The sequence below is a fragment of the Talpa occidentalis genome, unplaced genomic scaffold (assembly GCF_014898055.3).
Source record: "Talpa occidentalis isolate TD23 unplaced genomic scaffold, MPIMG_talOcc4v2.1 talOcc4.2, whole genome shotgun sequence".
NCBI classification, from domain to species: domain Eukaryota; kingdom Metazoa; phylum Chordata; class Mammalia; order Eulipotyphla; family Talpidae; genus Talpa; species Talpa occidentalis.
In genome coordinates, this window is record NW_023602073.1 from 65,686,190 (window position 1) to 65,741,066 (window position 54,877).

The 54,877-nt window shown below is 52.0% G+C and overlaps 3 protein-coding genes across 5 annotated transcripts; 1 reads left to right on the forward strand and 2 right to left on the reverse strand.

Annotated features, from left to right (window-relative positions):
• The first annotated feature begins 5,860 nt into the window (after positions 1–5,860).
• Positions 5,861–15,322, forward strand: TMEM151B (transmembrane protein 151B). Its single transcript, XM_037519818.2, is given in 4 exon segments — positions 5,861–5,983; positions 8,074–8,514; positions 9,686–10,508; positions 10,511–15,322. Coding segments are annotated over 4 exon segments (1,692 nt in total). The 3' UTR covers positions 10,816–15,322.
• Positions 12,928–29,881, reverse strand: TCTE1 (t-complex-associated-testis-expressed 1). 3 transcript variants are annotated; one of them, XM_037519820.2, is made up of 5 exons: positions 29,795–29,881; positions 20,178–20,594; positions 18,660–19,228; positions 16,289–16,738; positions 12,928–14,465 (listed from the first exon to the last, which is right to left on the reverse strand). In XM_037519820.2, the coding sequence occupies exons 2-5, from the start codon at positions 20,452–20,454 to the stop codon at positions 14,256–14,258; spliced, it is 1,506 nt and encodes a 501-aa protein (XP_037375717.1). In that variant the 5' UTR covers positions 20,455–20,594; positions 29,795–29,881; the 3' UTR covers positions 12,928–14,255. The 3 variants fall into 3 exon arrangements, with proteins under 3 accessions (XP_037375717.1, XP_037375718.1, XP_037375716.1); XM_037519821.2 differs by having other exon boundaries at positions 16,550–16,738; positions 29,790–29,881; XM_037519819.2 differs by having other exon boundaries at positions 29,790–29,881.
• A 1,195-nt stretch (positions 29,882–31,076) lies between these two features.
• Positions 31,077–45,096, reverse strand: AARS2 (alanyl-tRNA synthetase 2, mitochondrial). The gene is made up of 22 exons (XM_037519817.2): positions 44,854–45,096; positions 43,886–44,077; positions 42,590–42,735; positions 42,221–42,388; positions 41,533–41,677; positions 39,019–39,164; positions 38,692–38,800; positions 38,285–38,323; positions 38,075–38,186; positions 37,449–37,582; positions 36,663–36,807; positions 36,262–36,434; positions 36,016–36,129; positions 35,778–35,918; positions 34,969–35,106; positions 34,784–34,893; positions 34,559–34,667; positions 34,166–34,288; positions 33,842–33,952; positions 33,218–33,301; positions 33,008–33,118; positions 31,077–32,566 (listed from the first exon to the last, which is right to left on the reverse strand). Exons 1-22 carry the CDS (start codon positions 45,094–45,096, stop codon positions 32,402–32,404), a joined length of 2,958 nt encoding a protein of 985 aa, XP_037375714.1. The 3' UTR covers positions 31,077–32,401.
• Between the last annotated feature and the right edge of the window lie 9,781 nt (positions 45,097–54,877).

Sequence of the window (54,877 nt, forward strand, 5' to 3'; positions counted from 1 at the left end):
ATCCATCCATCCACTCATTTTCATTCCTTCTTCATTCATTACCCCCATTCATTATTTATTCATTTATTTGGTGGGATGGGATAGGGAAGCATTGCTTCCTATTTCCTACCCATTTCTCTTGCTTTCTTAACTACCAATGCTAGGAATCTAGGTAAGGAAAAGGAGCAATTGTCTTTAAAGTAGCAGTTTTCGGGCCTCCGTGGTGGCGCAAGGAGTTAAGACTATGAAGCTATCCACAGCTTCTGCAGCACGAGTTCAATCCCTGGCCAGGGAGATACCCACATGGCGCAGCAGACCTCCCCTGTATCACCCGCTGCTCCCCTCAGCAGTGTATTTCAGTCAGTCTGCCTGTTCTGCTCCCCACTCTGTTTCTGGTGAATCCTCTCACTCCTCACACCTCTGGCCTGTACCCCAGTCCTTGTATGCATAAATAAATATCTCTTTAAAAAAAATAAAGGAGCAGTTCTCCCTTTGGGCCTGGCTCTAGGGTTTTCTGTCAGCTTCTCAGATCACATACAGTTGGGCACGAGGACATGCTTTTTTTTTTTTTTAAGATTTATTTATTTATGCATACAAGAGCTGGGGTACAGGTCAGAGGTGTGTGTGGGGTGTGAGAGGATTCACCAGAGACAGAGCGGGAAGCAGAACAGGCAGACTGACCAAAGTACACTGCTGAGGGGAGGAGCAGGTGAGTCAAGAGAGGTCTGCTGCGCCATGTGGGTATCTCCCTGGCCAGCCAGGGGTCAATCTCGTGCTGCAGAGGCTGCGGACAGCTTCATAGATTGCATCTTAACCCCTTGTGCCACCAGGGAGGCCCAGGACATGCTTTTCTGAAAGAGGATTTTCTCAAGCAGACTGTTGTCTAAAAGGGCAGCATGATCATGTTTTGTTATTTAAAAATGTGGAGTGGTCATTCCTCACAGGGGTGAGACACAGGGCTCCAGTGGTTACAATATCTGATTATCTCCACCCTTCAGGTATATTTGGTTTCTCATGGTGGTGCCAGGTGGGAGGCCCCATTTGTGGCCCAACATGCCTGGCCACATTATGCTGAGGCCCCCACCATAGACACAACCCCAACGCAGCACATCCTTCCTCCCTGTCCCTGTCCCTGGGACTAAGGAAGCAATAGGCCCACCCATATGTTGATCCCAAAACTATGATTTATCCCTTATCCCAAGTGTTACACACCCAGGACCAGCAAGGCCCTTAGAAGGGCATCCCCAAGGGAATAGTTCCCTATGCCATCCCTGGTATTGGGGGAAGAAAGCTGGATGAGTGTAGACAGTTACTAACCAGTCTCCTCCCTGGTCTCTCCCATTCAATTCATTTTATTGACCCATGTAGTCATCCATTTAACCAACATAGAACTTCTATGTGTCTGACATTGTTCTCCCTGATGGAAAAAAAACTGGGTATTACAATAGCACTAATAACAATGACTATGACCCTTCCCCCCCAACAAAAAAATGTTCTTTGGCCCAAGCCTTCAAAAAGCTCCCTGGTAATTAAAACACAGACTAGTGTGCTAAGATGGGAGGGAGACAGAGTACTGGGTGGGAGGGGGGTGCACACAGTGGGGCCAACTATTCAGTAGGCTGAAGGACAGAGGTTATGTTTGAACAGGAGATAGGGAAGGGAAGAGGTCTGGGGAGAAGAAAAGTGCCTAGTCTTGGGGCAGAGTGGAGAAGTCTGGAGACGGGGTGTAGGCAGGAAGATGGTCTGCATCCATGTGGAAGACTAGAGCGTGGGCCGGGAGGATGTGCTAAGCAGGAGACAGTGAGAAGCCATGAGGGGAAAGCCCAAGGAAACTGAAGCATCTTCTTGCTTTGGGGTCAGGGTGATTTTAGATGTTTTCAGCTTCCTCTCCCATCCTCAAAAGCTGGAGTAAAAGAAGAGTCATAGGGCCTCCCCGGTGGCGCAGCGGTTGAGTGCTGGGTTGCGAAGCTCCCCGCAGCCTCTGCAGCGCCGGTTCAATCCCGGGCTGCTCCCCGGCAACCAGCCACCGCAGGAGGGTCCCACATGGCGCGCAGACCTTTCCTGCCACCCACTGCTCCCCTCAGCAGTGTACTTCGGTCCTTCTGCCTGCTCTGCTCCCCGCTCTGGCTCTGGTGAATTCTCTCACCCTCCTGCGCTTCTGACTGTACCCAGTGCTTGTATAAATAAATAAATAAATATTAAAAAATAAATAAATAAATCTTAAAAAAAAAAGTAGAGTCATAAACTCCAGATATAGACTACTGGGTTAGAAATCTGGTACTATCATTTCTATTTTGAAATTTGGAAGATGTGAGCCGACTTGCCGTCAAAGAGTCAGAAAGTGCAGAACCAGGTTGTTCCTAATCAAAAACTTCAGATGTTTTTCAGGTGAACTTTCTTTTTTTTCTTATTTTTTCTTTTTAAGATTTATTTTTATTTATTTATACAAGCACTGGGTACAGTCAGAAGCGCGGGAGGGTGAGAGAATTCAGCAGAGCCAGAGCGGCTGCTGAGGGGAGCAGCGGACGACAGGAGAGGTCTGCGCGCCATGTGGGACCCTCCTGCCGTGGCCGGGAGCAGCCGGGATCGAACCGGCGCTGCAGAGGCTGCGGGCAGCTTTGCAACCCAGCGCTCAACCGCTGCGCCACCGGGGAGGCCCAGGTGAACTTTCTTTTATGAAGGTCTTAGGGGCTGAGGCACCTGAGCTCTGTAAAAACACAAAGAACAGGAAAGTGCACCGACCTACCCTCTTATTCACATAGAGGCTGAATTTAAGGAAAAATCTACCCTAAATCAGTGGGTGTCTGATTCTGAACCTAACAGGTGTATGACAGCCCCTATTCTGGCCACATGAGGTCAGTATTGAGTCACCCACTGCTTTCAGCACTTAGGCTGCCCTCTAATAGGAAGCACTTCTGTGGACACATCCAGAATGGGGAGAGGGACCATGGCATGAACACCTGGAAAGCTGACCTGGGGACTCTGATTCAGGCTGCAGCACAGTCAAGGCCCTGGATTCACTTCCTCAATTCCAGTCTTCCATGAGGCTGGGGCCCTTGGGTCCTGTTCTCTCTGCTGGTGTTTTCTGCTTCCCTTTGTTCTGCTGCCACTCCCAGCCAGCACCCACCCCAGCCAGATTCATCTTCAGGAACTTGGTCTGCTGCTACCGCTGCTGCAGCTGCTCAACTGGTTCCTTCTACAGCCCCCTCCCTTCGCCCCTTTCCCCCCCCCCCCCCCCCCCCCCCCCCCCGGGGTTTCCAAAGAAGTGTAAGTGGAGAAGGGGAGAGGCTGGTCTTTTCTCTCTTGGGGGCTCTGGAGTTGGCCAAAAGAACTCTTCTTTCAAAGCCCCCTGTGATGGATAAGGAAAGGTAATAGGGGTGGGTAATAGGAGGAAGATTATAACAATTAAATGGGGAGTGTGAGGATTCTAAGTTAGGAAAGGCCAGAATTAGGAGTTCAGCTCTCTGTCTGCAGTGAGGACTGAACTAGTTGGAATAGGCTGAAAGCAGAGGGGGTTGGAGCTAGTTATGAGGCAGGATTTCCCAAAAAGCATGGGTGGGAGGCACTGGGACAAGCTACCAAAAGAGATTCCTCTGTGGTGGGCATAAAAGAGAAGCCTGCCTCTTCAGGACCTCCTTTCCTCTGTGCAGAGAGGATGGACTCATGACCTAGGGAGCATCATGCAGGTGGGGTGATTCTGAAGCAAAAGGTGGACAGAGACTGACCACCAAAAAGATAAAAGACCAGCCTCTCCCCTTCCCCATTTACACACATTACCCTTCCTTGGAAACCAGGGGAAATAGGGGTGAGGCGAGGGGGCTGTAGAAGGAACCTGTTGACCAGCTGCTCACAATTGCACCAGACCAAGTTTCTGAAAATGAATCTGGCTGGGGTGGGTGATGGTTGAGAGTGGCAGCAAAACAAAGGGAAGGAGAAAACACCTTTTGCCTCACCTGAAAAGGAAGAGGAAGGTAAGACCAGAAGTGGGTGTGTGGGGTGTGGGGACAGGCCCATATGAGGTGCAGGACTATCCATCCCAGCAGAAAAACTTGTCTCCTACCCCCAAAGATCAGATATTTAGGCTTTCCCTCAAGCTGATTTCTTTTTTTTTTCCTAAAGATTTGTTTATTTATGCATACAAGAACTGGGGTATAGGCCAGAGGTGCGGGGGGGGGGGGGGGGGGGGCAAGAGGATTCACCAGAGACAGAGTGGGGAACAAAACAGGTGGATTACCTGAAATACACTGCTGAGGGGAGCAGCAGGCAAGACAGGAGAGGTGTGCTGCACCACGTGGCTGGCTCCCTTGCTGGGGATCGAACTTGTGCTGCAGTGGCTGCAGATGGTTTCATAGTGCTGAGACCCAGGGAGGCCCTCAAGCTCATTTCTTATCCCCAAATATCCCCATGAACTTTTGAATGGAAAAATCTGGATTCTAGGACTAGCCTGTGACCTTGAGTTAAGTCCTCTGCCTTGGTTCCTTGTGGGCAAATGGGGTAATATATATCAAAGATTCTAATGTAGCACATGGCACATAGTAGGATTCCAGAGTGATATGCACACACAGATTGATCATGCATAGCCTTTACCCCATTCTATGGTAATGAGTGGTTTCCATGTTCCCCCTTCCACGTTAGCCTTTGTGCTCCTTGAGTGTAGAAAATCATGTTTTTCATTTCTGAATAGGACACACAGTAGGTTTCTAACACTTGTTTCTTGCATGGCTGTATGCAGGAAAGAATGAATGAATGAATGTCAGTTTCCTTCCAGGTTGTTAGGGGGGATGGGGAGGGAGCACCAGGGAAAAGCAGTGTGGAAGGATGGTATGAAGGGGTAGGTTATCTGCAGTCACAGCCCGGCCTGTGGTCTGTGACTTTGCCTCCTACACACACACAGGTCAGAGCCTTGGAGACTGACCAATCAAATTCCTCACTGCACAGAGGAAACTAAGACACAGCGAGGGGAAGGCAATTGCCCAAGGTCACACAACTCAATGGCAGAGACAGGATTAAGAATTAGAACTCGGCTTCCCATCTCCAGCCTAAGAGGATGTGCACACTCCATTGCTTCTCTGGGGCTGTTCTTCTGGGGAAGGTGACAGAAGGTCGGTTCCGGTGTCCTCCGCTCTGCCCTCCGTTAGTCCTGTCTCACATCTAGCTCCAATCCTTTCCCTTTCACCTTCTTTCTATTCCTGCTCCGCTAGACCCGGTCTCTAAAGTCTGGCTCCTGCCTTAACTCTTTAGCACCCAGCTGGGAATAAGGATCTTCCCTGGGGTTCCGAGCCTCAGTTTCCTCGCCGACCCCCAGCCCAGGACCTCGCCGGAGCCCGGGATGGGGAGCGGTGTCGGCAGAGCCCCCGGCGCCCCCTCCGCGCAGGGGCTGCGGCACAGACCTTAGGCCGGCTTTGGCGGCGGAGGGCGGGAGTGCGGTGAGCAAGGCTGGGACCTGAAGGGGTACCGGGAGCCCCTGTTGCTTCTCCTCCTGGGGGGTAGTTCTTAGCTAGGCTTGGGGAAGGCGGAGTTTGGGGGGCCGGGGGCGGGGCTCCTGCGCTGGGAGGAAGGGGGGGCGCGCTGGCTCCAGCTCCGCTCAGACAAAAGGCGGCGGCGGGAGCGGGCGGGAGGCGGAGCGGCGCCGCGAGGGCCTCAAGGTGACACCCGCCCCCGGCCCCGGCCCCCCCGGCCCGGCCCCCCAGCCCGCCTCCCCACCCCCAGTCTCTAGCCCCTGACCCCGGGTGCCCTTTCCAGGCCCCCTCCCCCCAACGGGGGGGTGGGGAGCAGCGAGGGCCCCGCCCCCTCCCGCCCCCTCCCCAGGGCCCGCGCAGGATGCCCCCGGCCCCCGGCAGCCCCCCGGGAGGCCCTGAGCTCGACGCGCCCCCTCTCCGCCATGTCCCCCCCTGGCTCGGCCGCGGGAGAGAGCGCCGGCGGCGGCGGCGTCGGCGGTGGCGGCCCCGGGGTCCCGGAGGAGCCCACGGCGGCGGCGGCTGACGAGGGCCCGGCCCGAGAGGAGGTGAGAGCCCGCGGCGCCCCTTCCCCGGGCGCGCAGCAGCCCGACCCCCGCGCGCCGCCGCGCGCGGCCCCCGCCGGTTCCGCCGCAGCGCGGCCGGCGCCCGCACTCGCAGCCCGCGCTGCAGCCGCAGTCCCGGCCGCTGCCCCCACCGGCCGCCCGAGCGGTCCGCGGCGGCGGGGAAGGGGCCGCGCCGGGGGCGGGGCTGGGGGGGGTCCTGGCAGGGGGAGGGGCTGGGGGCGGAGCCTCACGACCCTGGGTGGGTGGGGGTGGGGACGGAGCCGGGAGCCTCTCTCCTGGAGGGGGATGCTGTCCTGAAGGCCGGGAAGGGCAACTTGTAGGGGATACAGAGGCAGGCGAGGAACAGGAAGCCAGTGTGGTCTGAGCCGGGTTCTCAGGTCACACATGTGCAGAGCTCTCCTCCCGGGGGTCACCTGGAGCATACGTGGAGTGTGTGTGTGTGCACCTCTGTCTCCCAGTGTTCGTGCAGCCCTTTTACACCCCCCTGCGCCCCCCCGATGAGTCCAGGAACCCTTCAGAGGATCGGCAGTAAGCATACCCCTACTCTCCAGTCCTCTCCACCTGGAGACAAAGAAACTGAGGAAAGTACCAGGCACAGCCCCCACCCCCACCTCCCAGTCCCACTGTGTACGCACATGCACTCTGCACTAGGGCAGGAACACATAGGTAGGGGCGGTCCTGGAGCCGGACCCCCTTATAGATGTGCTCTCAGGACCTGGGACAAGTGTGCACACCCCTAAGGAAAAGCTCCCGAAAGGCACATGTACCCTCATCTTGTTTATGTGATTTGCTAGCTCACCTACCTATCTGTACTTCCAGATTCTTCCTCTGATTTCCCCAGGCCTGCTGCCTGTTACTGTGCCCTTCTTTTCTATCCATTTTCTCTTCCCCTGGCCAGCCTCCAGGTCAGGTCTGGGGAATTGAGGGAATAAGGCAGGATCTCAGCAGGAGGTGTGTGGGGTTCTTAAAACTACACAGCAGGGAGGTGAATTGGGAAAGCACAGGCCACCACCAGAAACCCAACTTGATACTCATGTATTAAGTGGCTGCTGGGTGCCAGCACTATGCGGGGGGAGGGGGGGGGTTGCAAAAGAGGCCCTGCCCTCAGGAGTATCCAGTCTAGTGGGGGAACCAGACATGTAAACAACTCACTGGACAACTATGGGACAGAACGTGCCAAGTGCTTTAATAGGCCCCTGGAGAGCACCAAAAATCATTTTCTCTTGACAAATGGCTGGGTTGTAAATGTCTTCCTACCTACCCTTGTCCCAAACCGGCTCTCTCAACCCATTACCCAGTCACATGCACGTGCCCTTCCTGCTCCCTCCTCCTGGAATGCCTTCTGCTCAGGTCATCAGCTCCTCCCTTCCATCTCAGAACAGGGAAGATTGTCAGGGCGCAGGAGGGAGAAGCATAGTGACTCTGGAGTCCAGATTGTGGGGAATGAGATAGGATCTGGGTTTTCCTGGGGTCCTGCTCCAAAGGAGGTAAGAGTCTGTGAGACAGGGGGGTCGATGAGTCAAAGGGGAGGCTTGAGAACACAGGTCTGAAAGTATCTGGAAATGAGGTCCTGTAGTGGGAAAGTGATGTCAGTGGGTCCCATTCCCCTTTCCTGAAACACCTACAAAGGGTCTGGGGACCTGCCTTCGCTGATGCCTTTCTGTCTGTCCCCCGTCTTTTCCCATCCATACCTCCTCCTGTTTCATGACCATCTTTGTGTCTGTGGACTCTTCCTCTGGGTGCATCCTGTCCATTTGTGTCTTCCTTGCCACCTGGGTCGCCCGGCCTCTATCTGTGGCTCTGACCCCTCTCTGTCTCTTGGGGGCATCTCTCTACCTCTCTGCACTTTTCCTATATCTGCATTCCATTCCCTTTTCCTGTTCCCATGGCTCACTCTGGGCCACTTCTCTTGTCCTTGGCTCCCATCCGGTGTGACTATTTCTTGCCACATCCCTGTCTGTCTCTGCCTGTTGTCCCTGATGCTGACCTTTGTCCCTCCATCTCTGTGCTGGGTCCTACCACTGCATCTCACTCCCCATTCATCTTGGCCCTCTCCCCATCCATCTGAGCAGCAGCGTCCCATCCAGCCCTCTTTCACCAAGTCCCTCTGCCGAGAGTCCCACTGGAAGTGCCTGCTGCTCTCGCTGCTCATGTACGGCTGCCTGGGGGCCGTGGCCTGGTGCCACGTCACCACAGTGACCCGCCTCACCTTCAGCAGCGCCTACCAGGGCAACAGCCTCATGTACCACGACAGCCCCTGCTCCAACGGCTATGTCTACATCCCCCTGGCCTTCTTGCTCATGCTGTACGCCGTCTACCTGGTGGAATGTTGGCATTGCCAAGCCCGCCATGAGCTGCAACACCGTGTTGATGTGAGCAGCGTGCGGGAGCGTGTGGGCCGGATGCAGCAGGCCACACCCTGCATCTGGTGGAAGGCTATCAGCTATCACTATGTCCGACGCACCCGCCAGGTCACTCGATACCGGAATGGAGATGCCTACACTACCACCCAGGTGAGGGGCCGGAGGAGAGCACCAACCAGTCCAGAGGGGAGTGGGTGCTAGGACCCTACCTGTCTCCTTGGGGCGGGGAGCACAGGCAGCAGTGAGGTCCTGTGGGCACTGCAATAGGAGGGCAGTAAAAACAATTATAATAACAACAGCAAACACTAGCAGCGAGGCTCTGCTCTCAGTGCTTCACAAATAGTAAATCATTTATTTAACCCTCAGAACAACCTGATGAGGTAGATAACATTATCCCCATGTTACACATGAGGAAACTGAGGCTTGGAGAGGTTAGTAATTTGTTCCAAGTCAAATAGCTAGTAGGTGGTAGAGCTGGGATTTGAACCGATGCAGTCAGGCTCCAGGATCTATACGGTTTGGTGCTTAGTGACTGGAGATGGCATCATGTGCTGTCTCAAAGCATGCTCTCACCTATTCACTGAGGTGGCTGCTTCCAAGTTCTTCACAGGTAAGGAAACCTCAGTTCAGTGACTCGCCCAAGGCCTGAAGCTTCTAAGCGGTAGTGCTAGACTCAAACCCAGGTCCCTGGGTCCCAAGTCCAAGGCTCCCAGAGGTGAGGGTGAGTGGGTGAAAAGGTGAAGGTAGGTGTGAGAGGTCCCATGGAGAATGGTGGTGGGGTGTCCATCAGCCCTTCCTGGACCTGCCAGTAGTAGACATTTTAGGACCCCGGGAGAGGGCTTGGAAGACTTCCGCAGGTGAGGGTGATCTCCGTCTTAGTACTGGGGTGGGGAAACAAAACCTGTGAGAATCAGGAAGGAGGCTGGTGATGTCTAGGGAGGGACAGAGAGACCAGAGAAAAAGGTAGTTCGCCTTTGGAAACACTTTTAAAAGGGAAGAAGGGCTGTCTGTCTGGGGGTGGTGAGGGGTCAGTGTGGGCAGTGGCAAAGGGTCTGGCAAGTTCATGGCCAAGGTTTTACCCCCAGACGGAGCAGACCTTCATTAACATCAGAAAGCCCACAGGTGGGGATGAGTTCTAGTCCCGCCCTCAAGCCCAACTCCGGGGCCTCGGTGTGGACACATCAGGCGGTGAGCGCCTGCCGGGCTTCAGCGGGATCTGGAAGCAGGCTAGGCTTGGGGCTTGCGCAGGCAACAAGAGCAGCGAAGGGGCCGAGGAGGGTGACCCGCCAGGTGCGACCCCCGCGTCTTCTCGGCGCCGCAGGTCTACCATGAGCGCGTCAACACGCACGTGGCCGAGGCGGAGTTCGACTACGCGCGCTGCGGGGTCCGGGACGTATCCAAGGCGCTGGTGGGGCTGGAGGGCGCGCCGGCCACGCGGCTGCGCTTCACCAAGTGCTTCAGCTTCGCCAGCGTGGAGGCCGAGAACGCCTACCTGTGCCAGCGCGCTCGCTTCTTCGCGGAGAACGAGGGCTTGGACGACTACATGGAGGCGCGCGAGGGCATGCACCTCAAGAACGTGGACTTCCGCGAGTTCATGGTGGCCTTCCCGGACCCGGCCCGGCCGCCGTGGTACGCCTGCTCGTCGGCCTTCTGGGCCGCGGCGCTGCTCACGCTGTCGTGGCCCCTGCGCGTGCTGGCCGAGTACCGCACGGCCTACGCGCACTACCACGTGGAGAAGCTCTTCGGGCTGGAGGGCCCGGGCTCGGCGAGCAGCGCGGGCGGCGGCCTGAGCCCCAGCGACGAGCTGCTGCCCCCGCTCACGCACCGCCTGCCACGGGTCAACACGGTGGACAGCACGGAGCTCGAGTGGCACATCCGCTCCAACCAGCAGCTGGTGCCCAGCTACTCGGAGGCGGTGCTCATGGACCTGGCGGGGCTGGGGGCGCGCTGCGCGGGGGGCGCGGCGGGGGGCTACGCGCCCACGTGCCGCTACGGCGGGGTGGGCGGCCCGGGCGCGGCGGGCGCGGCCCCCTACCGGCGCAGCTGCGAGCACTGCCAGCGCGCGGTCAGCAGCTCGTCCATCTTCTCGCGCAGCGCCCTGAGCATCTGCGCCAGCCCGCGGGCCGGCCCGGGGCCCGGCGGGGGCCGGGGTGCGGGGGCAGCCGCTTCTCGCTCGGCCGCCTCTACGGCTCCCGACGCAGCTGTCTCTGGCGCAGCCGGAGCGGGAGCATCAACGAGGCGAGCTGCCCCACGGAGCAGACGCGGCTGTCCAGCCAGGCCAGCATGGGGGACGACGAGGACGACGACGACGAGGAGGAGGCCGGGCCGCCGCCACCCTACCACGACGCCCTCTATTTCCCGGTCCTCATCGTGCACCGGCAGGAGGGGTGTCTGGGCCACAGCCACCGGCCACTGCACCGCCATGGCTCCTGCGTGGAAACCTCACTGTGACCTCCGGCCACTGGACAGGTCAGGCCCGCCGTCCTCCTGCCTGCCCCGCGCCCGACTGTGCGCCCTGCGTGTAGCAGGGGGAGTCACGACGGTGACTGAAGCGGGCACCATGGGGTGTGGTGGAGGGAGGCTGTGCGAGGGTTGGACCCCTTGGGGCCGAAACCCCCGCCTTCCCTGTACATAAAGGGACAGATGGATGGGAAGGGGTCGGAGCTCCCGGAGAATCCCACCTGAGCAGATTCGTCTCTTTCGGTCCCATCCCTGGTTCCCGAGTCCTAAGGGGATGCCTCCCCTTCCTATGCGCACATTCGAGATTTCCCGTCCAGCCTTTCAATGGATCTTCTGACTGTTATGTGGCAACTGTGCTGTGGGCCTTCTCTCCAGTTAGAGGCCCTCGCTGTGCAGCTGGGGGAGGTTTAGAGGCCGTGGGGGAAGCGAAACTGGGGCTTTCCTTCCTCCCATGCCTTGCCCTACTGGGGCCTCTCTCTGCGGAGGGGGTGGTGGTTTGGCGAGCTCTGGGGCTGGCTTCCAGCCAGCTAATGAATTCAGTGGGTCCGAGGCAGGGGCCAGGAGTCAGCCCCAATAGCCATCTCAAAACGTGGAAATGTTGCTATCCTCTTTTTGGCGCTGGCCCCAAAGATCGGGGTTTCCTTTCTGCCCCTCCCACCACTGTTGTTTGTCTCTCTGCGCCCCAGGGAGCCCTGGTCCTGCGGGGGAGTGTGCTCACCACATAGATGTCCCTCCCTCTGCGCCCCACTCAATCCCTGGCTCTGAATAACTGGCCGGGGCACGGAGAGGAGGCACATGTGGTGGGCTGGGTGTCAGTCCTTTCCATAAACTCTGCAGCCCCCTCACCTGGAGGAGGTGGGGTCAGCAGGATGGTGACAGGATGCCCTTCTGGGAGAGCACTCCCTCACACCAAGGTGAATGAGTAGCAGGGGAGAGCAGGGAGACAGACCTGGAAGGCAACAGGAACTATGGAAGCAGGTGGAGTCAAAGAGGAGAGTGGAGGGTAGAATAAAAGGGCCTTCAGAGGTGGGGTGCCCCTTGGTTCCCCAAGACTGGTGGGGACGAGTGGAGGGTGGTCATCCCCATACGTGCCTCCGCAGGGCTGAGGATGTTGTCACAGCCCCCAGCTGGAGAAATACTCTACTTCAGTGACAGTGGCAGAGGCAGAGGCAGGAATTCTCTAAATCTTGCCCAACTCCTATCCTGTCACCATCCTGGGGTGCTGACCCCACCTCCTGTTTCCCCAAAGCTTCCCCACCTCCCACTGCTCCCACCCCAGTGTGCTTCAGTGTGCATGTCTGTGTACAACCTCCTGCACTCCAGACTCCTCTGGCTAAAGTTTTCCCAGCAGATTTAGCGCCCAGGGATTAAGCTTAACATTTCAAGCTGGAGAGGATAACTTTTGGGCCATCAACATTACTCATGCCTGATGCTTCTCACTTCACTGAGCCATCAGAGCCGCTCCTCCCTCCTCTTCAGCCCAGCCAGGCCTGTACCCACCACGGGTGTGGCCACCACCCTATGCAATCTCTTCTGGCTCCTCTTCCTTCCTTCCTAGGGGGGGAAGTGGGAGGCACAGATTGTGGGGACACCACAGCCTGGCCCTCGGCCCTTCAGCTACTGAGCTTTACTTTCAAGTGGAGATGGCTGAGTGGGGAGGGAGAGGAGGCTGGAGGAGTCTTGGCAGGAGGGAAGAGCTGCCCATTCAGTTTCCCTGGGTAGCAGTGCCCGCCTGCTGCCAGCACGGAACCTACCTGGACCCTGAGTCTGTGCTCCTTGGGGACCTGGCGGTTAGAGCACCCCTCCTTCCTCTGAATGGACATCTGTGAGGTACAGGTGGTGAGCTGTGGCCTCAGGCTCCAGTTCTTGGCCAGCTGGCACCTGGATGTTATGCCCTCATGTGGGGCAGCCTGGAGGAGGGAGGGATCTGCTCCTCTTCCCTCAGGCCTGTTCCCGAGACAAAATCCAAGGTGGGAAGAGAGGAAGGGGTTTGGGGCTCCTATTATTTTTGCCTGTTTTGACCATCTCTGCCTAGGTCTTCTCACACAGCCTCACCTCCCACACGCACAGACTTAGAGAGAAACCACTTTTTTTGGTCTATTTTCTTGGTAGCTTTATTGATTGCCAGGGAAAACGAAAACCAGAAAATTAATTAATCTCTAAAATTAAACTTTACACTGAATGTTCTTGTTTCTCTAATTAGAACCTCTGCTAGCAGCTGTGGCTATGTACACACACACTCACACTCACACCTACACATTTGCACTCCAGAACTGTCAGAGGGTGTCAGGCACGGACAGACTGTGGGTGGCCTGGACAGGCAGGCGCGTGCAGTCACTCCCAAGCTCCCTTCGGTGCTCTGCTCAGCTCTTGCTGGTTAGGAGGAGTCCCTGGAGAGCAGGCATCCCAACGCCATGGTTGCAGCCCATTACCCACCTTTTGGAAAAAAGGATGGGGAGGTTCTGGGTGCCTCAGCCTGAGGGGGATGGGGAATGGGGCTCAGCCTGTGTCCATCAGTCAGGTCCTCTCTTGGCCCCTGAGGGTCGACGTCATTCCCATAGGTGTGGCCCCCGGGTGGGCAGCCACAGAGTGATGGGGGCTCATGGAGGGCGCCTATAAGAGTCTGTGTGTCCTGGGGACAAGGGCTTGTGGGGTGAGCTGGGCCTGCCTGGGGAGAAGACAGGTCTCTGTCAATTGGGTGCATCACACTGTGGCCTTTCTGTTGTGAACTTCCAAGCGCAAAGATTGTACAAATCAAACTGGTGGATAATAAAGTTGCAATGACTCACTGACTTCCTTTCCCAGTGTGGCACTTCCCCACCATCTCCACCTCCCATGGGCAGCTCTCTGGGGAGGCCACTGAGTCTGAGCCCCTCCTGTCACCTGTTTCTTTTTTTCCCAGGATGGAGGATGGGGATCTAGTTAAGGGATGGCATGGCCTGTAGAACTGGATCACTTAATGCAGGTCAAACAACAGGGAAGTGACATCTGCAGGGGGGAGGGTGGAAGAACTAGCAGAGCTATGCTGGAGCCAGAGGAAAGAGAGAGGGAGGGAGGAGGAGAGGAGATTAAAGAGAGGAAGAATTTGAAGGGTCAAGAGGTCCAGAGGCTGTTAAGTAGAGGGGAGGATAGGTGCCCCTGGGGGGACTCTGAGCAGGTACAATCTCTGAGACCTTTCTGCCTTCCCTGCTTCTGGAAAAAGTTGGTCATTTAAGACTTCCGTAGCTGGGTACCACTTCATACTTCTTCCCCTATCCCAGACCCTCCCCCTCCATCTGTTTCTACACAATCCTTGATTACTCACCCCAATGTTATTCGGGTGCTTTCCCCACCTGTTTCCCCTCCCCACATGGCCCCTAAATAGTGACATTCTGAGGCAGACGTGGCAGAGGCATTACCAGGTCTGCTTGCCGCCCCACCCTGTCCTCATCCTATCCCACAGGGTTCTCAGGATTCTTGGTCATGATGGGTGACATGAAGTGGCTGGGATTCAAGGCCCGCTGACGTGCTGCTTCACGGTTGACATTGAGGGCCTGGCTGATGAGGTACTCGCTCTCCTGGGATACATCTGATAGGCGCAAGTCAAACTCCAGGAGGGTCCTGTTGTCTGACATGCCATCCAGGAGCTGCTTTCCGCCATCCTGGGAGAGGGGCACAGGGGAAGAAATCTTTTTACCTTTTTACCACTACCCAGGTTACACGCAAAATGCATACCTGGGTATAGATAGGACAGAAAGACGTGGTTCACAGACCAACCTCCTTGTGCAATGCACTGACATCTTCTTTGGGATTCTAGCCCATTCTATGCCATAAGAAAAGTGGTGCTCAAGACTCAGTTGATTTTTCAACCCCAATGGTTTGCAAACATGACTAAGGCAATGACAGTAATTCCCCTCTGGCTCAGCCACGGGCATGGGAGACAAATCTGGCTGAGATGTGAGGAGGAAGCTCAGAGGGAGTGACTTTTGGGAAGATCCTCCTGACTCTGAAAAGAGAGTCAGAGTGTGTGTGTGTGGGGGAGTGTTCTCTCTTCCCCTGCTGCCAAGCATGGCCCTATGTGGGCACAGTGGGCATCTTGGGACCATGGGAGCACTGAGAGGCAGCACAAGGCTGGGGTGGGCAGAGCAGGGGATTACCGGATTACCATCCCAGGATCCCCTACACCCTGGGGCTTCTAGTTATGGCCATAGTGAATCTTCTACTTGCTGGCTCCTGTAGCCAGCAAGCATCTCTCCTCCCACCCCCCCCCACTTCATTTCCCCAAGATATTTGAGCGAAGTCATTTCTCTTGGGAGATTTAGAAGAGGATGCAGGGCCTACACAGAGGGCGTTCCTCCCTAGTCTTCACAGCTCTGGGGCCCCTTCTGGGTTGGGGTGGACCAGGCCCAAGGTGAAAAAACTTCATTTTGGGAAGCAGGATGCTGCTGATCTATGGTTGTGGCTCAACAGAATAAGCAAAGTCAAATTGATGGGCTACAGAGCATTTAAAAAAACAAAACAGGGGCCTCCCTGGTGGTGCAGGGGTTAAAGTCTCAGCGCTATCAAGCTGACACTAGCCACTGTAGCATGAGTTCGATCCCCTGCCAGGGAGCTAACCCACATGGCATAGCAGACCTCTCCTGTCTTGCCCGCTGTTCCCCTCAGCAGTATGTTTCAGTAGATCTGTCTGTTCTGCTCCCTACTCTGTCTCTGGTGAACCCTCTCACACACACCCCACCTCTGGCCTGTACCCCAGTTCTTGTATGCATAAATAAATAAAAATAAATCTTAAAACAAACAAACAAACAAAAAAACCGAAACAGTAGCATATAAAGGAAAACATCAGCATATAGCATAAAGCAGTAAGGCAACTCTCAATTACATTATATTGATATATATGTGATCACTTGGTATTTATGTGAACTGTATTTCTTACTCTGTAACTTGATCAAGAAAGTTTGAAATACATTGTCTATTGGAAAGGACCCAAACTTGGGAGTAGTTCTGGGTTTGACTCACAGCTCTGCCACGTTCTATGACTGGATGCTAATAGGAACTCACTGACTTCTCTGAGACTCAATTTTCCATCTGTAAAGTGGTCTTATAATATGCATCTCTCTACATAACTCAGGATTAAAGGAACACCAGTGAATGTGTGCCTAGCATTGAACAGAACCCTTTGTAATGGTAACATCTAGCAATTTCTGAGGATCCACCCAGTGACTGCAATGATTCATTGCTTTTCAATCCTGCCAATAACAATACTTATTAGACACTATTATTACTCCCATTTTACAGATGAGAAAATAGAGGGCCCCCCAAAATTAAGTAACCTAATAAGCACTAAACTGCCAGAGCTGAGGTTGGACCCTGGTAAAGTCTGTGCTCTTACTACAACTACCCCCTGGCAGTTGGATTCCACATTCCATCCCCAAGACCCCAGGGCCTCTCCTTGGCCCCACCTGTCCCAGAAATGGTGACTCACCAGCCCGATGTGATTGCAAGATAGGTTGATGCTGGTGAGCGTGGTGTTGATGGAAAGCACCTGGGAGAAGATCGTGGCGGTGGGCTCAGATAGCTCATTGCCCCCGAGATGCAGTGTGGTGAGGCACTTGTTGGTCTGCAAGGCATGGGCGAGTGCCTGGCCACCCTCATCCTCGATGCAGTTGAGGCGCAAGTTGAGGGAAACGAGGTTGGCGTTGTGTGCCAGGGCATGAGCCAGTGACTGGGCGCCAGATGCACGCACCTGGTTGTTGGCCAGGTTGAGCACACGCAAGTGGCTGTGGCTCAGCAGCTTGGCGGCAGCGCGTGCACCACGGTCCCCAATGAGGTTGTGTGACAGGTCCAGCTCCTCAATGGTTGGGTGGTCCAAGAGACTTCGAATAAGGATGCGTGACTTGTCGTCGTCCACCTTGCTTCGGGTTAGCTTGAAGATCTGTGGGCAGGTAGAGGGTGTACAGCAACTGGCAGCCAGGGCTGTCTGCCCTGGAGTAACAGGAAGGCTTGAAGTTCTGCTCACCTGGTATTGGCCACCTGGTTGGCTCTTGGGCAGCTCAGGCCTACCCAGCATGGCAGAGTGGTTCAGAATTGTGGCAGGTAGATGGGGAGAGGGCTACCATATATGGAGAAATGATTATGTGCTGGGCATGCTGCTAGGGTACTTTCACAATCGTCATCTCTAGGCCTCAGTATCCCAATGAGGTAGTCCACATTCTGTCCACTTTACAAGTGGACTCGGAGGCTTAGGATGCATAAATTGTTTGCCCAGAATCCCACAGTGGTAAAGCTGCAGAAGCAGGTTCTGAATCTGGGTCTCTTATCCTAGCCTGATCTCCTCTGCTGGCTAAGATTGAGCAGGACTAGGAGAGGAACTGTGTGAAGGAGATTGCCAGGGTAAGAGCCAGGGAGGAACAGGAAGTAGATGGGTTGCAGGAGATAGGACTGTACTGGGGCCAGACCCCTCATCCCTTCCCTCTCATTGACTTTTTTCCCCTCTTTTTTGAGCGCTCCGAGTGGCTGCTATCTCCACGCTCTCCCCATGCTTCAGTTCTCTTTTTTCTTTCCATTCCTCTAATCAACTTAGTGTTTGGTCCCTCTGGTCATTTCATTGCTTCTCTCTGGCACAGCTCCAATCCTGGATCAAACCCACCCTCTTATTTTCTGTGTCTGTGCCCCAACAACTGATATGATGGAAACCATCACGTGGCAGAATTGGCTGGTGGTTCCAGGGTGTGCCAGCTCAACTCTCTTTTTCTGGCTAACACACCTGCTCGTAAACTGCAACTCTCCAGCCTCCAAAAATGTCAGGGGGCCACCCTACTCTCTCTTTTCAGCAGGTAAGTCTCCTCCTGCCTCTCCAGACATGGAATGGGGACCCCTCACTTTTATAATAACACAAGTCCACTGCTGCCCACCACATTCACTCTCCCCTCTGCTCCAAGCCAACTGCACTTCAGTCCTGGGTCCCACCCCTTCTGCCTTCTCAAGAATAGTCTTTGGTCACTGCACCTGTGTTTCTCTCATGTACTCAGCCTCTTTTTTTGTAATTGACTTAAAACACATGCAATTTTTTTTTTAAAGAAAAACCAAGCTCATCAATTTTCACCCTATCTTTCCCATTCTTCGTAGTTAAGTTCTTCAGAAAGTTGATCATAGTCACCCCATTGCCTTACTACCCACTATTTCCATAAACCCTCCAATCTGGCCCCTGCTTCTGGCATTGCACTGACCTAGCTCCTCCTCAGTAACTTCCATGGGTGCCAGATCTGGTCCTCAGCTCCATTCCACCATTACTGCTCATTCCCTCTTCTTGAAATGCACCTCTCCCGTGGCTCTGAGATAGAACGCTGTGTCCCCCTTTTCTTCCTCCCTCTGAGTTCCTGCAGGGTCTCCTTCTTCCACTAAAAATATTTGGGACATGTTTATACTCAAAAATTACTTGTCATGTATCTGAAATTTAAATTTAACTGGACGTCCTGTATTTTTATTTGCTAGATGTGGCAACCCTATCCTAGTTGAGAGTTCATGTTTATGATTGCTGATTAGTGCCTTTTATCCCCCTAGATAGCACAAATGGTATAATTTTGCTCATTGTTGAGTCTTCGGCACTCGAACGGGGCCTGGAGTGCAGATGTTTGTTGGTTGAATAAAAAGCTGGTGAACTGGGAAGACCTTGTTCATCTCTGCTTCTCCAGAACCCAGATTGGTGCAGTGTGCATGAAAAGACTTTTTTGGTCAATGAATGAGAAGGAAATGGGAAGAAGAAGACGGTAGCGAAGGAGTAAGGTGAGGGGAGAGGTTCATCAGGGAGCTGCTGGGATGGGGGGTGGGGAAGTGGGCAGACAGGCAGGTGGTACCTTGAGTGTGTGACATGCCTTGATGGTGGCTGCCAGGGAGAGGCAATCACGGTATGTGAAGAGAAAGAGGTTCCACTCAAAGTTCATGCCGCAGTCCTTGACTGCATACACCAGGTCCAGCTCCTCCAGATGACTCAGGCCAGCCACCAGATTGCCCAGTTGGTAGTGGTCGGTGACGAGCTCTTCCATGTCTCCCTCGCTGCCAGAGTCAGACAGGTCCCCGCTCCGGGGCCCAGTCGGTAGCAGCACCGGAGGAAGGAACTGGTGCACACAGAGCTTGCGCACATAATTCTTGCAGAGTGGCACCTGGTCCAGGATCACCGCGGGGTCTGTGGTGTTTGGGATGAAGTGCTCCAACAGGTTCTGCAGATGCCGCTCGAAGAACATGCGCTTCCAGCTGTTTCCGTGCCTGGCCACGTGACACACCTCCCAGCGCTTGGTGCAGCAGCGGCGCCAGTAATTCTCATCTTCGATCAGATTGGCAGTCACGGCCAGTGGTAGGTCATGTGACAAGAGGTTCAGGACCTTCTGCTGGTGCTTCGGTAGCAGCTGCTTCAGGATAGGGTTGTCTGTGGAAACAGAGGGAAGCAAGCAAGAGTCACAGTGTTGGGGACACCGGAACACTATCCTCTGGTCCGGGCCTGCATGGGGGCACTAAGGAAAGGGAAAACCCTCTTCTGCCCTCAGGGAACTCCAGGTTGAGAAGGGAGACATCCTTTCTCTCAGAGAGGGCCAATCTGAGTGGGGAGACAGCCCCCGGCCCTGGGGTGTTCCCTGCCTGAAGGTGAGCAGTCAGCCTCTGGTCTCAGGTTGCTCCCAGTCTGAGGAAGACTCTCAGATCCGGCCTCCAGTGATCACTTAGTCTGATAGAAGAGATAATCCCTGACTTGAGAGGTTTCAGAATCAATTTGATTTGATTCATTCATTTCAAAATGAACAAAAAAGATTTGGAGCACCTACTGTGCCCAGATAGTTTTCTAAGTGCTAGGTATACATGAGTGAACAGAACAGAGGAAGCTGCACCCTCTTGTGAGGGGAAACAGACAACACACAAGTCACACAAATCCATTGCAGCTTGAGTGGTAATTTAGGTACTGTGGACAAAATAATGGCCCTGTCCTTGGGGAGCTGTGCATCTGGTAGGAGAGACTGGCAACCGGTCTTTAAAGAATGAATGTTTACAGAACAAATGAGTACAAAACAAGTCAAGAATCTGCCACAGCATGGAAGACTCTACGAGAATGGAGGGCCGTCAACCAGGAAGGGCTTTCTGGAGGAGGAGGTAGAAAAGTTTGGGTTGGGTTTTGCTGAAGAGACTGGGAAAGGTGAGGAGAGAGCACAGGCATGGTGGGACCTCAGAGTGGATCCAGCAGGAGAAACTGTCTTGGCCCCAGGAGAGTGAAGGGGAGTGTTCAGTGAGGATGAGAACACTGTCAGAGGACAGGGGTAGCCCCGGGCAGTCCCCACCTGCCCTGCCCCACTTCCCACATTCTCCCTCCTCCCAAGGGACAGACTCACTCTGGAAGTTCTTGACAATGTGTTGAATGCAGAGCTCTGAGAGGAGGGGCACTATGGCCAGCGACCACTCCTCATCTTCAGCGATGATCCTGCGCATCCAGCGTTTTTTGGCTGCAGAATTTGGAGCTTTGGACTTTGTTTGGGATTGGATGCCTGAGACCCTTGAGGACCATGCACCTAAGCTAGAAGCTTGGCCTGCCGGGATGGACGACTTTTCCACCATGGAGACTGAGGAATGGTTGGGGACAGATATTGACGAGATTTGAGGTTCTTGCATGCTGGGAGCTGGTAACCGAGGACCAGTGGTCCCTTGGTGATGGCCTTGTAATGGGAACTTCCTCACACTGGCAGTTCCTTAGTGCTGGAGCAAGTCTGGAGCAAGATGGAGCAAGTCTGGAGCAAGTCTGGAGTGGAAGTCTGGAGCAAGATGCGGGGGTGGGGGGGATGGGGTTGGAGAGGTTGTGTTAGAGGGTCTTGGTGGGCAGCTACCAAGATGGATGGCAGAGTGGTCTTTAACAATATGTGATCAGCAGAAGTGGGGTAACACATGCCAAGAAGATGTTTGGGGAGGAGTGAATAAAATAATGCCTCCAAAGAGGCGTAATATATTGTGACACATGTAACTATAATAAGGAGCAGCCCCAAATTTGAGATAATACAGTAGTCCGTGCTTGTCTGAGGTTTCAATTTCCATGGTTTCAGTTATGTGCTGTCAACTGCGGTCCAAAAATACTGCATACAATAAGAGGTTTTGAGAACGAGAGACCACATTCATGTAACTGGCACCATATATTGTTATAATTGCTCTGCTTTATTATTGTTAGTCTCTTGCTGTGCCTAATTTATAAATTAAACTTCATCATAGGGATGTGGGGATAGGAAAAAATATAGGGTTCAGTATTGTCTGTGGTTTCAGGCATGCTCTGGGGATCTTGGAAGGTATTCCCTGAGAAAAAGGGGGACCATTGTCATAGCCACATAGCAATTACCAGCAATTGCTCTATGTGGGGCATTTTTTCCTGTTGTTCTTTTTTTTTTTTTTAAAGATTTATTTTTATTTATTTATACAAGCACTGGGCACAGTCAGAATCACGGGAGGTGAGAGAATTCACCAGAGCCAGAGCGGGGAGCAGAGCAGGCAGAAGGACCGAAGTACACTGCTGAGGGGAGCAGCGGGCGGCAGGAGAGGTCTGCGCACCATGTGGGACCCTCCTCCGGTGGCCGGGGAGCAGCCGGGGATCGAACCGGCGCTGTAGAGGCCGCGGGCAGCTTCTCAACCCAGCGCTCAACCGCTGCGCCACTGGGGAAGCCCTCCTGTTGTTCTTTATGCAAGTTAACGCATTTAATCCTCATAAGAGTCTTTTGATACAGTTACTCATGTTATTCCCATTTTTCTGGTGCACAATCGAAGCACAGAGCGATATACTGACTTCCCAGCCTCACACAGCTTATAAATAACAAGGGTGGATTCAACCTCAGTCTGTACAAACCAAGTTTATACTTCTGATCCTCCATTGTACTGTCCCCAAAGGGCAAAGGAGGCAGGATATGGTATTGCCAAAAGACTGAGGTGTAATAAAGATTTAGTTCCGAACAGCTTCCCTCACTAAGTATTTACAGAACAGCCAACTGCCTGACATGGAGGATGGGGCGGACAACCGCAGTTAGCAACAAAAAAAAAATAATGCAAGCCAAAATAAAGCCACATGCACTATTTTAAAATCTCTAGCACCCACATTAAAAAAGTAAAGGGAAACATGGGGCCTCCCTGGTGGCGCAAGGGGTCGCAGCACAATGAAGCCATCTGTAACCACTGCAGCATGAGTTTGATCCCTGGCCGGGGAGCTACCCACATGGGGCGGCAGACCTCTCCTGTCTGACCCGCTGCTCCCCTCAGCAGTGTATTTCAGTCAATCCGCCTGTTCTGCTCCCCACTTTGTCTCTGGTGACTCCTCGCACCCTCTACATCTCTGGCCTACATCAGTAAAGTGAAGCAAAACAGATGAGATTAATTTTATATTTACCCAATATGACCAAAATCTTATAAAAATGTTTAATGAGATTATATATATATATATATATATATATATTTATAGCAAGCCATCAAAATCGGATGACCCAATAGCCACATGTGACTAGTGGACACTGTTTTGGGCAGTGCAGGCTGAGAGGGGAAGGAGAGGCAGACCCAGAACCCAGCCCTGTCCCAGGTGCCAACACTTCTTTTCCTCTCTGCACCCTGGGTCCCCTCCCTTACCAGTCTCCCCTAAACTCTTCCTAGTTGTCCCAGCCTCCCAGCATTCCAGACGGCAGCGGGAAGGCGTGGGAGGTGAAAAGGCAGCTAAATCTGGGGCTGAAGACAAGACAGAGGATGTGTCTGGGGACACCCCCCCATTTTTGTCATTCCCGAAACCCTTGCTGGAGGGCCCAAGCCCCGATACTGCAGGTGGGAGTGGGACTGCTCAGCACGCAGCAGCTTCTGCGGGCAGTTTCCTCTCAGATCTGCACCCCATCTCTGTGCACCGTGTCGTGGCCAGTGGGAAGGAACACTCTGAACCAGTAAAGGTGTCCTTGGCAGATGGAGGGGACCAGATGGTGCTCCCCAGCCCGGCAGGCATCTCAAGGAAGAAGAGCCTGACTGTGGGGTGTGGATGTGTGTGTGTGTGACACACACACACACAGAGAGAGAGAGAGAGAGAGAGAGAGAGAGAGAGATAGGAGGGGGCAATGTAGGGGAAATATCTATGTATTTGTGACATCCTCTTGCAAATCAAATGCAAATTCACAGATTGTGTCCAGAATTGTGGAATAACCAGCTGGTGTTTTTTGACGAACGGCCCCTCAAGAGTGTGGTTGGGAGGGCATGCTGCTACCGGCAGCAGATGACTTTGCACTTCTAGTTTTGCCAGTTACTTTCTGTGTGATCGTGGCCAAGTTACTCAATCTGAGCTTGTTTCCTTTTCTGTAAAATGGGATAATATCATCTGCCTACGCAGGCTGTCCTGGAGAGTCCTCTGAGACCACATTTGAATATATCGGTAGTGTCTGGCGAGAGTACTGGCAGGGGTGCGTGGAGATGGGGAGTTCAAGGCTGGGAAACAATACCCTGGAGACCTGCTTCTTGAGTGCTAAGCCAAGAAGGTATCTTTAAGTCCCTATCGCCAGGACAGGTGTGAAGGACAAGGTGGCAGGTGTCGGTGTTTGAGGCTGAATAGAAGGGTGGAGGCCTGGCTGTCTGGGCAATAGAATGAGGACAGAGACAGGCCAGCACAGCTCTAGCCAGCTCTGTCCCTGGGCTCCCTCCAAAGTTCTGGCCCAAAACATTCTGGCATTTCCCTTGGTGCTGGAGGTGTCTCAGGATACCCTGCGGGCCACACCCAGGGGACCAGTACCCAGTTTGGCAGGGGGAGCCCCAGGTTATTGGCGGTTGTTGCCCTGGAGCTGGCACTGCAGGCATTACTCACCACACGACTCAGCCTTGCTGTCCTGGCAGGCGGGCCCTTCTCCTTCCCAGCAGCCATGTGTTAGGGCCAGGCCGGGTGCCCACCGCAATGGGTTGGCCCTAGTCTCCCTGTGTAAGGCCTCATTGTCTTGGGATTCAGCATTTCTCCCTAAGGTCTGATCTTAATGGCTCTTCCTTTGTTCTGGAGCCTGTACCTCTAGGCCCAACCCAGGTGGACCCCCCCACCATGCATGGTTAGTATAAAAAAAAAGTCCCTCAGAGCCTCCATTTCACAAGGTCTGATGTCATTTTTTTTTTATAGAGGCATATTTTATTTATTTATTTGTTTGTTTGTTTGTTTGTTTTGTTTATACAAGCACTGGGTACAGTCAGAAGCGTGGGAGGGTGAGAGAATTCACCAGAGCCAGAGCGGGGAGCAGAGCAGGCAGACTGATGAAATACACTGCTGAGGGGAGCAGCGGGCGGCAGGAGAGGTCTTTGCGCTATGTGGGACCCTCCTCCAGTGGCCGGGGAGCAACCCAGCGCTCAACCGCTGCGCCACCGGGGAGGCCCTGATGTCATTTTTTTTTTTTTTTTAAAGATTTATTTATTTATTTATACAAGCACTGGGTACATTCAGAAGCGTGGGAGGGTGAGAGAATTCACCAGAGCCAGAGGGGGGACCAGAACAGGCAGAAGAAACGAAGTACACTGCTGAGGGGAGCAGCGGGCGGCAGGAGAGGTCTGTGCTCCATGTGGGACCCTCCTCCGGGGAGCAGCCGGGGATCGAACCGGCGCTGCAGAGGCTGCGGGCAGCTTCACAACCCAGCGCTCAACAGCTGCGCCACCGGGGAGGCCCCCTGATGTCATTTTTTAAGGCAAGTATTGAAACCATTTAAAATTCTGACCTCATAATCAGGTCAGAGTTGAAGATTTTACTTAATCACTTTTCGATGTTTTAAAAATAAATTTTTCAAAAATATTTTTGGCAAGCAAATTATTAACAGATGCAGAGGATTTTTCTAAGAAGGATTTTAACACCAAATGTTCTTTTAAGCCTATTTTTTTAAACTAATCAAATATCAAAAGTATATTTAAGAGGATGATAAACAAGACGGGCTCCTTGCCTTCTTGCAATTCATGTTCTAGAGAGGATGGCGAGTGCCGCCCTCCCAGATCACCCCGCAGGCCCCTGCCCTCCTCAGCCATTCTGTCAGCTCTGCTCTAGCCTCTCTGATCACTTTTTTTTCAAAAAGTCTCCACCCTGGCAGGCTCTTCTGACTCAGCACCCCTGCTTACATGTGGGGGGCCCTCAAGCTTCTGCGGCTGCCCTGCCTCACTCCATCCAGGCTTGCTGCTCTCACTTCCCCACCGCGCTGCACCCTCAGCTCCACTTATGTGCATCCTGGCACCCTTAAACTCAACCTCCCCACAAGAAAACTCAGTGTCTCCCCCTCCTTCTTCACTCCCCATCCTGGCAAGGGGCCCCGGCTCCATCCAGGTGCCTGAGCCAGGAGCCCAGGAGTCATCTCTCCCCTTGAGATGCCCCCATATCTAGTTACTGTTGGGCGCCCTCAGTTCTGCCTCCCTCGCTGCAGCCCCTCCTCTCACTTGCTTCTGCCTCCTTAGCTCAGCGCCTTGTTTTCTGCCTGGATCATATAGCGTCCTGACCCAGCACAGCTGTCCTCCAGGGAGGTCCTCCCGCACCCCACCCGCCACAGCTGCCCTGGCAGGCCCTTGTGCCGGCCCCTCCTTCTTGGTTCACCACCGCCCACTGGGTACAGCTAGCGTCCTCAGCTCGGTATAGAGGACCCTCCACAGATGGAAGCCCTGTTTGAAGTAGACGCCTCTTTATATCCCAAACACGCAGGCTAGCCCGGTGCCCTTTGCTCAACCTGTTCCCTCTGCTCAACCTGTTCCCTCTGCCTGGGGGCCTTTCCCACCGTTGCAGCCTGGGAAACAGGCAGTCAAGGGCTTTTGAGTCGGAGCTCAAGTTCTACTGCCACCCCCCAATAGTCCCTTTTGTCAGATCACCCCAGTACTTGTGTCATTTCAGGGATCTGAAAGACCATCCTCTCCCCACACCCACCCCAGATTAAGAACTTCTCCACGTACAGGCGTGCTCTCTTATTTTTAATGCTAAGCCCTAGCCCAGTGTCAGGTCTGCATCAGGTCAGGTAGCTGGTGTCTGGGGCTGCTCCCTTCCTGATGATAGATTCTGGCCAACAAGAGTGTCTTGTGATGGTTAGAGCGATTGGCTCGGTGTGGCCACCTGATGCAGGCCAATCAGAGTCCTTTATAGGATCTGTCCGGGTGGATGCAGCAGAGGACACGCACCCTTGAAGGATATAGATCCCCTGTGGGTGAGAGCTGTTCCCTTCACATGGGCAAGACCTGTCAGGAGGGAATGAAGCCTGGTGGAGACCAGCACATTGAGGTAGATGGAGAGCACCTAGTTCCAGAGGCCCCAGAACTGACTGCTTCCTCAGCAGTTCCTTCAGTTTTGAGACCTCACTGGTAACCTTCTGACAAGTCGCTTTTGCTGAAGCTGAGTTGGGTGTTTGCTCCTTTGTGACCACAGGGTCCTGACCATTTTAATAGGCTTACTGTGTGGTGAATGAAATTCACCACATTTCATCCGTAGATGAAATGGGTCAAAGCCCCCAGGTTATTCTACACAGGGCCTGATGTCTAACTCCTGTGCAGTTCCTCTTCTGACCCCCCGCCCCACCCGTGTCTCCAGACACAGGACGAAGTCAGCAGCTTATCTCTGCTCAGCACTCAACAGTTATAGGCTCCTCTGAGAACTCTTCTCTCATTTGAATCTTACAACCATTGGGCAAGGGAGGAGGGCAGGCTTCCCCTCTCCATCCTGTGGCTGAGGAAACAGGAACAGACATTTCCCAGACTAGGAAATGACTAGCACACCCAGGGGGGCTGGTTCAGGCCTGCATGCAGTCTTCTGCTTCTAACCACAATGCAGTGCTCCCCCATAGACACAAAGAAGGACTCACACTCCTGCTTCCTGGGAAGCAGGGGTCCTATCTACACAGAGAGAACCTGGGGGACTCCCCAGGCCAGGAGATCAAACAGGCCTTGGTACCCCACTATAGGAACTTCAGGCCCCTAACCTAAAGCTTTCATCTCTGTTACATTAAAATGCATTTCCCCCTAAAAGAAAGGAAATCTTAATATTACATACATATGTGTGTCTATACACTGTATGTTAACTTTGACCTGTTTAAAAAAATACAGCTCGTTATTTTTGGCCTAATCAAAGCACAGTAATTATGAATTATATACTGACAGTAATGTAGCAAACTTTAAAAAGATGTAGAAGTCATGTAATATCGTATTTTTCTAGCAGTTTAAATATATAGAAATTATATATACAGTATATATTTTTTCTTTTGAGAGAGAACAATTGTATGTCTAGGTATGATGGGCTTGCTTTTGTCCATACATACAGTCTATTATATATAACTGTATAAATATATATGTACACACGCACAGTCCCCAAGGGCCCACAGAGGGCAGTTCCAGAAATGGTAGTCACCTTCCTTTCTGGAGCCTTCTCCCCTTGGGGAGCCTATGCGGCAGTCAGAGAATCTAATCTTTAGACTAAAGTGTGTTCAAGCCATTGGTCCTCCCAGGCACGAATCCTTTCACATTCCAGAAAGAAAATCAGGGCCGCTGGAGCGAGTGCCTCTTTCGCCCTGGTGTACCGCCTAAGGACACACCCTGCCCTCAGATGAGGAAAGTGGGGGCCTGCCCAGCAACCCTTCATCCCATGGCACCTGTCTCTTAGCCTGCTGGGCTTCACATGCCATGTCTCTAGCACCAGGGGAACCTAACCCAGGACCACATTCTCTGGGAAAGGCCAACCTCCTCCCTTCAGATCCCCACTGGGTGCTGAGTGTCAGGTTCTAGGGTCCGGAAACCACGTCCCGACCATAACTGAAGGGGTTTGCGGGCCAGAGTTAATTCATCGGGGATAACTTCACTTGTCTGGTGGACAAGTGTGCTGGGAACCACATCCTTGCCTATTTGTAGCTGTGGTTTGTCACATGCCAGGCCCTCAATAGTGCGTGCATAGCAGGAGGCAGCATAGCAGCTGGCTAAGGACTCGAGCTCTGCTGTCCAAAGTCAAATCTCCACTTTGCCCCATAGCATCTGTGATACCTTGGGCAAGTCATTTCACCCCACCAAGCCCCCCCCCTTTTTTTTTAACCTGTAGAACAGGGATGGAAATTAATGGTACCTCCTTCATAGGCTTAAAGGATAAATCCTATCCAGAAGATTAAAAGGGCTAAAGTGTGTGACATTTCATACAGTGCAGGGCCTAGAACCAGCACTCATGATGTTGTTAGATATTATGAGGAAGATATTAGAAGCCTCACCTACCTAGGCTTATTAAACCTTCACACTAATTTTGATGGTTAGTATTGTTATTATAACACTGTTACCCTCATGTCACAGAGGAGGAACAGAGGCTTAGAGAGAAAAGGTTACTTGCTACAGGTCACATAGTGGGGAAGCAAGGTTGGGGTCTATGTCTGTCCCCAGCTTTCCCTCTTTCCAAGCACAAGAGCATGGACAAATAATGAGGTGGTGGGGTTGCTTCCAAGATTGCCCCAGACTTGGTTGTTCATGGGCTTTTTCAGTGGGTCCCCACCCTGCCGCCTTTCCCAGCTCATGAGTGTTCTTATCACCTGTATGGCGCTCAGGGTTATCCCTTCGACCCTGACTTAAACAGCCAGGCTCCCTCACCCCTGAATCACTGCCAGGCACAGGTTTCTCCCCCAGAACTGGAGGGTGGCCTGTATCCTTTGGTCTGAGGCCCCTCTGGAGCCAGGAGAATACTGTAGCCTGGTGCTTTCCTGCCCTGGACTCACGCTGGGCGTTCTACAGACTTAGGAGTCAAGCTTGAATCCTTAGTACGTTCCCTCAAGCCCCCAGTTAAATCTAACCACTATGGACAGAGGCTTCTCCTACCTGTCCAAATGGGAAAGTTGAACATGTTGTGGGAAACCCTCTTCCCATCCTGCTCATCACATCACTGGGCCTCAATGCTTCTCCCTTTCCTTCCTCTTACCTAAGATGCCCACGTACCTGGTGGCCCTTGTTAGCGAGCACCTCTGTACCTCTGGACACCTCTGGGCTAACGCCGATGGGTTACCCATTACAACCAGCTCTATAACCACTGCTCTCCAACCACCTCTCTGCCAATGTTTCCTTTGTCTTCTCAGCCAGCTGCTTCTTCACCCCAGGCATCCTTCCCTAAAGAGAACCTCCCACCCCCACCCCAGGCATCTGTCCTCAGGGCCCTGGCACTGTGTCTACATTTTTCCTGATTTCTTTTATGGCCAAGTCAGGCCCTGCCTGGGGGCAAGCCACTCCCAAATTCCCAGCTGGGAATTCCCAGTTTGTGGAATCACAAAAGGTCTTTAGCAAATGAATTAGCACATTAATCTTAACCCCTGGGTCTGCCTTCCCTCCCAACTCCTGCCCGCTTAGATCTGTAGTCTTAAAAGGGACTCAAAGCAGCATTAGCTCCTCATCCCTATCTTTGCCTGAGACACCCAGCAGGGAAGCTCAGCTCTAAAGGCCAGCCAGTCCCTCCCCCATTCCACCTGGGGTGAAGAGGCCCTGGCTTTTCCTTGGTAACCAAGGGGGAAAACCAGCCCTGCTGAGGAGGGAGGGTGGGAGGTGCAGGGATTTGGATCTGCAGGATGGATTGCAGCCTGCAGGAGCTGGGGCTGGGGGGGCGGCGGGGGTCAGCCTTCCTGAAGGACTGAGGCCCCACGTTTAGGACTGCTCTCCACCACAACCCACTGGATGGCTCTCACTCTCCCCTGGCTCCTCATTGTTTCCCCTCCCCTTACTAGGGACCCTGAGTTTCTGAACCAGTTTGCAGTGTCTTGTCTGTGGCAGGGGAGGAGGCACGGATCTGCTTCAAATGGGTGGGGGCCCAGGGGCCTCCAGTGTGTACAGACCCGTCCCTCTCTTCCATGAGAAATGTGGGAGTCAAGGCTGTGGATGTTTTCTGGCTTGAGGCAAGTGAGGGCTGAGTGCGCAAAGGGCTTCAGGGTCCATCAAGAGTAGGGGCAGGAAGATCTCAGCCCCATAGGGGAGACCCAGGGTTGAGAGACCCCTCTCCAGAAGGTTACCTCACCAGCTCCAGGGAGTCCTGCGCTCGCTCGTCTTCCCGCAGGACCCTGGGCCCGTCGGATCTCCCGTCGTTAGGGACGCCCCTTGTCGCCAGGGGGCGGGGCCGGGGGCCGAGCGCAGTTGCGCGTGTACGCCTGCGTGGGCACACGTCCCTGTCCCCGCGGTGTCGCCTGTGCTGTGCAGGCACACAGGGCTGTCCCTCACTGGATGCCATTTAAAGGCCTTGGCAAGGTGTTGAATGGCACACAAGGCAGCCATGGAAACTACCTCTGGAAGCTTACTTTTTTTTTTTTTTTTTAAAGATTTATTTATTTATTTATACAAGAACGGGGCACAGGCCAGAGGTGCGGGGGCGGGGGTGGGTGAGTGAGAGAATTCACCAGAGACAGAGTGGGGAACAGAACAGGCAGACTAATGAAATACACTGCTGAGGGGAGTAGCGGGCGAGACAGGAGAGGTCTGCCCCGCCATGTGGGTATCTCCCCGGCCGGCAGGATCGAAGCCCCGCTGCAGAGGCTGCTGACAGCTTTGCAGTGCTGCGCTCAACCCGCTGCACCACCCGGGAGGCCCTGAAAGTTTACTTCTGTGCCGGTTGTGGGAACACTCTGGCCCTGAGGCATAGTTTATTTTTCTGGGGGACGCATTTAGGAATAGGCGGGCTTCTGTGGTGGTAGGTGAGGAGTGGGGAGATGGGGGTAGGGCCCCTAGACTGGAGTGCTGTTCCTTTTTGGTTCCTTTTGTGTGGATGGAGGTGGAGAGTGGCCAGTGGAGAGATAGTCTAGGAAAAGCATCCGTGGACAGGCTCTTCTGGAAGATGAGGGTGGAAGGTACCTGCAGGAGTTACTGGAACGCCCCTTGGGCTCTGTGGGAGAGCTGGGTGCTGCTGCATTCCTGCAGAGTGGCCCCTTTCTCCAGGATATCAGCAAGGCTGGTGCCTGGCCCCAGGCAGGGAGAATCGAAGCCTCCACAGCACTCCTTCATAAAAACCCAAGCCTGATGCCAACCACCCTCCCCCCACCAGCCTTGGGTGACAGGATATGGTACCTCCTAGAGATAGGAATGACCAGCTTAAGGGGATTGGCTATTAAGAAAAATTATCTTTCAGGAGGGGTGAGGCAACCCCAGTAGTAGGGACTTTCACATAGAGGCAGAGCTTAGAACTTGGATCAGTTAACATCTTGGAAACTCGGTGAGCTAATCAATAAAATGAGGGCAGAGCTACCCTTAGTCCACATGCCTGCAGTGAGCACTGCTGAATGTGGTGCTGCTGCGGTGGCCAAGGTCTTGAGGTAAAGCCTTATCACTCCATAGGGCAGTCAGGTGCCAGGAACCAAGGATTTGGATCCCTCCAGCCCTCATCAGTGATTCACCAAATCACCATTGCCTCAATTAGGAGGAATTGTGCTGGAAACGATGCCAGGAGGGCCTGCTCTGCTCTAATAGTTTTAATTAGACACCCTCAGAACTTGGAAGCCCTTGACTTAAAGATGGGTCCCCTGAGGTCCTTTCCTTCTAACAGATTTGGGAGCAGAGGTGGGGCTAGTATCTGACTTGGTCCTGCGTGGCTTCACTCTGGTGGGGAAGGGGAAGGCTGCCCTTTATCTGGTGGCTTCCTTCTACTCTGAGTTGTTTATTTTCAGCTTTAGCTCAGGCTCAGGGCAGCCGTGTTTTACAGAGTAGGGTTGCTCTGGTACCTGCTTCCTGACCCCAAAGCCTGCCATACTCCCAGCTCACTGTGCCTCCTCACCCCATCTAAGGGCCTCAGCATTGGCTCTTTCCTCAATGTCCATGTGGCTCACACCCTCCCCTCCCAGGTCTGCTCCCAAGCCACCCTACCCTCTTGCTGCGCTGGTTCCATTCTTTCTCCACAGACTCCATCACTGACACGATCTTCTTTCTCTTTATTTTCTGTGTCCCCACCAGAAGTAAGCTCCAAAAGGGCAGGGATCTCTGCCTGCTTGTCCCTCTCCCTATTTTCATCAACTGACCAGTAGCTGCTGCTCAGTTTATCAATAAATTGGCAAGGCCTTCATTAAAAAAGATAAGTCATTGTTAACAAGGTGACACCACAGAGGGTCTGTCCTGCTGTAATGCCTTCCACGACAGTTCTGAATCTGGGTGGCCTGGTCTTGATGGGTGCCCAAGACAGGCTGGCAAAGAGCCTGCCTGGGCACTTGTGACAATGAGGATAGTTCTGATTTGGTTGTACAGTGGGAGGGGTCAGACTGGTTGGTACACCCATATCCAGGTTTGCATCCACATTCCAGGTTGCTTGGGTGGGAGGAGGTCTAATTTTTTTAAAGCAAAAGAACATTCTGGGGTCTCCTATCCTTAGGGGAATACTCTTTAATGAGTAATCACAGCCAGGAGAGCACTGTCTTCAGTCTCCAAGTGGGGGTGTATCTCTGAACCCACTTCTGCCTCCCCAGCCAGTATCTCCTTTAGTCCATGCAGGGCTGGCCCCTGTGGCCTTCTTCTGCTCAGGTGCTTTGGCCTCTAGCCTCCAATCCCTGACTTTAGACTCAGGGGAGTTCTGCTGGCTGCTTCAGGCTCCTCGAACTAGCCTATCCCCTGTTCTCTTCAGTCCAAGAGAGTCCTGAGGGGCTATGGGTCAGAGCTGGTTGAGGGCATAGGCTCGGGCTGTGCTGAGGGCAGCTTCCAAATCAGCAGTGCTTCCAGTGCCCTGGGCCACCACTCGAGAGCCCCAGGCCTTGCCGCCCATGTGGCTGCACACAGCCAGTGCCCAAGCCTCTGCTGTGAAGGCTGGTGTAGTACCCTGGTGAAGAAACAGAAGGGCAGTAATGCAGAACAACCCTCCCTGCCACCAACCACTCAATATCCCCTCAGAGTGGAGTCAGGGTGATCTGTAACCCCTCTCCACCTGTGCATGCGGTGGGGGAAACTGGGTGAGGAGACAGGAGAGGACTGGGCTGGGAACGTGTGGGGGCTGATCAATACGTACTACTTGTTTGCAAGGGATGTGGGGCCTGGAGTAGGAGTGGTGGTAATTAGGGAATCTCCACGTGCCTTCTCCGGGGGGGTTGGGGGGTGGGGGTGTGTGTGTGTGTGTTCATTAGGGACAAGGAGACTGGCCAGTGCCTGTCCTGGAGTGTCCTCACAGATCACCTCTACCCAGCCTTGACTGCCTCATCTAGGTGTGGAATCACAGCTGAACCAGGGGATGAGCGAGGTGAGGGCTTCTCTCCCATGTCCTCACCTGGGCCACCTGGCAGGCACAGAGCACATGCCCCAGGGGCTGGGGGCTGAGCAGTAGCACGGACGTGCTGGGCACCTGCTCACACAGCTGCCGTACCACCTTCACCAGCACCTGGCAAGGGAGGGGAGATGGTGACCCCATAGCTTCCCAGACTCCCAGCCACGTCCCAGTCAGGGCATAATCCCCCTCCTCCCAGGCCCCCACACTCACGGAAAGGGACTCAGCAGAAACTGTGTCCACAATCACTGGCCCCCCCGAGTGCCGCTTCAGCAACTCTTGGGTTTTTTGTGCAGCCTGTGGGAAAAGGATAGCCGAGGAGTCAGGCTGGGAGGCAAATGACCCCCATTGCTGAACTGAGCCCCAGTTCTGAAACCCCAGTCCCGCATCAAAGGTCTTCAGTTTTGAGTAGAGGTGGCAGGGCTCTGCCGGGAACGGCCTGCTTTTTTTTGGGTCCCACTGTGTCCTTCCTCTCCCCCCTTGCCTCTTTCCTCCGTCATAGCTCTAGGCCCCTACAAATAGGCCGCTGAAGGTGAAAGGACTAAGGCTGGAACACAGATGGACTGAGAAGGGAGGGAGGAAGGAGGATCCGCAGTCAAGGAGCAATTAGGGTTGAAAGGCGTAATCAAGTCAGTTGGCTTCTTGAAGGAGTCTGAGCCAGATTTGGGAGTTGGGGGAGAGAGGCAATTTGACAGAGAGAAGTGGCTGAATGATCTGCTGATGGCCCCCAGCTGGGAGAGCGAGGAGCCCATCACTCCCCCCCCCCCCCCCCCCCCCCCCCCGCTTCCCCTCCTGCGCAGCTCCTGTGTCCCATCGGGGCAATGACTGTCCTCTTACCCGCCCCATTTCCAGCTTTCGGATGGCAGTGTTGGCTCGTCGCTGCAGCGCCTTCAGTGTGGCCTGAAGCTGCCGCCGCTGCCACTGGGGCATCATGGCAGTGTCAACAGCCTATGGCCAGAAGTGGTTCATCAGCCTCGCCCCTCCCCAAATCCCAGCCTCTGAGGGAGAGGCTGGCAGGGCCAGGGAAAGGACCACAACCCACCATATCCTGGCCTGCAGTCTGGGCCAGCATGGGTACAGCAGGAATGCCGGGCACAGGGAAGGGACTAGGATCAGGACGGGGCGGGGAGCAGCTCTGTGATAAGGGAGAGTGGCCCTCACTTCAGTGAGTCGTCCCATGTCCTTGGACAGCTGGTGTGCCTCCTCCACGTCCCGGCTGCCCCGACTCAGACGCTCTGCGGCTGCTTCTACCTCTTGGGCCAGACTCTGGCCTACCTCTCGGGCCTGCAGGGAAAGAACAGGATGGTTGGGCTCCTGGGCACTTGCTTCCCTGGGCCACGTGTCTCCACTCATTGCTGGTCAGGGCCAAGTTGGAAATATTTGATAGTCAGGACAAAACAAGGCACCAAATAATCCTAACACGCCAGCTGCCCTTTGGCATGGTGACATTAGTGCACATGTATGAACACTGTTTTGCTGCTAGGCATCCCTGAGCCTGTTTGTCCCTGCTCCCATCCACGCCCAGGAGCCTCCAGAGCCTGCTGGTGTGCCAACCTGCTGGGCCTGCTCCCCAGTGACTGCCAGCAGTCGGGTGGTTCCCTTGGCAAGCTGGCGTTCCCCAATGATGACCAGGTCCCCTATAGCTCCTGTTCGTAGCAGATGCCTGTGGGCAGAGGGAGAAGGTGGGGTGATGGGGGAGAAAAGAGCAACCTGAGCAACCTGGTGAGGATAGGTGAGGATCTAGGGCCCCAGGCCCAGACAGGCAGAGGAGTGACTCACGTCCCACAGCACAGCTCCACGGAGGTCTGCAGTGCAGCCTGAGAGGCTGGGTTCAGCGCTTGGGCCACAGGCACCCCCACTGACACCACCCGCACAGGGTCTGGGTATATCTGAGGGTGGGAAGGGATAAGTCTGTTAAGTAGCCCAGGAGGGGTAGATCTCCACCAGGAGGCTTCCCCACTCACCTCATCCAGTGAGCGCAGGCCAGGAACATGTGCAGTGAGTTTCAGGGCTACTTCCTCCATGTACACAGCTTCATCCTGCTCCACAGCCTGCTGCACAGTGCCCTCCACTGCCTGGAGCTGCTCTGGGGTCAGTGGGGCCTGATGGGGAGGAAAGCAGATGACAGGCAGTGAGCTTCATGCCCATAACAGATGCACTAAGGAGTCAATATATACTGAACTGTCCCCAGGTTCCAGAACCGTGGCCAGCACATAACAGGTGCTTCATAAATGTCTGCAGAGCAGACCATTCTCAACCTTGGGATACTACCTGGGAGTTGAGCCTATTGGAAGCTGCAGACCTTTCTTTAGGTACTAAAAGTTGATGGAGAAATGGCAAACTGAGGCTGTGTTCTTGGGGAGTTTACAAGGGGCCATCCAGCAGAAGAGAAATACAGGCTGGGGAGAGACAGGAGCAAGGAATGCTGAGGGGGGATGTGTTAGTCAGTGAGCACTTTCTGGCAGAGATGCAAGGAGGGGAGGGAGAAGGGACAACAGAGAAGGAAAAGGGCAGCTCCTTTTGAGCAAGAGAGCCCTGAATGACAGAGGTACAAGGAAGTCAGTGGCTGGAGGGAAATGAGGGCCTCAGACAAAGTCTAGCCTGACACCTGCTGGTGTGGGAGGAGCCTGAGGGGATGATTCTTGCCCAAGGTCCCCCAGTGACTGAGTGACGCGGAGCCCAGGCCCTTGGACTGGTCAGACTCCCCACACTGTCAAACCACCTCTTAAAGCCTGTCGCCTCACCAGAGCCCGTCTTTCTGAGTCCTGCTCACCTGAGTGGCCACGTCGAAGCGAAGTCGCTCGGGACCGAGATGGGAGCCTCGCTGCTCCGTGCTGGGGCCCAGGGTCTGCCGCAGCGCCCAGTTGAGCAGGTGAGTGGCCGTGTGCTTCTCCATGCAGCTCAGACGCCAGCCCTGAAAGGCTTTTGTCACCCAGGGTCCTGGGTGAGCATGGGGGGTAAGAAGAGTGAAGGGGCTGCAGGTGTCATGAACAGCAGGGGTGGAGCCTTACCTCATCCACGTGCAGCTGCACCTGGTCCCCCACCTGCAAACACTCTGGGGCCACCACCTCATGTAGGATGAAGCCTCCGCAGACGTGGGCCCGGGCCACTGGGAACAGCACATCCTGGGGAAGAACAGGGACCAAGGCACTGGAGTAACTGCTTATAGCCTTTCCCCTTAGCTCCCTTCCCAGCTCCAGTCTGCCTTCTGCAGGTTAGCCTGTGTGTACGTACATGGGGGTTGGGAATAAGCTTACCTGCTGTCCCACCCGCACCAGGTAGCCTCGGTCTGAAGTCTGACCCCCCTGTTCAGCATAGAAGCTGGTCCTGTCTAAGAGGAGGCCACAGCGTTGGCCTTCCCCCACGGAGGTCACAGCTGTACCATCCTCTGTATACAGCTGGAGCACCTGGGCCTCACAGGTGCTGAACTCTGTCAGGAAGGAGAATGGTTGTCAGTGCTAGACAGAGGTGTGGGGTGTGGGTCTATGACTTAAGCTCTGTGGGCACAGGGTTAGGGGCTCTTCCAGCAGGGAGAGGATGCAGTGACCCCTGCTGGCTACCCCAGGAAATGCACAGAGCCAGTAGCAACCCTCTTTGTAGTGGTTCTCAGTCATGGTGGGGTCAGCCTGTGGCCATCTACCTCTGTCAAGGATCTCACCATAGCCCCCACTAGGTCGTAGAGAGTAGTTATACTTGGGGCTGTCATCGGTTGGGGGCACCCCTCGGCGCTGCAGCTCCCCCAGGGAGTGGACGTCGAGTTTCAGTCCTTGCTCCTGAACTGGCTCAGTCTGCTGTGCCCGGTGCTGCAGGATAGGATGTGTGTAAGGGGGGATGGACAGTGCGGTGGGACTTGAGGCTCCACAGAGTTCTGTGGACCCTTGCAGCCCATCTAGAATAGGTCCTCAGGATGGCTCCTTCAGACCCTGGGCTGGTTGGGGAGAAACCCACCATGCTGGGAGGGTCTAAGGATCATTATTTATTTTAAAAGATTTATTGATTGATTTATACATACATGCATACAAGCACTGGGTACAGTCAGAAGCGCTGGAGGGTGAGAGAATTCACCAGAGCCAGAGCGGGGAACAGAACAGGCAGACTGACAAAGTACACTGCTGAGGGGAGCAGCGGGTGGCAGGAGAGGTCTGCGCGCCATGTGGGACCCTTGCCCGGCAGCTGGGGATTGAACTGGCGGTGCAGAGGCTGCGGGCAGCTTCGCAACCCAGCGCTCAACCGCTGCACCACCGGGGAGGCCCGAGGCCCCCTCTTTAGGATGCTGTGTTTCTCTATGGGCTGTGTTGAGGTGGGAGTCCAAGGTGAGGGGACAGACCCTAGCTCAGCCTCCTGCTTCCCCAATGGCTGCAGCTCCTCCCCCAGGAGCTCAGGCCCAGGGAAGTAGCTGATGTGTATCCCAACAGAACCCGGGTGGTGATGCCCCAGCCTGTACCTGGGCCTCCTCCTGAGCCAGCCGTGCCAGGCCAGCAGAGTCCAGCTGTACCCCTTTCTCTTCCAGCATGAGCTCTACCAGGTCCAGGGGGAGCCCCAGGTTCCCAGACATTGACAAGGACCAGGCCACTTCGGCTTGGAGGAAGGAAGACAAGGGGTGATGAGAAGGGCGAGGGGCAGGACAGAGGGAGGGGGCAGAAGTGAGGGCCAGGACTTTTCTAACTAAATAGAAGCCACCAGGTGCCAAGCACAAGTGTCCCCTCCCCACACAAGGGGAGCTTAGGAGTGGGGTCGCCTTCAGGTTCATGCTTCAAGGTCAGAGCTGGGGGTAGCCCAGGGTACGCTGAGCATACATCATTTCAGGGGAAGAAGGAAGCTCAGTCTAGTCATGAAGCCAGTCTTAGAAAGCAGACCGGAGGCAGAGCCAGCTGGGCAGTGGGGAAGTGGGGAGAAGCTGAGTGGTGCTCCTGCCACAGACGTCTGGTGTTGGAAACAGAGTTCAGGGAGAGGGGTGTAGGGGAAAGTAGGAGTGCATGTGAGCTTCAGGCCTAGCCCAGGGTTCCCTCTTCTGCCAGCCCTAGAATACCTAAGTGAGCCCCTTGAGTATATGCTGGGCACCCTACTCACCAGGGAACAGATCGGAAGACCCCAGGCGCATCACGGTCCGATCGATGATCCGCCGACCCCGCTGCAGGCTGGCCAGGAAGGCTGCCTCGTTCTCTGACACCAGATTGGCTATCTGAACCGGGGACAGGACAAGATGGGAGCTGGGCCTCCTCAAGGGAGAGGCTCTTCCCACACTTCTCTCATCACTCCCCTCCCACCCCAATCTAGTACCTGTGTGGAGCTCTTTTGCAGTTCTGGATAAGCATCTCCCTGGAGGAGGAGAGGGCCAAGGAGGTGAGAAAGGCAATCAGCCCACCTCTACTTCCCAACCTGGGCCTCCCTGAGGACACCTGCCCTGGAGGCTCAGCCAGGCTGATGGAGGGCCCAGATGGGGAGTTAGTTTCCTTGTGGGGTGAGGCTACAGGCAGAAGAGGGTGCCAAAGTCAAAGGTTCAGCAGCATGCACAAGGAGACCATGTGAAGTTTCCTGATAATTGAAAGCAATTCCACCTTCTTCAGCCAGCTGATTGGACATTGGGCTGGACATTTAGGATAGGGAGACCACGCCAGGGACACTGCCTCGGCTTAGCAGCAGGCTCCCCCAGTGCCCAGGAAGGAGTGAATAAGTTCTGCCCTTACCAGCATCTCCACCACTACAGGTACTAGGCTGCCTAGGAAGCCAGGTGGTGCCTGCAACACCTCTGTAGCGAACCGCACTGCTCGACGGAGGATCCGACGAAGAACCAGCCTAGGGGTTCAGAGTCACATAGGAAGCCCCGGTAGCCCCTGGTCAGCAGTATGGGGTTAGAGGGGACATGGTCTAGAACATGTGCTCCCATCCCAAATTCCTCTACTTCCTCTGCTCCTCTTACCAACTCAATCCAACCTACATCCCCATCTCCTTCCCTCCCCCTCCCTACCATCCCCAGCACCCCTTTCCCCTCTTTGTAGACCTTCCAAACTCACGGGGCACCTGACATCCCAGGGGAAATGCCGTCAGCGATGCAGACACTGAGAGTCCGAATGTGGTCAGCCACCACACGGTATGCCATGTCTGTGCGCCCCTCGTCTGCTGCCCCTACCCGGCCCAAGTAAGGGGGTGCCCCACAGCCCTGGAAAACAGGGAGAAAGAGGCACGGTGCTTGACTCTGTCTGACCTGGCCCAGGAGGGTGCTCACCACTCCTAGAGCATCTGACCTGACCCCTATAGCTGACCACACTGGAGTGACTTTGGCTGGCCTGGATTAGAGAAGACTGAAAGATGGATGGGAGGCAGCCTTTGCACCCATGGGGCTCACATTCAGCACCAACAATGATCAAAGCTGTGATCATTATATAGAATGTTCTGGCAGACCTAGGTGGGTGCTTGAAAGAAATATTTGTCTTATTTCACACAGCCTGTTCTGGGAGGTACTACTATCTCTGTTTATAGAGGAAACCAAGGCTCAGAGGCGCTAAGTGACACAAGGCCACACGACTCTCTAGGAGTGGATGTGGAACTTAAACCAGGCCTGCCTGACGCCAAGTGCTATACTGCCTACACTGGCCTCACAGCCTTTCAGGGCAGCGAGGGAGGGGTGAGCTGTGTATACACACACATGCCCCAAAGCAGAGCGCTTGATTCATCCAGCGCCAAACCTGTCTCTTTCCCGAGCTTCCCCTCTCAACAGTCCTGCCATTCCTTGCACTGTTCTCGTCAAAAACCCAGGAAAGAGACTAGGCTTTCTTTTCTTTCCCCATCCAACCCATCAGTGGAGACTATTCCTTCCATTTCCATGACCTCTCTCAAACCAATCTACTTTTCTCCACTTCCACGGCCACCTGCCTCTGCCATGGCCTATCATCTCTTCTCTGGACGATGACGCTGGCTTCCCAACTGGCTTCTCAGCTTCTACTCTTGCCTCCCGCCAGTCCAGTCTCCACACATCAACAGGAGTGGCCTTTAAAGTGTCAGTCAGGGCCTCCCTGGTGGCGCAGCGGTTGAGCCCTGGGTTGCGGGGCTGCCCACAGCCTCTGCAGCACCGGTTCCATCCCCAGCTGCTCCCCGGCCACCGGAGGAGGGTCCCACATGGCGTACAGACCTCTCCTGCCGCCCACTGCTCCCCTCAGCAGTGTACTTCGGTCCTTCTGCCTGCTCTGCTCCCCGCTCTGGCTCTGGTGAATTCTCTCACCCTCCCGCGCTTCTGACTGTACCCAGTGCATGTATGAATAAATAAATAAATATGTAAAAAAAAAAGAAAATGCATATCTCTTAAAAAAAAAAATAAAGTGTCAGTCAGATCATGGGCCTCCCCCTCAGAACCCTTTTGGCCACGCTTAAGCTAAAAGCCCTATTTTGGACTTCAAGGCCCTATAAGATTTGGCTCTGGCTTTTCTCTGCATGGTAGGTTGTTGCAAAAAATGACCCTAAGTCCTCCCTTTCCTTGTGTGCATGATTTTGCAATGGGAGTTTACAGCTGCTTCCCATTAAGGGACAGAATCTATTTCTCCATCCCTTGACTCTAGGCTGGCCTTATGACTTGCTTTGGCTAACAGAATATGGTGGAAACGACACTGTTCTGAGCCTATTTCTCAAGAGACCTGGAGTTCTGCTATTTCTCAGAACCTTGCCAAGCTGTGGTGTAAGTCCGAGCTGGCCTGCAGGATGACAGGTACATGACCCATTTACCTCCATTTCCCCAAAATGAAAGTCAGTCCACCCTGAGAAGTAGAGCTGTCTAGCAGCTGACCAGGGATGTATGAGTGTGCTCATATGAACCAAAGGAACAACTCAGGTAAACGCACCTTGAACTTAGACCACAGACTTGTGAGCTAAATAAATGATTGTTTTTTAAGCTAAAGTGTTGGTGGGGGGGGGAGGTTGTTATACAGCAAGAGCTACAGACACATGTTCTAACTGCATCCCATGTGGTTCTACTTTAGTTGGTTGGCCAACTATTTGTTTCTTTCCTGCCCCAGGGCCTTGTTACCTGCTGTTCTTCTGCCTGGAATGAGCTTCCTATGGTTAGTCCTCAAAGATTATCTCCTCCGTGAGCTTACTTCAAACTCTAAGATTTTTCTATATACCATCTCCCCTCCTCTGAGTTACTATCACCCACGTTTACTGCCTGTTCACAATCTGCAAGTTGCCATCTTGTTTTATAACCCACTTATTTATTATCTATCTCTCAGGTTAGGATATAATTTCTATGATCTCTTTTCTATTTATTGCTACATCCCCTGTGCCAAGCACAAAGGACTTAACACAAAGCAGGTGCTCCACATGTATTTTTTTAATTAATGAAGGAAGGAGTTAGGAGCAATATCAGATAGTAACCATGAATCCCAGCCTCATGTTTGACACCCTGGTATCCTTGGCTGGTCACTGTCCCCCCCCAGGTAGGGATACTCTCAGTTCTCAACAAAGATGGAAAGCAAAGGGGGTGAGTGTTGGTGATGAGCAGGTCAGTTAGGCTTCTAGAAAGGGAGAGGCAAGCTCACCTGGTGTATGGCACTGAGCAGCGGGGAAAAGAGGTCCGTGTCATAGGTGGAGCACTTGCCTTGTAGCACAGCCACTAGTCTTTCCAGGCCCATTCCTGTGTCCACATGCCGCTGGGGCAAGGGCTGCAGGCTTCCATCTGCCTCTCTGGTTGGGGGAGGTGTGCCATGTGAGGCCCCAGGCAGGATTACAGATGTGAGGTGACAGCAGAGGAATGAGGAGGTCCAAGGGGGCTGACAGTGGGAAGACTAAGAGGACAGCATCACCCTTTCCCATCCCCTAGTAGCAGACAGTGATGGCCTTGGGTCCTATCCTTTCTCATCAAGGGTGATCTCCACCCTCGTGGCTACTTGGGTTCTCATCTGGACCCAGAAAACCCCCTCTGGGACAGAATTCTTTGCCCTGAGAAAGGGACATGAAAGGCTAGAAGAAAATTTTAGTGGTTGTAAGGTTAAACTCTGTCATGTGATGAGAGCCGAGACAGAAAGCAGCAGTGACTGGTTAAACTATTGTGGCCAAAGACTAGGATTAAAGCAGATATTGTCTGCAAAGTGTTTAGAGATATGCCTAGTGACATAGTAAGTGCCGACTAAGTGTTCTTTTTTGCAAGAAATGGATCAAAGTCTCCTGACTGCCACCTTTTTAATTTCCATCAGGGATTTCCCTCTCGCTTCAGTGCCCCGACGATACCTGTTGTGCTGCATGAAGACCAGATTCCAAAGCTCCACCAGCTGGGGGTTTCCCACGCCACCAGCCAGATCATAGTGGATCTCAGTACAGGGCCCACAGGGGCCAGTGTCTCCCATCTCCCAGAAGTTCTCTTGTGGTCCAAAGGAAAGCACATGGCTGGTGGGAACCCTGGGAAGAAAGTCAGGTGTGTGGTGGGGAGACAGACAAGCCCAGAATCCAGGATCCTCTGCAAGCTCAGCAAGAGGAGCAACAGGGCTGATCTCACAGTATCCCAGGACATGCTGAGGTATTCTAAGGACCAGTGCTGGGAGAGATTATTTTCCTGACTTCTTGACCTCCAGGAGTAGACAGAGCTGGGGGTGGACTTACCCTAAGCTGAGCCAGATGTCCCTGCTCTCCAGGTCTGGGTCCAGCCCTACCTTAGGGTCACCACCAAAGTAGGAGACCCAGAGCCTGTCCTGGGGGATCCCATAGACTTGAGTCAGCAGTTCCCAGGCCATGCTGCAAGCCTCCTCCTGCAGAAGAAAGCCGGAAAGGTGGGGAGAGGAAGATGGGTTAAGAAGGCGGCCCCATGAGTTTCTACATCTTCCAGCCTCATAAGTTCAACCCTCAGCTTAAGACAAAACCATTCTCTCTGCCCACCTTATTTCCAAAATAAATGTGACCATTTCTGCATCTGTTTTGTGGTTTGTTTGTTTGTTTGTTTGTTTTTCCTGCCCAGAAAGCTTCTTCTCTTCTCTAAATCCTACTTTCTTTCAAGTCCCAGAGCAATTACCTTCTTCTCTGGGGAATCTTCTATCCACCCTAGGCTGGGATGATTTTTATGTTTTTAAAATCAAATCTATTCTTTTTTTTTAAGATTTATTTATTTATGCATACAAGAGCTGGAGTACAGGTCTGAGGTGCGGGGGGGGGGGGGGGAGAGGATTCACCAGAGACAGAGTGGGAAACAGAACAGGCAGATTGACTGAAATACACTGCTGAGGGGAGCAGGGGGGAAGTAAGGAGAGGTCTGCTGCGCCATGTGGGTAGCTCCCTGGCTGGGGATCAAACTCATGCGACAGTGGCTGCAGATTGCTTCATAGGTTGCATCTTAACCCCTTGCACCACCAGGAGGCCCTGGGATGATTTTTATTAACTCCAGAATTTACTATTACTATCTGATGATTAGTCATACAACAGTTATTATTTGTGTGTGTGTGTGTGTATGTAGAAGCTCTGGTGTGTAGGCCAGAGGTGGGGGGTGGGGGGAATGGATTCACCAAAGACAAAGTGGAGAGTAGAATAGGCAGATTTACTAAATACACTAAGGGGAGCAGCGAGTGAGATAGGAGAGGTCTGCTGCTCTGTATGTGGGTTAGTTCCCTGTCCCAGGATTGAACACAGGCCACAGTGGTGACAGCATAGAGATTTAACCCCTAAGCCACCAGGGAGGTCCCATACAATTACTGGTAGGCAGGAGGCACATTCACAGTTCTCAAGGGCCTCCAATCTAATTAAAGAAGTGAGACATAGTTCTGTTACACATGTTCAATCTAGCACTTTGTCGGGTCTGGTATGAGGCTCTTCCTAGGCAGACTCTAGGAATGGAGATAGGATTAACCTTGACCTCCTACTTGGCTAACCACTGGTCTTCTCCTAATTTCAGGCTTCCTGGAGACTTACCTTAAAATATTCACCTCCAAAGGCCCAATTGCCAAGCATTTCAAAGAAGGTATGATGGGAGAGGTCTCGGCCCACATCCTCCAGGTCGCTGTGGCGTCCTCCAGCCCTCACACACTTCTGGCTGTTGGCTATGCGTCGAAAGCCTGCCATCTCGCTTCGTGGATCTACTGTGCCCAGGAAGATTGGCTTGAACTAGAAACAAATGAAGAAGGGGGAGAGGGATATGCCAGTCCCTCAGTAGAAGGGAAAAGTGGAGAGTGGGGAGGTAGATGGCTGTGCACACTGAGTGCAATGTGGCCTTGAAGGGGGCAACTTGTGTGTGGGAGTACCCAACTTCTGTGTATGAGGGGTAAGTGAGGGGTAAATAAATCATGAAACAGAGACCCTCTACCAGTAAAATAGACAAAAGGAGGAGAAACGCGTGGGTGGCTGGAAGCAGGGCACGGAATGGCTGCATCTCTCAGCCTCTTCAATCACACTCAGTTACTTCAGGGTACAGAACAGAGATCACACTGTGCACTACCACTGTCGGTATTTCATAGGGATCATGGACAGCTTCTAGAATTTACTTACCTCCCCCACCCTCCCGCCCATTTGACAGATTAAGACAATGAAATTTAGAAAGGGTGAATCGTGCTCAAGGTAAAAAGCTCAATGAACACAGCATGTGTTCCATAAACTTATTTAGTCAACGAGTTTTTATTTAAAGAATGCATAAAAAAAGCCAGACATCTGTTTCATGAGCACCACATCCGCTATTCCGGTACCTAGACTCGCTCTCAACCCAGAAATTACCAGGTGGAGCCCTCCCAGCTCCCTTATCAACGCCCCAATCACTTTGCCCGGAGGAGACAGTCAGCCTCTAGAAACGGAGTCCCGCCCCCCGCTGCTTTTGCCCAATCCCGCAGCGCCAGTTCCTCCCGGCGAACCACAAACTCCACCTCCGACCAGCGTGGCTCTGCCCCCACCTGGTTCATGCCCGCATTGACGAAAAGCAAACTGGGGTCGCCGCGGGGCCGCACGGAGGCGGAGGGCACCAGTCGGTGGCCATGGCGGTCCCGAAAGAAGTTTAGGAAGGCATTCCGCACGTCTGTGGCCTGGACTGGAGGGGGTTCGGAAGAGAGCGCCCGCCCGCCCGGGCTCCGCCATGGGGGCGACCTCCGAATAGCCCGTCGCAGCTGCCCGGCTGCAGCTGCCACTGGCGTCGCCATCTTAACTAAGGGCAATGACTTCACGAGGTCAAAGGGCACCGGCGGGGCAGAAAGTGATGTGGAAAGGAAGCGGGCGCTTCCTACAGCGGCCTCTCGTGTTCGGAGGACGCTGGGGCCGCCTCTGCCGCTTGGGCGGAAGTGATTGGAAAGCCTGGCACGTAGTAGGTCCTTAATTGCTTCGGCATGAGACAGATATTTGTTCAGCAGGTGTTGTGTGCCAAACATTGATTTAAGCGCTTACAGTGCATTAATAACAAAATTAACAAAAATCCCTGCCCGAGGGCTTCCCTTGGTGGCGCAGCGGTTGAGCGCTGGGCTGTGAAGCTGCCCGCAGCCTCTGCAGCGCTGGTTCGATCCCCGGCCACCGGCGAGGGTCCCATACGGTGCGCAGACCTCTCCTGCCCCCGCTGCTCCCCTCAGCAGTGTATTTCGTTGGTCTGCCTGTTCTGTTTCCAGCTCTGGCTCTGGTGGATCTTCTCACCCTTCCGCGCTTCTGACTGTCCCCAGTGCTTATATAAATAAATAAATCTTAAAAAAAAGAAAGAAATCCCTGTCCTAGCAGCAATTGTTATATTTATTAATTTTGCCAGGTCACAACTGAACTTGCAGTGAACTGGGGTGGATTCAACTTTGTGTGTATGCATCTTCTAAGAGAAGAAGGCAGAGAGTGCGATGGGAGGTAATATGGGCATTCAGGACTCAGTCAACAAATATTTATTGAATACCTACTATGTACCAGGCAGTGTTCCAGGCACTTGCCATTTCCCTTTGTCCTTGGCACTGGAAATGACCATTTTATGCTAAGATACATGATGCATGCCCTTCAGAGCTGGAGTCTGGAACACAAAAGCCAAACTGCATCTGCTTCATTATTAGATTGCTTAATAACATTTGGTATTGTAATTTGCCTGGGGATTAGAGAGAATCCAGATCAGCAGACCAGGACAAAGCTGTTGGCCTGTAGCTGCAGAGATTTCTCTCCCTCAGCCTCCAAATGCCCTGGGGTTTTATGTGTTTTGATTTAGGGTAAGAGAGACACCTGTTCCACCTTCCTCTTCTGTCTTTCTCACCATGGTGACAGCTGTGACCATGAGGCCAGCACAGACCTTTGTGGGTCCAGCCAGGATCCCCAGGGAACTTCTCATGATCTGTTTGTAGTTTGGGAAATTAACTAGAGGCAGAGAAGGGAGAAGAGAATTTTCGTAGATTAAAGTCTAATAGAGTGAGCAGAATTGAGGTGAATATGATGAATGAGAAGACTTAGCCATCCAGGTGGGCTCTTTTGCCCACCATTCTTTGTAAGTTATATTTAGGGATTGACTTTTGAAACACAGTGACAATGGGAAATGTGTAGTCCTTTTTGGACTTGAATTTCTATAGTGAGAATGAATTCTACACTTTTATTATTTATTTATTTATTTATTTGAGATTTATTTATTTATGCATACAAGAGCTGGGGTACATGCCAGAGATGCAGGGGTAGGGGGTGGTGAGAGGATTCACCAGAGACAAAGCGGGAAACAGAACAGGCAGATGGACCGAAATTCACTGCTGAGGGGAGCAGCAGGCGAGTCCGGAGAGGTCTGCTTCGCCATGTGGGTTTCTCTCTGGCCGGCCGGGGATCGAACTTGTGCTGCAGAGGCTGCGGATTGCTTCACAGAGCAGTGCTTAACCCCTTGCACCACCAGGGAGGCCCGAATTCTACACTTTGTATTTTGATAGAGCTCATAGCATTTATCCTATTTTTTTTCCCTTTTTTCTCCCCTTGCCCACATAGGTGTTGTTTTGAAAGTGTTTTGTCTATTTTTTTTTCAGTGTTTTTAGAACAGGAACCTCAAACCAGATGGGGATTTCCATGAGATCAATGATCTTAAGACTGCCAAATTCTTCCCCAAACTGAGATGGTATTGTTTTGCTAGCAAAACCTAGCTGGGATCTCTACCGAGTAGTAACAGTGACTTTTCTGTTCTCTCCAGATTTTGCTCAGAAGGTCTTTGCGTTATAGCAGGAACTCCATGTTTAAGACTAATGTGTATTTCGTGTGGAGCCATGAATTTTTTCCAAACAGCTTTACTGAAATATAACACAGACAATTCACCCACTTAAAATGTACAGTTCAGTGGCTTTTAGTATGTTTACAGAGTTTTGCATCCACCACCAGAGACGGTTCATTTTTAGAACAATTTCATCACCTCCAAAAGAAACCCCACACCTAGTAACAATTAACCCCCAGGCCCTTTCCCCCATGTCTCCCAGCTCTAGGCGAGATCTCATCTACCAGTCTCTGAATTGAACATTTCATATGAGAGAAATCATACGATCTATGATCTTTTGTTACTGGCTTCTTTTGTGTCACATACTGTTTTCAAGGTTCATTCATGTTGCATCCTGGAATTTTATAAATGTATTTTTGAGTTGTTTTCTGTTTAAAGTAGGTATTACCCCCACATATTTTGTCCTGGTGATTAATTTAAAAAAATGATCATTTTCTTTTCTTTATATGTGGTATTCTCCAGTATGTCATTTTCATTTTTAAAAAATATTTTCCAATGAAGCAAAGTGGTTCTGATACAGGGCAGCAAGGGGCACTACAATTGGCCAAGGACACTGCTCATATAGTTTGTTGGTCACTGAGTTCTTCACCTGCATACACAATTTCAAGATTACTCAGAACAACAATGTAGGGTAAATGGTTTTTCAGGCTTTTCTGCCCTCTGACCATCAGGATTGCCCTGCCTGATGGGATACCTGCAGTTGTTACATTGTTGTAAGTGGGCCATGGCAGGGTGGTATGGAGAGAGTCACTAAGAGAAACAGAGGCAGGAGAAGCAGCAGCAGGAGAGAAAAGGGGAGAAAGAAGGCCTGAGAAGCCCAGAGTGAAGACTTGCTGGCCTCCTGGCCCCCAGCACCCTTGCCTGCCATGCACCTGGTTGTTATCACACACGTAAAGCTCAATAAAAGCCTGAGAAACCCACTGAGGGCTCCAGGACTCCTCCTTTACCCACCTGTCTGCTTTGATCATAGGAAACCTGCTATGTCCCATCCTGCCACTACAAACAATAATGGGATTTATTTAAAAAAAAAAACAAACAGGGAAAAACAAAGAGTTACTGAGGCCAAAAATGGCTGCATACCTCACTCAAAGCTGTGTCCAGTGTTTTTAAAGTCCTAAACCCAAACCCCCGAAGATGGCATCTTCCTGCCACTGTGGACCTGGAGCATGTGGCAGCCAGATTATAGGCTGGGATCCAACTCACGGAGACAGCAGAAGACACAACAGGAGATGCTCCCCAGAGCTGCTGAGATGCTCTAGTGCAGCACCAGACAAGCAACATTCAAAACAGCAGCTGCAGTGGTTGAATGCTCCCCAAGCAGCCCCACTCACGCAGCTCATCCACGCAGCTCATGGAGGCACATGCTCTGGGTCTTAGCATCTGCTGGTCTGTAACAGCAGCAAAATATGGAACAGTTTTAGTCTCTCAGCTACCTGCAAATTTGGCTGCTGGAAGCCTATCCACGTTCTTCAGAAGCCTGCAACAGCCTTCTGGACGATGAGCACCGTGGGGCCAGAAATCGCTAACCCTGGAATCTCTGAAAATCCAAAAATGCTGAATCCCAAGCACTGTATGCTCAAACACTGAATCCAGAACACCAAAATGCTGGGGGCTGCTTCTGTAGTCCCTTTTATTTTTTATGGGAGTCCCCACCCCAAAATGTGATACTTTGTTAGCATTTTCCCTGAGGATATCTATCCTCACCAGCACATCCCTCCAGGGGGTGTAAAGACCTGTAACAAACCTTGGCTTCAGGCTCCTGTTACAGTTCTAGTGTTGGCATGTCTATCTCATTTGCCACTGTCATCTGATGAGGAAGTTAACGTGAGGGTTAGTAGCTTCCTAAGGTAGATGGAGTGTACTCACCAGACTGGGAAGTTACTAGCCGGGGAACTCCTCTCAGGAGCATTCATTCTCAACCTTAGTATTCATGGGCATTTCATTTTGGGGTTTATCATGCATTTGGTATGTTTCCTGGGATCTATTCTGCCGGGTTTGGGTGCTGTTCTGGGTGCTGGTTCTGGGATTGCCTTTTTCATCCTGGCAGGTCCAAGGCACCCATTCTTTTAGTGTTCTCTCTTTACCCTGCTCGTAAGAAGTTACACACTTACTCTGGAAATGGAAATTACCCTTCCTCATTTCCCCTCTGGTTTTGAAAGCAGGAACCTGAAGTCAGTGATGCATTCCACCCTGGACACATGCTTGTGGTCGGAGGAGAAATGAGGAAATTTTCATTCTTACTGGGGTAGGGAACTCAGTATTGGGAACTTCGTTTTGTAAGTCATAAAATCTGTCTTTTAGCGTGGCCATTAAAAGCTCAAACTATAGAAGAGGTGTTCCTGATTTGATCTATTTATTTATGGCATTGCCTTTTTGGATTGTGAAAGCAATGCTTGTTGAACATTAGCAGGCACAGGACTCTCCTGGCGCCTTATTAAAAATGCAGCCACTGACACCACTCAGTAGGCCTGGGGTGAGATTGAAATTCTGTGTTCCTAGCAGATCCCCTGGCCGATGTCTTTTCTACCCTTGTTATGCTAGATGAGACCTTGAGTGACAAGTGTGAGCTAGAGGACTTATCGGAAAAATCTGGACACAGCTGTAGGAAGGGTTCTTTAGCTTGAGACAGGCACAAAAGTACTGGGTTCCCCTGGGTTCTCCTTTTTCTCCTAGAGCTGGTAGGTGGAGCCGGGAGCTCCTCTTGCGCTTGTGTGCTCACTCCCTCCCGCCTCCTGTGGCTGGAGGGTGGAATTTGAGTCCCACCGTTGCTAGGAGACGCGGAGGTTGCAGCGGCCCAGGGGTGGAGGAGGGGAGCAGCGGGCCCCCAGCAAATCCCCGCAGCCCCGGCTATGACAAGGATAGGGAGGAGGGCGCAGATGGCAGGGCTCCTGGGATCCCGAATTCGAGTACCCTGGGGGTCTCAATGCCTGGATTTGTCCTTACACGTTTAAAAATGGTAATATTTTAAGTGCTTATGTTAGTATCTACATAATATCTTGGATTTTGCCTCTGGTTTGCAAAATCTAAAAATCTCTCTAGCTCTTTAACCTCTCTACTTGCATTAGAAATCTGAAAAAAAAATTTTAAGCATATAATAAGACGCAAATGTGTAAGTTCCTTACCTTCCTCTTCTCAAAGGTGACTATTATGTTTTCAAAGTAATCACAGTTTTGTCTTTGTCTTATCATCAGTGCATACATCCTTAGATGGTGTAGTCGTCTTCTGTTTTAGAAAACGTAGTTGAAATGCATTTAATATTTTTTTTATTTTTTAAAAGAGTTGGTTTAACTCCAGGTGGTGCTGAATTCAGGACAGAGCAAAGGGTGAAGACAGCACACTTTGGCAGGATCCTAAACTGGGTATACTCTCACTGCACAGCTAAGGTAGAAATGACTGAGTGAGGGCCTCCCCGGTGGCGCAGCGGTTGAGCGCTGGGTTGCGAAGCTGCCCGCAGCCTCTGCAGCGCCGGTTCGATTCCCGGCTGCTCCCCGGCCACCAGAGGAGGGTCCCACATGGCGCGCAGACCTCTCCTGCCGCCCGCTGCTCCCCTCAGCAGTGTACTTCGCTCCTTCTGCCTGCTCTGCTCCCCGCTCTGGCCCTGGTGAATTCTCTCACCCTCCCACGCTTCTGACTGTACCCAGTGCATGTATAAACAAAAAAAAAAACAAACGAACAAACAAACAAATAAATAAATAAAACATGCCTCTATTTAAAAAAAAAAAAAAAAAAAAGAAATGACTGAGTGAGAACTAAAGATGAAATAGTGTATTTTTTTTTTTTTTTTAATGTAGAAGAGCTGGGGTGTAGGCCAGAAGCGTGGAGTAGGGGGGTGAGAGGATTCACCAGGGACGGAGTTGGGAGCAAACGGGCAGATCTACTGAAATACACTGCTGGGGGGGTGGGTGGAGTTGGGACAGGAGAGGTCTGCTTCACAGTGTGGATTAGTTCCCTGGCCAGCCCTGAGACTTAACCCCTAAGCCACCGGGGTTGTTGCGTTTTTATTTTTTTAAACAAAAGTTTATTCTTAAATGACTCCAAGATACTACATTCTAGCTGGTGGAGGCAAAAGATTAAGGCAAGGAATTCAGAAGTTTAAACAGGAATAGAATTAAGGCTCACCATTGCCTCAGGCACAAGGAAGGTCTTACTTTTTGCTAGACTTAATTCCACTTGTAGGCAGGGGCCCTCCCCACCACCACCCCAAGCAACTTACACTTTTAGCTCTTAGAGTTTCTTTTGTTGCTCCTCTTTCTGTTTCTGCTTGAATGCTTTATCCCCCATTGTCTATCTCCTTTGCTTGCATCTTGGGCTGCTTCAGGGACTTCTTGTCACCTTCGGGTCCTCTGAAATGCATTTTAAATCTCTTAATCTACGGATTTCACCCAAATCCCTTTTTCTTTTACAATGTATTTATTGCACAGCTAGGGAGATTGACCTGCAGAGTTTTCCATAGTCTTAAGTTTTTGCTGACTGTATATTCAATATTCTACTCACATTCAGTGTGTTCCTCTGTCCTCTATTTCTGTGCAGATTATCACCTTGTGTAGCTTGGGGACAAATAAAGTCCTCTAAACTGAGAAGGTAGTTTGAGTCCAAAGAATGAAGAAGGCACATCCATTAATCACATTTAAAATTGATCAACAGCAACTTACATACATGGTCCTTGGCTCGGAGCTGGTGGACAGGACTTTAGGCTGAGGCAGGGTCCATACCACCCACCCAGCTGACAAAGGTCTTTTTTTTTAAGTTTTTTTTTTTTAAGATTTATTTATGCATACAAGAGCTAGGGTACAGGCCAGAGATGCCTGGGGTGAGAGGATTCACCAGAGACAGAGTGAGGAACAGAACAGGCAGAGGTACTGAAATAACACTGATGAGGGGAGCAGTGGGTGAGACAGGAGAGGTCTCTGCACCATGTGGGTCAGCTTACTGGCTGGGGATTGAGCTCATGCTGAAGTGGCTGCTGATAGCTTCATAGTGCTGATAGCTTCTTAGCTTCATAACATAAGCACTTAAAATGTTACCATTTTTAAAAGTGTAAGGACAAATCCAGGCATTGCGACCCTCCAGGGTCCTTGAATTCGAGATCGCAGGAGCCAGACCATCTTCATAGTGCTTAACCCTTGCTTCAACGGGGAGGCCCCACATTTATTTATTTTTAAAAATAGCAACATTAAAGCTTATTTGTATGCAGTGATCCAGAACAGAAGAGAAACTGGAAAGGCAAGGGAAATGAGAGGATTATTGCCAGAGCAAAGTTTTAAAGTATTTGAAGATGTTGAAAATTCAATACAAAGTGGATGGATCAGCCACACTCAGGAGCAGGGACACTCCTTTCATTATAATAGGAGACAGATACTTGTATACAAACACTAGTAAGTTTGTGGATCTAGGACTGGGAAAGCAAGGAATGCTCGTCCTCTAGAAAGTATCTATTTTCTTTTTTTTTTTAATAATAATTTTTATTTTTATATTCCCCATACAATTGCAACCCCCCCATTCTGACCTCAATCCCTCCCCTCCCGCCCCCCACCCCCCAAAAAGTGTCTCTGGTTCATAGTTTTTGTTGATTTTGATTTTCACTTGGAAAGTATCTATTTTCTTAACAAATATACCGTACATGAGATGGAGAAATGATATATTGCTGTCTTGAAAAAGAAAGCAAATTACTAGGAATTATAGTGGGATTAGCTGACAGGGTTGACTGCTCACTGCTCATTAAAATGTAAAGTCATTGATTTAAACTGTGACTAGGGCCTTCTTGGTGGTCTATGGGTTAAGTCTCAGCGCTATCACTGCTGCAGTCAGCCAGGAAGCTAACCCACACATGGTGCAGCAGACCTCTCCTATCTCACCTGCTGCTCCCTCAGCAGTGTATTTCAGTAGATCTGCCTGTTTTGCTCTCCACTCCGTCTCTGGTGAATCCTCTCACCCCCTGCACCTCTGGTCTGCACCCCAGTTCTTCTATGCAAAAGTAAAATAAAATAAACAGACTATTTGGCAAGCTTGCAAGCATAGGCCAGGCAGATGATTGGGTATAATAAGGACTGGGGTTCTACTATCTGAGAGTGATTGATGGAGGGAGGGATGAGGCCACTACTAAGGGTGTTTGCAGGGAAATGGTTAAAGTTCTGGACTTTGCTCACTATTTCAGTTCTGATATCCATATAGAGGCTCTTCTCATCTCATATAGCCTTAATATCATGTCTCAATCTTAAACATTAACCTTAAACCAAAACATAATGATATGTTGATATATGTCTTCCCCCTACCCTCTTTGGAAGGTTTGTTTTTTTAAGGTGGAGAAAAGAGACAAGAGGCTGTAAGCCCATAGCATTTAAAAATTAGGGTTAAAAAAAAAAACAAATAAAAATTAGGGCAAAGAGATAGCACTAGTTTAACAAGAGGAAACTGCTTGATTGAAATAATAGAGGTCAGAAAACAGTATATAGGCATCCTTCAGTGCTGAAAGAAAAAAATAACCGTCAGCATAGAATTCTATATCCAGTATAAATTTTTTTTAAGAAAAAAATACGAAATAAAAATTTTGGATTAAAAACTAAGAGTTTACTAACAGCCTATTGCACCATGAGGAAGTTCTTCAGGCTGATAGGAAATACTTCCAGATAAAAAGTTGAATCTTTAGGTAAATGAAGAACCCTGGAAATTATAACTGTAGATAAATATAAAAAGCTGTATCCCCCCTCCCCAACTTATTTAAAATATATTTAACTATAAAGCAAAAGAATTTTGTAACTATATAAAAAAAGAATCTTGTAATTATGCGGCTCTCTTTACTGCCCTGTTCTTTGTGTTATGTAATGTACAGCCATACCTTGGAGGTGCTATGGTTTGTTTCTACACCCCACCCAGATCAATAAAGTGAGTCACACAAAGTTTTTGTTTCCCAGTGCACATCGAAGTTATGTTTACACTGTTGTCCAGCAAGTTGTAATAGCATTATGTCTTAAAAAAACAATGTAGACACTTTAATTAAATGTGACATGGAGACATGGAGTGAGGACGTGCTGTTGGGAAAATGGCATGGACAGACTTACTCAACACAGGGTTGCCAAAGCCTTTCAACTTGTAAAAAAATGTGATAGCAGTGAAGCACAATAAAAGGAGGCATGCCTGTGTATGTAATATCTGGTCTATGACATCAGGAATGGTAGTGGTAAGTGGACCCCTACTGTTGCAGAGTTCTCCCATTTTACATGAAGTAGTATAATATTTACGCTAGGTCCACTCTGAAAAGTGGAGAGTGTGTATTGTGACCCCTAGTTCAGCAGTTCTCAAAATATGCTACAAGGGCTTTGGGGTTTCCAAAATCAATTCAGGAGGTCCTTCCATTTCCAACTACATATCTAGATGAGGCTGGATTTTCTTCATATATGTCATGCAAAAGAAATCACAATAGATTGAATAATTGATTAATAGTCTATTGTATGTATATACCAATTTTTAAAAATCTATTCCTCTATTTATGGACAGTTGGGCTATTTCCATCTTTTTGTATTATGAATAGTGTTGCTCATTGCATTATTTTGGGGTGTTTGCTCTAGAACAGCAATTTCCTAGTGTCTAGGTTTCAGGACATCTTTAATTCCAAAAAAGAATTGAAGTCTCCCAAAGAGCTTTTATGAGGGACATATATAGAAAAGAAAATATATATCAAATATATACGCACATATACATATATACATATATAAATATATATACGGACA

Coding starts and splice junctions, on each gene's coding strand:
- TCTE1 (XM_037519820.2), bottom strand. CDS start 20,454: ATGCAAGAACCTCAAATCTCGTCAATATCTGTCCCCAACCATTCCTCA. Junction 19,229..20,177: donor CATTGTCAAGAACTTCCAGA/GTGAGTCTGTCC, acceptor CTGTTTCCACAG/ACAACCCTATCCTGAAGCAG. Junction 16,739..18,659: donor AGGCATGTCACACACTCAAG/GTACCACCTGCC, acceptor ACCTGCCCACAG/ATCTTCAAGCTAACCCGAAG.
- AARS2 (XM_037519817.2), bottom strand. CDS start 45,096: ATGGCGACGCCAGTGGCAGCTGCAGCCGGGCAGCTGCGACGGGCTATT. Junction 36,435..36,662: donor ACGACCTAGTGGGGGCTATG/GTGAGATCCTTG, acceptor CCTTCCTGACAG/AGTTCAGCACCTGTGAGGCC. Junction 32,567..33,007: donor GTGCCTGCCAGGTGGCCCAG/GTGAGGACATGG, acceptor TTTCTTCACCAG/GGTACTACACCAGCCTTCAC.